A 72,089-nucleotide genomic window follows, 5' to 3' on the forward strand; every position below is an offset into this window, starting at 1 on the left:
GCCACTCGACAAATCTTGGCCCATTTCGACAATGTTTTCTCCCGCTCACAAAACAAGATCTGAGGGGTGCAACGGGTGCATGTGTGAGTCTCGAATCCTGAAACGGACAACGGGCAAAATGACCGGATGCATGAGACAAATACGAATGCAAATGAGATGCACATGATGACATGAGATGACATGCATGATATGAGCAAAATGAAAAACGAAGACAAAACCCAACCACGGAGGATATAACATATAACATTGCCAGAAATGGCAAGAGTTGGAGTTACAATTATGGAATGTTACATCTGAGGCTTTACACTATGACCAGCTGCCACGTCACCGGGCTCGCTATGAGGACGGTGCTGGGTCGTCCCGCCTCCGCGCTCTGGTGAAGCGCGAGGAGGACTCTGGCTAAGTCGGGGGGGGGGGGGGGGGGGAGCCGACACCCGGGAGCCACTGCGGGCACGCGCGCCGCTTTTGCTCGTCCTTTCCCTTCTTCCCGCATACCAAGAAACAAGTATGGGGCCCTGCGAGGGCATGTAATGAACCATAATTTCAATGCCTCTTGTGTTATGTTTATTGTTCCTGTGTTGAGTTATGGCATTCGTGCTTCATGTAGAAATAGAGGGATAACTTAGCTCGATGCGCCCGGGGTAGTTTCCTGTCTCGTGAGGGCGCATCCTCTGGCACCCGGTGAGCCCTCCTTGTTGCTGGCTCGGGAACCATTGACCTCGGGAGGCGTCACAAAGCTGTAGAAATTGTTACGACGTCGTCGGGTGCCTTATCCTTCCTTGCGCGAGGCCTCATAATCATGGCCTAGCGCACCATGTCCCAGTACACGTGGGGCACAGACTTAGAGGGGTGCGCCAACCGCGAGCTCAATCGAGGGTACCTCGCAAAGGTCAGGGGAGCCGAAGCTTTGGAGCAACATGGCTTTGGCGAGGTGTGTCCGTGCCTTAGGGTAGCCCAGCGCACGCAAACACCTGCCTAGCCCCCACGCGAGGCACCCGAGGGAGAGCATCGGGCAACTGCCGTCCTCCCTGGCATGAAACAAAGAACCGAGTGAAGAAGTAGAGAAAAGAAAGGATTCAACCGAGCAATCGAGAAATGCCAGAACTTCAAATTTCATTAAAAGCTGCAAACCAACCATAGAAAGCAAATGAACAGCCGCGTCCAGCACCTAGTCTAGTCTTCTCACCAGCGCAGAGCTAAGTGATGCCTCTAGGATGTGGGAGGGAGCCCCCGAGGCCCGAGGGCGGCACTAAGGAGACTCCGGGGCATGTACATCCCACTCATTATTACGTCATAGTGTCACGGGCGAAGACCTTCACGGGCATTGGGCCTTGCTTCATGGGTAGAACTTTCGGAGGTGTTGGTTGTTCCAGGCGTTCTGGATGGGGATCCTAAACGGCCCCTCCCACATGGGTGACAGCTTACGCAGCCCTTCCCTAGAGAGCACCCGCCTCAGGACGAGATCGCCCACCTCGAGTGTCCTGGAGAGGACGCTGCGGCAGTGGTACCGCCGCAGCGCCTGCTGGTACCTTGCCGCACGGAGCAAGGCTTGGCGGCGGCGTTCCTCCCCCAGCACGAGGTCCATCCCCCGCATGGCGTCCTGGCATGCCTCGTCGAACGCTAGGACCCACGCAGAGCGATGCCTGACCTCGTGAGGGAGAGCCGCTTCGGCTCCGTAGACGAGGAAGAATGGAATCTTGCCTATCCAGCATGGTGGCGGTAGTGCGGATGGACCAAAGCACAGACTAGAGCTTGTCGTACCAGCCCTTGCCGCATGCCTCGAGGTTCTTTTTGAAGGTCCTTGTCTTGAGGCCCCTCAGGACCTTCGTGTTAGCGTGCTCAGCATGGCCGTTGCTTCTGGGGTGTGCTATTGAGGTGTATCATATCAGGCCCTTGATGAACCTGACCGCGGAGCCGGCTGGGATGGTGCGGACGGCTTCCACCTCCGCCCATTTGGTGAACTTGTCGATGGTGACGTAGAGGTAGAGGTAGCCCCCGGGTGCTCGCGGGAACGGGCCCAGGATGTCCAGCCCCCATACCACAAACGGCCATGAGAGCGGAATAGTTTGGAGGCCCTGAGCGGGCTGGTGGATTTGCTTGGCATGGAACTGGCAGGACTTGCAGGACCTCACCAGCTCGGCTGCGTCGTTGAGTGCCGTGGGCTAGTAGAACCCGCTGCGGAACACCTTGCCCACTAGGGTGCGCGACGATGAGTGATTCCTGCAGTCTCCGTCATGTATGTCAGCTAGCAGCTCGCACCCCTGCTCCCTGGAGATGCACCACAAAGAAATATCATTCGGTCATTTTCGGTATAGCTCACTGTCCTGGATGCAGTATGTTGTAGCCTGCCGAGCTACGCGCTCCGCAACCTCCTCCTTCTCCGGAAGGGTCCCTTGCAGTAGTTATGCCTTGAATTCTTTAGTCCAGCACCCCTCTTGGGGTTCAAGCGCAAGGAGTGGGACGTGGTCCTGAAGTCGGGCCGCAGGCGGGAACTCTAGAGGTTGGTGGTGGGGGGAGCTCCTCTTGAGGCGGCATAAGCTCCGCAGCCGGAGGGACCGTTGAAGGCTTAAGGAGCCGCTCCTCGAAGACGCCAGGCTCCTGGAGTTGACGCCTTGACGCCCTTTTGGTGATATCATCAGCTTCCTTGGTTGTGCCGCGAGGCACATGCTGCAGTTCTAGGCCCAAGAATTTCTTCTCCATTTTGCGTACCTCCGTGAGGTATGCCTCCATGTGCTCGTCCTTTGGCTTGTACACCTTGTTGGAGAAGTTGACGAGGAGCTGAGAGTCGCCCTTGATGGTGAGGCGCTTCACTTCCAAGGCCACCGCTGCCTTGAGGATAGCGATCAAACCTTCGTACTCCGTGATGTTGTTGGAGATCTTCTCTCCCCGCTGGAAGCAGAGCTGTACGGTGTAGTAGAGCTTGTCCTAGGTGGGCGAGATGCGTATTGCTCCAGCCCCCGCGCCCTGGCGCTCGAAGGCACCATCGAAGTACATGACCCAGCCATCTGGTTCTTCTCTCCCTGGTGAGAGAGGCTGATCCTCGCATGCTTCGGACCCTGGAGTGTCAGTCCATTCCGCCATGAAGTCAGTGAGTGTGGCTCCCTTGATGACCCTGGTGGTGCTGAACTCTAACTAGAAGGCCTACAGGTCGATGTTCCACTCAGCGACCCTCCCTGCTGCGCTGGGGCTTCGGAGCACTCTCTCTGGCGGGTAAGCTGAGACAACCTTGATGGGGTGGCCCTGAAAGTAGTGGTGTAACTTGCGCGAGGCAACGAGGAGCGCGAGCAGAAGCTTCTGTGGCATGGGGTAGCGGGCCCATGCGTCACATAATACCGTGCTGACGAAGTAGACCAGGTGTTCGACGAGGACGAGAGTGTTGGTGGAGTCCGAGACTCCTGAAGCTGGGGGGCCTCCGGAGCTTAGTTGCCCACCGGGGCCACCACAACCTTAGGAGCGTCGTTTTGTAAACCTTGGTCATCTGTCGATGCCGCTCCGGCCTCATGGGCGCCGCCTGGGTGCCACACCGTCCTGACCAGATGTGCAGCACCGTGTGGCAGGTTCTTGCCCCGGTGCTATTCCCGAATGGCCACCAGTGTTGCGCTAGCGGATTGAGGTGTGGCAGCCAGGTAAAGCACCAGGGGCTCAAGAGGACGAGGCGCCACCATCACCTGTGGGCTGGTTAGTTATCTCTTGAGGTCTTGAAATGCTATGTCAGCCTCCAGAGTTCACTCGAATGGGCCCTTCTTCTTCATCAACTTGAAGAACGGGAGGGAGCACTCCCCCATCTTGGAGATGAAGTGCCCTAGTGAGGGTACGCAGCACACAAGTTTTTGCATTTCCTTGAGAGTCCGTGGTGGGCCCATGTCTTCTATTTCTTTGACCTTTTAGGAGTTCGCCTAGATCCCCCTGTGCGACACGAGGAAACCCAGCAGTTTGCCGGAGGGGACGCCAAACACACATTTCTCTGGGTTGAGCCGGAAATCTACCTTGCGCAGGCTGGAAAAAGTCTCCTCTAGATCCTGAATGAGGATCCTAGCTTGTCGAGATTTTACCACAATGTCATCGACACAGGCTTCAGCATTCCTCCCGAGTTGTTGGCCTAGGGCGATGTGCATCAGCCGCTGGAAGGTCGCCCCATCGTTATGCAGCCCGAAGGGCATGAAGGTGTAGCAGTACACCCCGCACGGGTTTAGGAATAACGTCTTCTCTACCTCCTCCACCGCCATCTTGATCTGGTGGTATCCTGAGAAGGCGTCTAGGAAACATAACAGGTCACACTGGGCGGTGGAGTTGACAATTTGGTCAATGCGCGGAAGTGGGAACGGGTTGTGAGGGCAGGCCTTGTTGAGGTTGGTGAAGTCGATGCACATGAGTACCTTCCCTCCCTTCTTGGGCACGACGACGGGGTTTGACAGCCACTCCGGGTATCATACTCGTGGATGACACTCGCCGCCTGTAGCTTGTGGGTTTCCTGGATGATGAAGGACTACTTCTCTATGGACTGTCGCCGCGCCTTCTGCTTCACCGGGCGCACATTGGGGGACACCCTCAAGTGGTGCTCGTTTACTCCCCTTGGGACCCCCACCAGCTGCTTTGGCTCCCAGGCAAATACCTCCTTGTTCGCGCGCAGGAACTTCACCAATGCCTCTTCTTGATCCGGGTCGAGGTTGGCGCCTACGGTGAAGGTGGCTCCCGAGGCCCCATCCACCTCGACCGGTGCTTGCTTCGTCTTGGCCCGATCTTGCGAGAATAACTTCTTCTTCTTTGCATGGCGCAACCCCTTGGGTCTCGGGGGCTGCTTCGCTAGCGGGGCACGCCACCGCCGCGGCCCTGAAGACGAGCTTGAGGGTCATCAGGGCCTCCTTGGTGTCTCCATCCACGGTGAGGACGCCGTTGCTCCCCGGCATCTTCATGAGGTTGTATGCAGGGTGAGTCGCTGCCATGAACTGAGCCAGGGCTGGGTACCCGGGGATGGCATTGTATGGGAGGCCGATGCGGCCGATGTCGAAGTCGATAAGCTCGGTGCGGTAGTTGTCGCGGGTGCCGAAGGTGACGGGGAGGCGGATCTGCCCTAGGGGGCTGATGGAACCACCACCGACTCCCGAGAAAGGCCTGGTGTGGCGGAGCCGGCCGAGCGGCACATGGAGCAAGCTGAAGGCTTCCACGGAGAGCACATTGAGGCCGTATCCTTCGTCGATGAGGCTCTTGGTGATTGCTAGGTTGCAGATAGTGGGTGTGCAGAGCATCGGGAGCGCGTCCAAGCCTGCGGTGATTGCTGGGCGGTCCTATGAGTTGAAGGTGAGGTCGGCCTGGGGCGCTGCCCATCCCGGAGGAGCCCCTGCTGCACGCGGGCAGTGCCCATCTGGCGGACGACCTGCTTGATGTGGCGATCCAAGGGTGGTGCCTGCAAACCACCAAGGAGGGCTGCTACGGCGGGGGGGGGGGGGGGGGGGGTGTGCCGTGGAGCACGCGTTGAAGAGGCTGCGCAGCTCCTCCCAGGAGGCCACAGAGGAGCGCGGCAGGTTGAGCAACCAGGCAAGCGGCACGCCGACGAGGGCCATGGTGAACCAGTTGGCCATGACTTGGTCATCGCCTCCGGCTTCGAGAACGGCCTCCTTGTACGCCAGTAGGAAGGCATCTCTGGCTTGAACTTGTGCGGCCACTGCACTTGCCGCAAGGCGGGGGTGAAGGCCTGGATGCTTGCGGCGCCTCTGTGGGCGCCCACCGATCCAATTGGAGGAGTGGTGCGTGCCATGGGAGCAGGACGAAGCAGGCGGAGAGGCGAAGCTTCGATGCATCCCTACCTAGCGCGCCAAAGGTCAGATTGTGGGTTCCGGCTAACACTTGAGGTTCAAACTTTGGCGTGCGCATGAAGAACACTCTCTCCCAAGCTCGCTCGCTCAATGATCTCACGGCCTAGCTCGACGAACCCAAGGAACACGGGACACAATGATTTATACTGGTTCGGGCCACCTTACAATGTAATACCCTACTCCAGTGTGGTGTTGGTGGATTACCTCATGGGCTAAGGATGAACTAGTACAATGGGTGAACATCCTCAGGAGAAGAGGTGTTCTTGAGCTTGGCTCGCTGGTGGATGTGAGGATGGAATGGGTCCGATCCAAGATGAGTCGATCCCTCCCTATAGTGGTGGCTAGTCCTATTTATAGAGGCCCTGGTCCTCTTCCCAAATGATAGGCGGGAAGGGATCCCACAATGGCCAATTTTGAAGGGAGACAACTAGTACAATTTGTCCTGACAAAAGGTGGTCTTCGCCTACCAAAGGCTCTAGTGGTGACGCCGCTGTGGGCTCCATGGTGACCTCCGTTCTGCTGTCCTGCTGGTCTTAGTCTTGTTGCACCGATATGGAAACCTTTGCCTGATGCCTCGGGACTCCTCCCCTGTGCCTGCCTCTTTAGCATGAAAGAGGAAACTGGTACACTGCGTCCCCTGGTGCCCGCCTGGGCTTGGTCATCATGGCTCACGTCACGTGAACCTCGCGAGGTGCCCCTTGCATAGAGATATCCGCTCCTCGGGAGCCAGCCTAGTGAGGCTGCTCTCGGGGAGGTCTGGTGTCGTCCGCCTCATGAGGTTTGGCCCCTCGTGAGGGTCTTGAGTGGTCTCCGCTGAAGATGGGCCTTACCAGGCCGTTGGTGGAGCCACGCACAGGCCCGCAGGCAGGCAAGTCTAGGAACCCCCGTCACAGAACACCGACAAGAAGAGCTCAAGAAACAATATCCTGGGTACCCATAAGGCTGGCAAGATGCTTAGGAAGCTTATTAGCTTTCTCTTGTTTGGTTCTTAAATCCTCTAGCGCTTGCTGTTGTACCAGAAAGTATGCATCTGAATTCTGCAGGGACTTCCTCAGTCCTTCAGCTTCCTGTCACAGCACATCTGATCGATGTCTTTCAAATTGAATTTGAGGCTCAAGAAGACAAACTGATTCAGGCAGCGAGTTCAAAGAGCTTGTGCCAGCAGTAGTGGCCAGTAACTCGAACACTACATCAAGACAGAACTTTTGGGTTCTCTCACTGTCGTCAAGATAAATTTTATTAGCTTTCTTGAGACCAACAGGGATGTCTCACTATCTTGAACCTTATCTGCATTACTTCCTTTACCATTTCATAATGGGGTACTGTTCTCCAATATTTTGTCCGCATTCTAAAAGAGAAACAAGTAGACACATCACAAGTTTACCATGTTGTATATGAAACTCATTTGGGTAAATCAGTTCGGTAGTAAAGTGGATAGGATAACAACATGAAACAAACATATATCTATGTACCATGGTCACTTTATGGTCTATATCATTCTAGTTTTTGTTGCTAAATCAAGATAGAGACACAGTTCAAATAATATTTGTTCAAGACAAAGTAGAATAGACAGAATATAAGTGTGGGAAACTATAGAGCAATAACAACACTTGTAATGTGCATGACATGAGAACATAACTGTTTATTCAATTGACACTGAAATCAACATAGAGCAAGTTACGACAACAAACCAGTTAAAGAAACAGGTTTAAAACATACCTGTTGCACCATTGGAGTTTCAATTCCATCCTTCAAATTTGAGAATAGTTGGTATGAGTAAATACAGTGTTGCAAGAGCAAAGGAGTATGAACCATAGCCATAGAACCTGACCTGAGAACAATTCTTCTTCTCCTTTAAGCATTGAGTTGGGATTCAGAGTGGTGGTCCTCGTGCTTTGGGCACTGTAGTTCCCTTACTAACTGCTCGTGTTTGGGTGCTCTGTGGTGGAGACGGTGTTGAGTCAACTGGAACTGGGTTACTATCTGCTTGGGTTGGGGTTAGAAGGTGTGTAGCTGGTTTTCTATCCAACTGAGTAGGGGTACAATCTGCGATAGTCTGGGTTATGTGTGGTGGGGCTGGTTCTTGGGCAAGTACAACCGTGGTTCTATCTGCATCAACTGGTAGCACTATCTTTTTTGAAGACCATGTTGTTACTCTCTTACATACTGCCATCACCCTCTCCAATTCAAATGGCTGACAAACAAGAAAAGTAATCGAATGTACAGACATTGTATGACAGAGAGGTGCAATGGATAGTGGGGAATAAAAGAGGGCATGAAATAATTCAGATTTATGTTGTCTAACCAAACAGGATAGCATGACACAATTTCACATATATGATGGCTAACTAAATAGGATAGCATGACACAATTTCACATTATGATGGCTAACTAAAAAAGATGGAAAGACACAGTTTCACATATGATGACTATGTAAACAGGATGACATGATATAACTATATAATGTGTTTATTAAATAGGTTGGCATGCCATAGTTCACATACATGCCGCCTATGGAAACATGATAGCATGATATAATTCACGGATTGAATGACATAATTCAAAATATGATGACTTTAAACACTAAACAAGATGAGATGATATAACTATATGATGTCTTCATTAAATGGGTTGCCATGACGTAATTCAGATAGATGTTGTGTATGTAAACATGATGGCATGATATAATTTAAGTATATTATTTATATAGTAAGAAAGTAAGCAGATGGCAATCCATATATGATGTAAAATCTGAGCAATGCAAGACAACGTGCATGACATAGGTAATATAACCCTGCCAAGTTTGAGCATAGACCCCAGGGGGAAATAGAACTGGTCATCAGTCTCTGAATCCTCCTCTAAGGAGCTCTCTGTAACCAGCAAGATGTCTGCTTCAGCAGGTAGCATTGTCTGCTCTGAATACCTTGTTTTCACTCCAGATAGTTCCATCACCACTTCAAATGGCGAATCCACATGAAGAGTAGTTGAATATACAAATGTCGTGGACAAATGGAACACGTAATACAAAAAATGACAGCATGATATAATTCACATACATGATGATTGGCGAAACAACATGGCATTGCATAATTCACATATATAATGCCGTTGCACCAAGATAGCATTGCATAATTCACATATATAATGTCTTGCAACAAGATGGCAATGCATAATTCACATATATGGTAATTTGACACTAAACAGGTGGCATTCACACAAAGCATGTCTTAACTAATCAAATGACATAGCAATGCAATACACCATACGCACGATATGAGCAAAATAACCCTGCCAAGTTAGAGCATACACCTCGGGGGGGGGGGGATAGGATTGGTCATCTGATGAGGACATCAATACCATTGTTACACCCACAGCCCCTGCTGCTATACATACTGGACCAATAACTAGAGCTCGCGCACGCTAATTAAATTATCAGGTACTTTCGTTTCTTCGTAATGATTCTAATGTTCATGAGAATATGATGCTGCCTAAATTGGATACATTTGTTTTGCTTACAAATGAAGGGCCTGGCATGAATAAGAGGGATGAACACTAGAGCAAGACCAATCATGGAGATGATGGCATGCGCAAGGGGATCAAGAACGGAGTTACAAGTGATTATTTCAGGACTTTGAAGCCACCATAAGGAGTGCATGAAACCTTGGATGAAATATACAAGATGCCACTTTATTATTGGGTCAGGCCCATGTATTTTCGAAATACTTAAGTACAGGATGTTTTTAGAGTTCGTATGTGTGGGGAAACAAGAGTTAGGGTTGGTTTCGCACCCCTCCTCCAAGGGCCATGCAATTCCCCCCTCTTCCTCCATATATACAACCCTTAGGGCGGCGTTTAGACTTTGGGTTTTGTTTAGATTAAAGTTTGTCATAGCTGCAACTTTGCGTACTTCGTTTGTGTTCAACGACCAGACAAAGGCGTCACAGAACCCCACCTTGATCAATAAAGCTTTCCTCTTATATACGCAATATCCAGATTGCAATCTCAGTTTCTTGCTTGTGCTCCGGCGTGGTCAATAACCTCTCGGAGTTGGTTTAGCGATTGCTAAGGTGCGATATCCTCGCATGTTCGTAGTCGGATCGTCAAAGTTGACTTCCTACAAAATGATAGCCACCATCTCATCGAAAGACAGGACACCTTTGCCTCTATCAAGTGGTATCAGACTTCCAGGTTGCTCGGTGAGATTTTACAATTTTTCGTAGTTTAGATCGAGTCTTTTCCTCATACCTACAGTCCATGAAAAAGCCAAAAAAAATTAGGGTTAGTTCATCATATCCGAACTAGTCTGAGCCTTTGCATGGTCTTTTCAGTATTTTGCTTTGTTGAATTTGTGGTTGCATCGTCGTGTCTAGTTGCTAGTCTTCGAGTCTAGTCTTTTAGAGTTTCGAGTTCTGGTCGTAAGTTGTCACGCCACCGCCGCACCATCATCATCACCCCTGTCATCTACCACCACTACTTATACGCCACCGATCCCTCTCCATATACCATCACCAATCCGTATCCATATACCACCACCAATCTGTATCCATATACCACCACCAATCTGTATCCATATACCACCACCGCTGCCATATCCTACCACCATATATCCACCACCAATCTGAGTCCTTTCAAATTAGGTTTGTTTTCGAGATCCGTCTAATTTCCGATCCTTGTTTCCTTGCCTGAGTAGGTTTCAGGAAAAAAATTCTGGACACCCCCGGGTAGTTTTTACGCCAAAATTTTCGCAGGCAAACATATTTTTTCCCTATCCTATTTCTAGGCTTTTCTGAGTCTTTTGAGCCATGTGACATTATATTGATTTTGTGTCGCACTTTTTCATCGTCGCTGCCCTGATTTTCGGGAAAAAAAGTCAAAAAAAATTCCGTGCCCATCCTGTTAGTTTGACCTGGGAAGAGTTTTGAGACACTCGCTATTATAGTGATTTTTCGCAAATAAAAAGAGGAGCGCAAAAAAACAGAGCAAAAAAAATAAAATTCCAGAGTGTGCTTTCCCCTTGTTTACGTGTAGCACCGTGATTTTGTTAGTGTTCTAGGTTCGCGTCTCTTGCACGGTCTAGCCTAGGACCAGCATAGTACCGTCGTTGAGCATTTATTCAACTTTGCATCTCTGAATTGATTATTGCTAATATTTTTGCTACCATATTCTAAGCCTTCCTAGCTCCACATAAATCTACGTCGTGCGTTTGACTCTCCCTGGTAATCACACTATCCAAGCTTTGAGAGTTTTGACTACATCGGTTGCCAATGACCGCCTGCTGCTGGGTAAGAACTAGCAAGAATTTGAGATTTGCTGGACGGATCTGTGACACCCACCACCACCATTTTCTAGTAGTCTGTAGGATCATCTTCTTGTGTGTTTCTATTGCTGCTAACCATGGCAGGATCACAAGTCGATGAGACTGACTGGGAGAACATGACGAATAAGGAGTTGCATGACAAATTTCAGCAAATGATGAGTGGACAGGTGCAAGATGTGCTAAACAGATTTGAAGAGGCCATGGAGAAGATAGATGGCATGGAGAAGACGTTCGAAACAAACCTCGATAACAAGTTTAATGAATTGCTCACGCACCTCTACAACAACAACAACAACAACAACAACAACAACAACAACAACAACAACAACAACAACAACAACAACAACGACGACGACGACTACCTCCACGTCGCGAAACAGCCCTCCGCCGAGCGAGTCATGTCCCTCTTGCGCATGGCCAAACTATTGGTGCTGCTATGGATACTTCTGTGGCTCCTGCTGCTGATGATGAGGAGGATGATTATGCAGGAGATTACGAGGATGAGGTTGATCAAAATTAGAACTACGTGCAACCACGAACACCACAACCACCCGGTCGTCCACATGCAAATAATGGCAATGGTAGGCTCCCCCTCAGGTACGAGATCATGACCATCTCCCTAAACTGAAATTGAATATTCCACCATTTGAGGGTAGATATGTTCCTGATATATATCTTACTTGGGAGTTAGAAACTGAACAACGATTTACATGTTTACAATATCCTGAGGAGAGATGTGTTCCTCCTGCTGTTTGTGCTTTCACTAGCTTTGCATGTGTTTGGTGGTCTGAACATTGTAGATTATATCCTATTCTAGCTTCTTGGGCTGCTTTGGAAACTGCTATGTGTACTCGTTGGGTTCCACCATATTATCAACGTGAATTACTTCAAAAATTGCAGCGTTTAAGAGAAGGAAAAAAATTATGTAGAAGAATATTATCAGGAATTACAAACTGGCATGATTAGATGTGGTATTGTTGAGGAGAATGAAGCTATGCTTGCACATTTTATGGGTGGATTAACTAGAGAGATTCAGACCATTCTAGAGTATAAGGAGTATAATAATATCACTCGTTTGTTCCATCTTGCTTGTAAAGATGAACGTGAAGTGCAGGATCGACAGTCATTGGCGCAAACTAACTTTTCTGTAGGTCTATCTACATCATGGACACCACGTGCATCCTCTACTTCCACTACACCAGCACCTCCATCAGGTGCCACTGTCTGTGCACAAATGTAGGGGCTCTCATTTGTACCCCTTTACTTGTGCGCGGACAGTTAGAGCCGCGCCTACGGCCATACCTAGCAGGGCAGAGGGAACAGAAGCACAAGGCAGCCAGAACAATGCCAAAGCCCGAAGACACAAAGAGAAAGTGAGCGAGGTGGACTCCCCCGGCAACACCGTTGATGGGGCAGCCTCCGCAGCCCTGGCAAGAGCCTTGCCAGGGAAACTTGCCCAATGCCAACAGAGGGCGCCACCCGTGAGCCCAAGGGTTCCAACACCATCAACCACATTGGAACCAAGGCTCGGGAGGCACCTCCGTGGTGGCATGCAGATCTTCGAGAAGATCATAGGCACACATGATCGGATGAGGACCATAAGACGATGATCCTCGGCAAGATCCTTGCCGAGGAAATCCACAAGACGCCCGGCAAAATCCTTGCCGGGGAAGACCGCGGTGCCACCGCAAGACCCTTGCCGGGGCCCCGGCAAGACCCTTGCCGAGGATGCCTGCTGGGCCACAGCCAGGCCCACGTCTGCCAAGGCCCCACTGCCGTTCCCATGCAGTTGCCAGCCCAACCAGCTGGGCAGGCACCTGCGTGGCGACGCGCGGCCTCCAGGCCAACCCAGCAAGCACCTACGTGGTGGCATGCAGATCTTCGTGAATACCCTACCACCACGCCATCTCAGCAGCCTGCCAGCTTACGTGGCGCTGCATGCCTCGTTGGCCTGGACGCGCGTCGGAGCAAGGCGGAAAGGTGGCGGATGGGATGGGCCTCGTTACCATCCCCAATAAAGCAATGGGACACCTAAGAAGCACATTTAATGCACCTTGTCCCGTAATGATAGGCGATAAGATTGTACACTGTTTACCTTTCCACCTCCTGTGTGCCACTTTGGCGGCCCCTTTTTGACTATAAAAGGAGGCCCGAGGCATACCGGAGAAGGATTCAGACCTTTTGGACTACGCACGCACCGCAGATAGTTCGGAACCTCAAGAACACTCAAATATACACCAAAGCAGGACTAGGGTATTACGCATCCTTGCGGCCCGAACCTGGGTAAACGGTCCGTGTGCTAGCTACTAGACCCGCTCTTTGCACAACTCCGTGCCCGCCAACTGTAGAAGGGGTCCCAGTGATCCCATAGGTGTCGTTCCCACCGACATCTCTGGCGCGCCAGGTAGGGGTGCGCAGTCGTGGAAATACGGTCTAGTTGGCGCGGTAGCTTCGTCCTGGTCGTCGCCCCAAGGAAGAAGACGACCAAACGAGCGGCATCATTTGCGGATGCAGTAAATGCTCGCGCGGCGACAGAAAAGCTAAGTCATTCTAAACTTTGAGTAATTCTTTTATATATAAGGTTGTTTTCCTCGGAGATCCTGCTCTTGGTATGAAAAACCTGCATGCGATGGGGGCCTTCCGCAATTGGCAACACCCTTGTTCTGTTTCGAGTCCGCTCAACAGTTCAAGCGGCCGCCTCGAGAACGGAAAGGTGGCCTTCCCGCTATTGGCAGCGCCCTTGTTCTGTTTCGAATCCTCTCAACAGTTCAAGTGGCCGTGCTGAGAACGTGAAGGTGGTTTACTTGGCCGCAAGCACACCTGGCCGGTTGCGAGGATCCGTCCTCGAAACGCCACAGCCTAGGTTCGCGCTCCAGCAAGCCTATCCAGTTAAGCGTAGGGTGTACATACAAAGAACGATCGAACAGGGAAATAACATGCATCGTTTCAGGGTACTGCGGAGTAATATTACATCAATTGTTGTTGCGGTTCTAACTAAAGATAAAAATTGTCTTGGTCATGAACCTGTAGCAGCGGTGAGAAACGGGGTGCCTAGTCCCGGCGCTGGCCCTCTATCCTCTGAACTCCGTCGACGCGGCTGATGATGGGCTCGATACGCTCTTCGGGCGCCGCAAGGTCCACACCCTCCGGCAAGCTCTCCAGCATGGCGTCAAAGTCGAGGTTGGGGTTCCAGTATGCCACCTTGGTGAGGACCTTGGTCAAGTCACCCCGGCAAAGCCTCCGGGCCTCATTGGCCAGGGTGGTTGCTCTGTTGGAGCAGAACTGCTCTAGAGCTCCAAGAACGCCCTGAAAGAATAGGGTCAGTCTGGCGTTTGGACTCACGTTCGGCTCTGGGATTTACCTCATGTTCGGCATCCCCATGGTAGCCAGCTGTGTGGTGATCCTGCCAGCGATCTCGGCGAGGCGGCTGATCCAGAGGTTTTCACCCTTCACAAAATCCACGTGGTTGGCAGCATCATTCCTCCGCAGCTGCCTCTCGGCCTCCATATATTTGGTCAGGGTCTCCTCCCGGGCCCTGACCTCCAAAAGCATCCCCTCGAGGCCCTCCAGCTTCAGCTTCAGATCCCTGATGGAGTCATTGGCCTCGGAGAGCAGCTAGACCTTGCCGAGGACTGTGGCCCACGCGTCAGCCAAGGCACCTTTGGTCGCGTCCATCTCCTCTGTCACCTCCAGGACCTGCTTCTTCAGCCCGTCCTGCTCCACCTCCAGCTCGTTCACCTTGCCGGCCTGGACCTGGGCCTGAGCATTGAGTGCCTCCTCGTGCCTCAGCTCCAGCTCCCGGGTCCGCTGCACGACAAGCTACTCGACTTCCTCATCCTTTCCGCGGAGTGTCGCGGCCGAGATTCTCCTCGCGAGCGGCAAGGTCCTCCTCCTGGGAGTTTAGCACGGCCAGATGCTGGAGCCGAGCGGCCTCGTCCTTGGCGGCCTGTGCTTTCGCCGTCTCCTAGGCCTTCTCAACATCAGCCTGCTTCAGGACAAGCTCCTGCTTGCACTCGGCCAATAGATCTTGGGCGGAGTTTAGTTCCTCACAGGCCTGGCAGAACCAAGCCTCCGCCTTGTCCACCGCCGCCATCCTGGACTTGGCCTTGTCCAGGCGGGCGCGGTGAAGCGCCTGGAGCTTATGGAAGTTGGCGCTCATGGACTGAAGGAGCCGCTCTTCCTGTGAACCGCCACCACCTGCGCTCGACTCGTTGACAACCTCAAGCCCGGTGGCAGCGAGCACCTCATCATGAAACACCTCCCCGTCGGTGGGCGCCCTGGTGCTCGCCGTCCCTGGTAGGTGGACGAACAGGTCGTCGCTCACCCTTAGGTACTTGCCCGAGCAAGAGGCAGCAGAGGAGGAAGGTTGATCGTCAACCACCCCCTCCTCGGCAGCGGCCTTGCCGGCCTCCTCGGTGGGCCCCTTGCCGGCCTCCCCGGCAAGCCCCTTGCCGGCATCCTCGGCAGCACCCTTGGCGGCCTCCTCGGCGGCGATCTTGGCGGCCCCGGCCTCGGCGTCCCTGGCGATCTCCTCAATGACGGTATCGATGTCCTCCCGGTCCACCGGGGAAGGGTCTGGATACCGAGGAGGGGAATGAGGAAAAGCCAAGACCAAGGTTTGAAAAGAGAAAGCAAGAACAGGGACAGAGGGAAATTAACTTACCCGCGCCGGGCTGGGAAGAAGTGGCCCCCTCCTCGCCGATATTTGGTGCCGGGACGGAGCCATCGGTGCCCGAGTTCGCCTCCTCCTCCTCCTCCTTTGTGTGCATGGGCTCGGTGCTTGGCACCCTTGCCAGGGACGCCCCTCGGGGCGGCGTAGTCGATGGGGGCGGCGTGTTGGGGATGGCCCTCAGTGGCTCCTCCTGCTGTCGTCCTCCTCCTGCAACCACGGCAAGGTCAGCGCCAAGGGATCGTACCCCAACACACGTTGATAGGGAACGAGTGGAGAGCTCATGCTGGGGGCTGTGCCGAGGGTTGCTATCCGGGCTACTCTCCACCACCAGCGGCATACTAGAGGTACCCGCCGGGGGCTGGCCGCCCGTCGAGGCCCTGGCCCACTTCGCCACCCTCTGGGCCAGCGTCTCCATGTCCCCGCAAGAGTAAAAAAGTCAAGGAAACTGGCGCAGTCTGAAGGAACGAAGATGATGAAAGGAAGGATGCTTACTCATTCTCCACCTCCTCTTCCGATGCCTTCCTCTTCCTCCTTGGGCTGAGAGACCCAAGATCAAAGACGACTTTTGTGTCGACGTCTGCAGGAGGAGGGGAATGGGATGGAGTCTGGTGACGCTTGGATGAAGAAGAGGCGGTCGCTTTCTTCTTCGCTACTGCGATCCTCACCACCTTCCTTGCTCCCGCAGCCCTCGTTAGGCGCACGGACTCCTCCTGGGCCTCTTGCCGCTGCACTGTCCTGTCGGGCCGGACCGGCTCACTAGAGCTGGCCCGCCATAGGACACGCCTTCTCCCCGTTGCCGGAGGGTCGTCAGCCCCGGCCTCTCCCTCGGTTGACTCCTCGACCATGTCTTCGATGAGAGCGGCCTCGTTGCCGGTGCTGCTGGCCTCCCTGGCAGGCTCTGCCCATCCGGCAAGCTCCTCCTCCTCCGTGGCCACCTCGGCCCCATTCTCCACGTGGCCGATGCTGCCAGCCTCCCTGGCAAGCGCTGTCTCCGCTACCCTGGCAGCGATATAATCTAGCTCCTCCTTGGCGGTGTCCTTGATAAGCATTGCCTCCTCGCGGACATACCTTTCCGACAGGTTGTCAAAGAACTCCTGCACCCGCACCTCCTTCGGCTCGGCCCACCTTGGGTCAAGGTCGTGCGCGTTGAAGTCCGGCATCATGACGATGATGTCGGCTTGGCGAAAGTTGTTGCTCAGTGGGACCACTCCCGTCGGCAACCCGAACAGAGGCCCCATGACGACCTTGCCGGCCTTCGCGGCCTTGCCGGCTCTCTCAGCCCTACCGTCGCCACCCACGTCGACCTGGAAAAGCCGCTGACAAAGATGAGCGTGCCCCATCACCGTGAAGTTGTGCTTCATGCCGGGGCGAAGCCTCAGGACATCGGCCGTGTTCCTGAAGAGCCAGGCCGGGCTCCCCTTGTTATGCAGTGGGGCGATGCGGCGGCGGATGAAGTCGGCCCCAATCATCTCAAGGGTGAGCCCGGCCATGGTGAGGCAATGGATCCTAGTGGTAGTGATCCCGAGCTTCTTGTTATCGGCGTCGGCGTCGCTCCAGTCCTTGCGGCGGACTGGCGGGCTTTGGCGAACTTGGCAGAACTCTTGCGGATCCTCCTCCTCGATCCATAGCCACCGGCCCCGCCACTCCTCCCACCTCTCCTTCTAGGCACCCTCTGGATATGTGCCTTTCTCCTGGGTCCGTGGGATCTAGGGGACGCACCCGGAGATGGCACCCCCCCCACCTGGATACGAGGAAAGAAATAGTGGAGAAAAAGGGCCGTGCTGGGAAGCATTCTGGCAAAGCCCTCGCAGAGGTGGGCGAAGAGGGCCATACACGCCACGACATTCAGCGTGAAATCAAGAAGATGGAAGCCAAAGCTATGCATGATATCGTTGAAAAAGTCAGAGAAAGGGGGGCAAAGCCCACAGGAGAAGTAGTTAACGAAGAAAGGATACCGATTTGGGTCGGCCTTGGCAAAATCGGCCAGGATGATGCACGTAGCCGGATACCCCGTCGTCTTCAGCCCCCACAGAGGCTTGAAGTTGTCCCTGAGGTGGATCACATCTACCGTCGAGGGGAAGACATCAAGCTGCGTCCGAAGCGCCACTGACTCGCTCTTCGGCGTCTCATTCTCCTCGGCATCCTTGGCCACTCCCTTGCCCTTACTGGTTTTGGGTGCCATGGCGGCCAGGAAAGAAGTGAAGGGTCTGGAGCAGTGAGATATTGGGGGCAATGGGGGCGCGGTGGTGGCGAATGGAGGCGAGGGTTTCAGATTTTTTCCGCTTGAGGAAGAAGAAAGGGGACACGGTTCCGAAACTGGAGTGATGCAAAGGGTAAATGAGTAGCGCGCCCGCAGTTTCCCTTTTCTTATGGGGAAGGCGCGGGCCGCCTCTTTACCATTCATTGCGATGTGACGCATGAGGGCAGCAACTGCCCCCATGCATGACCCCCACGTCACGCACGACCCCCACGCCGCGCGTTCAACGCGGGTCGTGGGGAAGTGCAACAGGCGAGGAAGTTACACCAGTAAAACTCGACCTCGCATGTCCGCGCACCGTTTTGGGCCAAGCCCAACAATGCATCGCTCTTATGCATGGCCCAGGCCCGGGGGCTCCTGTCGGTGCACAAAAGTAGGGGCTCTCTTTTGTACCCCTTTACTTGTGCGCGGACAGTTAGAGCCGCGCCTACGGCCATACCTAGCGGGGCAGAGGGAACAGAAGCACAAGGCAACCAGAACAATGCCAAGGCCCGAAGACACAAAGAGAAAGTGAGCGAGGTGGACTCCCCCGGCAAGATCCTTGCCGGGGTGGCCTCTGCAGCCCCGGCAAGAGCCTTGCCTCGGCAACTTGCCCAATGCCAACAGAGCACGCCACCCTTGAGCCCAAGGGTTCCAACACACTCAACCACATTGGAACCAAGGCTCAGGAGGCACCTCCGTGGGGGCATGCAGATCTTCGAGAAGATCATAGACACACAAGATCGGATGAGGACCAGAAGACGACGATCCTCGGCAAGATCCTTGTCGAGGAAATCCACGAGACCCCCGGAAAGATCCTTGCAGGGGAAGACCGCGGTGCCACGGCAAGACCCTTGCCAGAGCCCCGACAAGACCCTTGCCGAGGACGCCTGCGGGGCCACAGCCAGGGCCACGTCTGCCAAGGCCCCACCGCTGTTCCCATGCAGCTGCCCGCCCAACCAGCTGGGCAGGTGATGTCTACTACACAACCTTCTTCTTGTAGACGTTGTTGGGCCTCCAAGTGCAGAGGTTTGTAGGACAGTAGCAAATTTCCCTCAAGTGGATGACCTAAGGTTTATCAATCCATAGGAGGCGTAGGATGAAGATGGTCTCTCTCAAGCAACCCTGCAACCAAATAACAAAGAGTCTCTTGTGTCCCCAACACACCCAATACAATGGTACATTGTATAGGTGCACTAGTTCGGCGAAGAGATGGTGATATAAGTGGTATATGGATAGTAGATAATGGTTTTTGTAATCTAAAAATATAAAAATAGTAAGGTAACTAATGATAAAAGTGAGCACAAACGGTATTGCAATGATAGGAAACAAGGCCTAGGGTTCATACTTTCACTAGTGCAAGTTCTCTCAACAATAATAACATAATTGGATCACATAACTATCCCTCAAAATGCAACAAAGGGTCACTCCAAAGTCACTTATAGCGGAGAACAAACGAAGAGATTATGGTAGGGTATGAAACCACCTCAAAGTTATTCTTTCCAATCAATCCGTTGGGCTATTCCTATAAGTGTCACAAACAGCCCTAGAGTTCGTACTAGAATAACACCTTAAGGCACAAATCAACCAAAACCCTAATGTCACCTAGATACTCCAATGTCACCTCAAGTATCCGTGGGTATGATTATACGATATGCATCACACAATCTAAGATTCATCTAGTCAACCAACACATAGAACCTCAAAGAGTGCCCCAAAGTTTCTACCGGAGAATCACGACGAAAACGTGTGCCAACCCCTATGCATAGGTTCATGGGCAGAACCCGCAAGTTGATCACCAAAACATACATCAAGTGAATCACGTGATATCCCATTGTCATCACAGATACGCAAGGCAAGACATACATCAAGTGTTCTCAAATCTTTAAAGACTCATTCCGATAAGATAACATCAAAGGGGAAACTCAATCCATTACAAGAGAGTAGAGGGGGAAGAAAAAATCATAAGATCCAACTATAATAGCAAAGCTCGCGATACATCAAGATCGTATCACCTCAAGAACATGAGAGAGAGAGAGATCAAACACATAGCTACTGCTACATACCCTCAGCCCCGAGGGAGAACTACTCCCTCGTCATGGAGAGCACCGGGATCATGAAGATGGCCACCGGAGAGGGATTGCCCCCTCCGGCAGGGTGCCAGAACGGGTGTAGATTGGCTTTCGGTGGCTACGGAGGCTTCTGACAGCGGAACTCCCGATCTATTGTGCTCCCCGATCGTTTTAGGGTATATGGAGATATATAGGAGGAAGAAGTGCATCAGGTGGGCCACGAGGGGCCCACACGGGTGGAGGGCGTGCCCAGGGGGGTGGGCGCGCCCCCCTGCCTCGTGGCCTCCTCGTTGATCCCTTGACGTGCACTCCAAGTCTTCCGAGCTTATTCAGATCCAAAAATAAGTTCCGTGAAGTTTCAGGTCAATTGGACTCCGTTTGATTTTCCTTTTCTGCGATATTCTAAAACAAGGAAAAAACAGAAACTGGCACTGGGCTCTGGGTTAATAGGTTAGTCCCAAAATCCATATACAATAGCATATAAAACATCCAAGGTTGATAATATAATAGCATGGAACAAAAAAAATTATAGATAGGTTGGAGACGTATCAGCATCCCCAAGCTTAATTCCTACTCGTCCTTGAGTAGGTAAATGATGAAAACAGAATTTTTTATGTGGTATGCTACCTAACATATTTATCCATGTAATTCTCTTCATTGTAGCAAGAATATTCAGATCCATAAGATTCAAGACAAAAGTTTAATATTGACATAGAAATAATAATACTTCAAGCATACTAACTAAGAAATCATGTCTTCTCAAAATAACATGGCCAAAGAAGGCTATCCCTACAAAATCATATAGTCTGGCTATGCTCCATCTTCACCACACAAAATATTTAAATCATGCACAACCCCGATGACAAGCCAAGCAATTGTTTCATACTTTTGATGTTCTCAAACTTTTTCAATCTTCGCGCAATACATGAGCGTGAGCCATGGACATAGCACTATAGGTGGAATAGAATGGTGGTTGTGGGGAAGACAAAAAGGGAGAAGATAGTCTCACATCAACTAGGCGTATCAATGAGCTATGGAGATGCCCATCAATAGATATCAATGTGAGTGAGTAGGGATTGCCATGCAACGGATGCACTAGAGCTATAAGTATATGAAAGCTCAAAAAGAAACTAAGTGGGTGTGCATCCAACTCGCTTGCTCACGAAGACCTAGGGCATTTTGAGGAAGCCCATCATTGGAATATACAAGCCGAGTTCTATAATGAAAGATTCCCACTAGTATATAAAAGTGACAACATAGGAGACTCTCTATCATGAAGATCATGGTGCTACTTTGAAGCACAAGTGTGGTAAAAGGATAGTAGCATTGCCCCTTCTCTCTTTTTCTCTCATTTTTTTTTATTTTTTTTATTTTTTTATTTGGGCCTTTTCTCTTTTTTATGGCCTCTTTTTTTCTCTTTTTTTATTTTCATCCAGAGTCTCATCCCGACTTATGGGGGAATCATAGTCTCCATCATCCTTTCCTCACTGGGACAATGCTCTAATAATGATGATCATCACACTTTTATTTACTTACAACTCGATACTTAGAACAAGATATGGCTCTATATGAATGCCTCCGGCGGTGAACCGGGATGTGCAATGATTCATGAGTGACATGTATGGAAGAATTATGAATGGTGGCTTTGCCACAAATACGATGTCAACTACATGATCATGCAAAGCAATATGACAATGATGGAGCATGTCATAATAAACGGAACAGTGGAAAGTTGCATGTCAATATATCTCAGAATGGCTATGGAAATGCCATAATAGGTAGGTATGGTGGCTGTTTTGAGGAAGGTATATGGTGGGTTTATGGTACCGGCGAAAGTTGCACGGTACTAGAGAGGCTAGCAATGGTGGAAGGGTGAGAGTGCGTATAATCCATGGACTCAACATTAGTCATAAAGAACTCACATACTTATTGCAAAAATCTATTAGTTATCGAAACAAAGTACTACGCGCATGCTCCTAGGGGGATAGATTGGTAGGAAAAGACCATCGCTCGTCCCCGACCGCCACTCATAAGGAGGACAATCAATAAACAAATCATGCTCCGACTTCGTCACATAACGGTTCACCATACGTGCATGCTACGGGAATCACAAACTTTAACACAAGTATCTCTCAAATTCACAACTACTCACTAGCATGACTCTAATATCACCATCTCCATATCTCAAAATAATTATCAAGTATCAAACTTCTCATAGTATTCAATACACTTTATATGAAAGTTTTTATTACATCCCTCTTGGATGCCCATCATATTAGGACTAAATTCATAACCAAAGCAAATTACCATGCTGTTATAAAGACTCTCAAAATAATATAAGTGAAGCATGAGAGAACATCTATTTCTACAAAATAAAACCACCACCGTGCTCTAAAAAGATATAAGTGAAGCACTAGAGCAAATGACAAACTACTCCGAAAGATATAAGTGAAGATCAATGAGTAGTCGAATGATTATGCAACTATATGAAGAATCTCTAACATTCAATAATTTCAGATCTTGGTATTTTATTCAAACAGCAAGCAAAACTAAATAAAATAAAGTGACGCCCCAAGCAAAACACATATCATGTGGTAAATAAAAATATAGCTCCAAGTTAAGTTACCGATGAACGAAGACGAAAGAGGGGATGCCTTCCGGGGCATCCCCAAGCTTAGGCTCTAGGTTGTCCTTGAATATTACCTTGGGGTGCCTTGGGAATCCCCAAGCTTAGGCTATTGCCACTCCTTATTCCATAGTCCATCGAATCTTTACCCAAAACTTGACAACTTCACAACACAAAACATAACAGAAAACTCATAAACTCTGTTAGCGAAAGAAAACAAATCACCACTTAGGGTACTTTAATGAACTCATTCTTTATTTATATTGGTGTAATATCTACTTTATTACAACTTCTCTATGGTTTTATAAACTATTTTACTAGCCATAGATTCATTAAAATAAGAAAACAACACACGAAAAACAGAATCTGTCAAAAACAGAACAGTCTGTAGTAATCGGGATCAAACGTATACTTCTGGAACTCATAAAATTCTCAAATAAATTGCTGGACATGAGGAATTTATCTATTAATCGTCTGCAACAAGAATTAACTAAATATCACTTTCCAAATAAAAATGGCAGCAATTCTCGTGAGCGCTAAAGTTTCTGTTTTTTACAGCAAGATCAACAAGAATTTCCCCAAGTCTTCCCAACGGTTCTACTTGGCACAAACACTAATTAAAACATAAAAACTCAATCATAACAGAGGCTAGATAAATTATTTATTACTAAACAGGAGCAAAAAGCAGGGAACAAAAATGAAATTGGGTTGCCTCCCAACAAGCGCTATCGTTTAACGCCCCTAGCTCGGCATGATGATTTCAATGATGCTCATATAAAAGATAAGAATTGTAACATAAAGAGAGCATGATGAAGAATATGACTAACACATTTAAGTCTAACCCACTTCCTACGCATAGGTATTTTTTGAAAAAACAACTTATGGGAGAAATAATCAACTAGCATAGGAAGGCAAAACAAGCATAACTTCAAGATTTTCAACACATAAAGAGGAAACTTGATATTATTGCAGTTCATACAAGCATATGTTCCTCCCTCATAATAATTTTCAGTAGCATCATGAATGAATTCAACAATATAACTATCACATAAAGAATTATTTTCATGATCTACAATCATAGGAATCTTATTACTCTCCACACAAGAAAAATTCTTCTCATGAATAATAGTGGGAGTATCATAAGAAACTCGAATACTATAAATTGTTTCCACATTAAAAGAGTAATGTTCAGAAAAAGGGTAACCATAATCATGACAAGTTTTATAGATATAATCACTACTTTTTATAGCATAAGTATCATCACAATAATCATCATAGGTAGGAGGCATGCTATCATCATCATAAATTTGCATATCAAAACTTGGGAGACTAAAAATATCATCTTCATTAAACGTAGCATCCCCAAGCTTGGGACAAACATTAATTGCAGCAAATATATTCTCAAAAACATCATCTTCATCAAACATAGCATCCCCAAGATTGGGCCTTTTCATATCATAAGCATAATCACTCTCATCATTAATAGTATGGATAGCACCAATAGTATAGCAATTATCATATTCTTCCAAGCAAGTGCTAAAAAGATTTTCAAGATCATAAGAAGTATCATTATCTTTCACAATTATATTTTCATGAGGCACAATAGTAATCCGAGCAGCATTATTTGGGGGAGTTATCTTTTTACCTCTCTTCCTTTTTCTTTTCTTCTTCCTCACCACATCATGTGTGGGTTCAATCCTCTTTTTGGAGCTCCTTATTAATGAGATTGGTCGAATAGGAGGCTCCTCCTCGTTACCTGATTCATCATAAGAAATAATAGGAGGGTATTGGGAAGTCTCTTCCCTTTCATTAGTATTCTCTTCATCTTCTATTTGTTTTCTTTTCTTTATGTGATTGGCAATATAAGGATTTTCGATACAATTCACCGCACAATACATATAAATTTCCTCTAGATCAAAACCAAGAAGTTTATAACGGGCAAATTCTGGAAGATGTCTAGTTATACGTTTCATTTCTTCGTAGCCCATAAGCAAACTAAGTACATTATAATGTGCAAGGGAAATCAAGTCATCGAAATTTTTGGACATGATTAGATCATGAAACCATTTGCATCGGATAGCTAAATGACCCTGTTCATTTCAAAGTATACAAGTACGGCCAAGAAAATTTAAATCTTCAGCACAATCATCTAGCCTTTCTTGCAACAATTTAGTTTCTAAGTACTTATGCCTCTTGCAATATCTATCTTCCCTATTTGGTGTGTACTTACAAACCCAATGCACTCCACAAAAATTGACATGTTTATAGGAGACATTTTCATCATAACTAGTGCAATCATCATTAGTACCATGGATATTCAAGGAGTTCATACTAACAACGTTGCAATCATGCTCATCATTCAAATATTTAGTGCCAAACATTTTAATGCATTCTTCTTCTAACACTTCGGCACAATTTTCCTTTCCATCATACTCACGAAAGATATTAAAAAGATGAAGCGTAGGAGTCAAACTCAATTCCAATTTTTTTTGTAGTTTTATTTTATAAACTAAACTAGTGATAAAACAAGAAACTAAAACACTAGATTGCAAGATCTAAATATATACCTTCAAGCACTCACCTCCCCGGCAACGGCGCTAGAAAAGAGCTTGATGTCTACTACACAACCTTCTTCTTGTAGACGTTGTTGGGCCTCCAAGTGCAGAGGTTTGTAGGACAGTAGCAAATTTCCCTCAAGTGGATGACCTAAGGTTTATCAATCCATAGGAGGCGTAGGATGAAGATGGTCTCTCTCAAGCAACCCTGCAACCAAATAACAAAGAGTCTCTTGTGTCCCCAACACACCCAATACAATGGTAAATTGTATAGGTGCACTAGTTCGGCGAAGAGATGGTGATACAAGTGGTATATGGATAGTAGATAATGGTTTTTTAATCTGAAAATATAAAAACAGCAAGGTAACTAATGATAAAAGTGAGCACAAACGGCATTGCAATGATAGGAAACAAGGCCTAGGGTTCATACTTTCACTAGTGCAAGTTCTCTCAACAATAATAACATAATTGGATCACATAACTATCCCTCAACATGCAACAAAGAGTCACTCCAAAGTCACTAATAGAGGAGAACAAATGAAGAGATTATGGTAGGGTATGAAACCACCTCAAAGTTATTCTTTCCAATCAATCCGTTGGGCTATTCCTATAAGTGTCACAAACAGCCCTAGAGTTCGTACTAGAATAACACCTTAAGACACAAATCAACCAAAACCCTAATGTCACCTAGATACTCCAATGTCACCTCAAGTATCCCTGGGTATGATTATATGATATGCATCACACAATCTAAGATTCATCTATTCAACCAACACATAGAACCTCAAAGAGTGCCCCAAAGTTTCTACCGGAGAATCACGACGAAAACGTGTGCCAACCCCTATGCTTAGGTTCATGGGTGGAACCCGCAAGTTGATCACCAAAACATACATCATGTGAATCACGTGATATCCCATTGTCATCACAGATATGCAAGGCAAGACATACATCAAGTGTTCTCAAATCTTTAAAGACTCATTCCGATAAGATAACATCAAAGGGGAAACTCAATCCATTACAAGAGAGTAGAGGGGGAAGAAAAAATCATAAGATCAAACTATAATAGCAAAGCTCGCGATACAACAAGATCGTATCACCTCAAGAACACGAGAGAGAGAGAGAGAGAGATCAAACACATAGCTACTGGTACATACCCTCAGCCCCCGAGGGAGAACTACTCCCTCCTCATCATGGAGAGCACCGGGATGATGAAGATGGCCACCGGAGAGGGATTGCCCCCTCCGGTAGGGTGCCGGAACGGGTCTAGATTGGTTTTCGGTGGCTACGGAGGGTTCTGGCGGCGGAACTCCCGATCTATTGTGCTCCCCAATCGTTTTAGGGTATATGGAGATATATAGGAGGAAGAAGTGCGACAGGGGGGCCACGAGGGTGGAGGGTGCACCCCCTTCCTCGTGGCCTCCTTGTTGATCCCCTGACATGCACTCCAAGTCTTCTGGGCTTCTTCTGATCCAAAAATAAGTTCCGTGAAGTTTCAGGTCAATTGGACTCCGTTTGATTTTCCTTTTCTGCGATATTCTAAAACAAGGAAAAAACATAAACTGGCACTGGGCTCTGGGTTAATAGCTTAGTCCCAAAAATCATATAAAATAGCATATAAATGCATATAAAACATCCAATGTTGATAATATAATAGCATGGAACAAACAAAAATTATAGATACGTTGGAGACGTATCAGCAGGAACCTATGTGGAGACGCGCAGCCTCCAGGCCAACTAAGCAAGCACCTACATGGTGGCATGCAGATCTTCGTGAAGACCCTACCACCACGCCATCTCAGTAACCTGCCAGCTTACGTGGCGCTGCATGCCTCGTTGGCCCAGACGCGCGTCGGAGCGAGGCGGAATGGCGGTGGATGGGACGGGCCTTGTTACTGTCCCTAATAAAGCAATGGGATACCTAAGAAGCGCATTTAATGCGCCTTGTCCCGTAATAACATGCGATAAGCTTGTACACTGTTTACCTTTCCACCTCCTGTGTGCCACTGTGGCGACCCCTTTTCGACTATAAAAGGAGGCCCGAGGCGTACCAAAGAAGGATTCGGACCTTTTGGACTACGCACGCACCGCAGCTAGTTCAGAAGCTCAAGAACACTCAAATATACACCAAAGCAGGACTAGGGTATTACACATCCTTGCGGCCCGAATATGGGTAAACGATTCGTGCGCTGGCTACTAGACCCGCTCTTTTCACAACTCCGCACCTGCCAACCGTAGAAGAGGTCCCAATGATCCCATAGGTGTCGTTCCCACTGACAGCCACCTCCAGCCGTGATACAAGAAAGCAGGTACAACCACCACTATCTGCCAAGCGCACACCTGTCGGGCCTGCGCAAAGCTCTTCTTCTTCCATGGCATTAACAGGGCACACAAGTAATATTATTTTTCGTTGTTGTAAGGGAAGAGTACATTTTGCAAGAGAATGCAAGTCTCAGCGTGTGATGATTGCTACTGAGGATGGTGGGTATGAGTCCGCTAGTGACTATGATGAGGAGACTTTGGCTCTTATTACACATGAAGAACACGGTGGAGATGATTCTTATCATGAGACACAATACATGGCCGCTGAAGATGCTGACAGGTATGAATGTTCAGTTGCTCAACGTGTTTTGAGTGTGTAGGTTACACAAGCTGAGCAAAATCAGAGGCATAATTTGTTCCATACAAAGGGAGTTGTGAAGGAACGTTCTGTTTGTGTCATCATAGATGGAGGGAGCTGCAACAACTTGGCTAGCATGGAGATGGTGGAGAAGCTATCTCTCACCATAAGACCACATCCACATCCTTACTACATCCAATGGTTCAACAACAGCGGCAAGGTTAAGGTAACACGTACTGTTCGTGTGCATTTTAGTATCTCTACATATGGTGATTATGTTGATTGTGATGTGGTACCTATGCAAGCATGTTCCTTATTACTTGGTAGACCATGGCAATTTGATAGAAATTCTGTACACCATGGTAGAAAGAATCAGTATACTCTTGTTCATAAGGCCAAAAATATTACTTTTCCTCCTATGACTCCTGATTCCATTTTGAAAGATGATGTTAATAGAGCTAATAAAGCAAAATAGGAGAAAAATAAGAGTAAAAGTCAGATTGTGGCAAACGAATTTGAGCAACAAATGAAACCTAATAATAAACCATCTAGTGTTGCTTCTGAAATTAAATTGAAAAGTGCATGTTTACTTACCACAAAATCTGATATTGATGAGCTAGATTTCAGCAAATCTGTTTGCTATGCTTTTGTGTGCAAAGAGGCATTAGTTTCATTCGAGGACGTGCCTTCCTCTTTTCCCCCTGTTGTCACTAACATTTTGTAGGAGTTCGCTGACGTCTTTCCACAAGACGTGCCACCAGGATTACCACCTATTCGAGGGATTGAGCATCAAATTGACTTAATTCCCGGTGCATCGCTACCCAACAGCGCACCATACCGTACCAATCCAGAGGAGACGAAGGAGATTATGCGTCAAGTGCAGGAGCTACTCGACAAAGGTTACATACGCGAATCTCTTAGTCCTTGTGTTGCTCCTATTATACTAGTTCCTAAAAAGGATGGTACATCACGTATGTGTGTTGATTGTAGAGGCATTAATAATAGTACTATTCATTATCGTCATCCTATTCCTAGGCTAGATGATATGCTTGATGAATTGAGTGGCTCTACAATATTCTCCAAAGTTGATTTGCGTAGTGGATACCATCAAATTCGTATGAAATTGGGAGATGAATGGAAAACAACATTTAAAACTAATGCACCTAGTACTTTCATGAGACTAATGAATGAAGTTTTACGTGCTTTCATTGGACGATTTGTGGTAGTCTATTTTGATGATATACTGATTTATAGCAAAACTTTGGAAGAACATTTGGAACATTTACGTGCTGTTTTTTTGGCTCTACGGGATGCACGTTCGTTTGGTAACCTTGGGAACTGCACCTTTTGCACCGACCGAGTATCTTTTCTTGGCTATGTTGTTACTCCACAGGGAATTGAAGTTGATAAAGCCAAGTTTGAAGCTATTGAGAGTTGGCCGCAGCCCAAAACGGTCACACAAGTGAGGAGTTTTCTTGGCCTCGCTGGATTCTATAGGCGTTTTTTGAGAGATTTCAACACCATTTTTGCACCTCTCAATGAGCTTACAAAGAAGGATGTGCCTTTTGTTTGGGGTACCGCACAAGAAGAAGCCTTCACGGTATTGAAAGATAAGTTGACACATGCTCCTTTACTCCAACTTCCTGATTTTAATAAGACTTTTGAGCTTGAATGTGATGCTAGTGGAATTGGATTAGGAGGTGTGTTATTACAAGATGGCAAACCTGCTGCATACTTTCTGAAAAATAGAGTGGGCCTAGTCTGAACTATTCTACTTATGATAAAGAATTATATTCTCTTGTTCGGACCTTAGAAACATGGCAACATTATTTATGGCCCAAAGAATTTGTTATACATTCTGATCATGAATCATTTTGAAACACATTAAAAGTCAAGAAAAACTGAACCGTAGACATGCTAAATGGGTTGAATTCATTGAGACTTTCCCTTATGTCATTAAACACAAGAAGGGTAAAGAAAATGTTATTGCTGATGCTTTGTCTCGTCATTATACTATGCTTTCACAACTTGACTTTGAAATATTTGGTTTGGAGACCATCAAAGATCAATATGTGCATGATGCTGAATTTAAAGATGTATTGCAGAATTGTAAGGAAGGGAGAACTTGGAACAAGTTCGTTATTAATGATGGATTTGTGTTTCGTGCTAACAAGCTATGCATTCCAGCTAGCTCATTCGTCTTTTGTTGTTGCAGGAGGCGCATGGAGGAGGATTAAAGGGACACTTTGGCGTCAAGAAGACGGAGGATATACTTGGTACACATTTCTTTTGGCCAAAGATGAGACAGGATGTTGAGAGTTTTGTTGCTCGCTGCACTACATGTCAAAAAGCTAAGTCACGACTCAATCCTCATGGTTTATATATGCCTTTGCATGTACCTAGTGTTCCTTTGGAGGATATATCTATGGACTTTGTTTTAGGTTTACCTCGAACAAAAAGGGGAGGGATAGCATATTTGTTGTCGTGGATAGATTTTCGAAAATGGCACACTTTATACCATGCCATAAAAGCAATGATGTTGTTAATGTTGCTGATTTGTTCTTTCATGAAATTATTCTCTTGCATGGTGTGCCAAATACTATTGTTTCAGATCGTGATACTAAATTTCTTAGCCACTTTTGGAGATGTATATGGGCTAAGTTGGGGACTAAACTGCTTTTTAGTACTACTTGTCACCCCTAAACTGATGGACAAACTGAAGTAATCAATAGAACATTGTCTACTATGCTTAGGGATGTTTTGAAGAATAATAAGAAAATGTGGGAAGAATGCTTGCCTCATATTGAATTTGCTTATAATCGTTCATTGCATTCTACTACTAAGATGTGCCCTTCTGAAATTGTGTATGGTTTCCTACCTCGTGCACCTATTGATTTGTTGCCTCTTCCTTCTTCGGAGAAGGTTAATTTTGATGCTAAAGAACATGCTAAATTGATTTTAAAAATGCATGAGTTAACTAAGGAAAACATTGAGCGTATGAGTGCTAAATATAAGGGGACATTTACATCTATGCCCCTAATTTGCGCCCACTCTCAGATTTACCCCTAATTTCAAAGCCTTCTCAAATTTGCCCCTCCACCGTTAGGTGCACTTACAGAAATACCCTTCTGTGCCGTTACCGTCCGGTCAAAGCATGTCAAAGCCGGTCAAAGGGCTTTGACTGTCCTGAAAAAATAGCAAAAAATTCTAAAAAAACTGAAAATTTGTGGGATCAAAGGTACTCAGGTACGCAAGGTGCATGCAAAGTTTCATGCTGTTTGTACATTCCAGGAGCTCGTGTCAGAGGGAAAACAATAAATATGTACGCTTGTGAATAATAAATTCAAAAAATAGCAAGAAAATTCAAAAAAAATATGAAATTTTTTGGCATCAAAGAGGCTCGGGTCTGCAAGCTGCGTGCAATTTTTTGTTGTGTTTGGACATTGGAGGGGCTTGTGGAGAAAAAAACAAAATTTGGCTCGAGAAAAAACTTGGGAAAAAAATAACTATTTTGTTTTTTCTTGCTAGAGCTCCTCGCATGTCATTTGATCACAAAAACTTGCAAGCACCTTGTGCAGCCAAGCCACTTTGATGCCAAAAAATTTCATATTTTTTAAAATTTTCTTGCTATTTTATTTCAAATTTATTGTTCATAAGCGTGCAGATTAATTGTTTTTCCTCGCCACGAGCTCCTGGAATGTCCAAATAGCACGAAAATTTGCACACACCTTGGGCACATGAGTATCTTCGATCTCACAAAATTTTAGATTTTTTAGATTTTTTTTTGCTATTTTTTTCAGGACGGTCAAACCTGTTTGACCTGACGGTAACGGCGCAGAAGGGCATTTCTATAAGGGTACCTAACGACGGAGGGGCAAATTTGAGCAGGCTTTCGAATTAGGGGTATATCTGATTAGGTGGTTCGAGTTAGGGACAGAAATGCAAATGGCCCAAATATAAACTTGCTGGAGATAAGGGTAGAAAACATATTGTGTTTGCACCTGGAGATCTTGTTTGGTTACATTTGTGTAAGGATAAATTTCCTAATTTGCGCAAATCAAAGCTAATGCCACGTGCTGATGGTCCTTTAAAGGGGTTAGAGAAAATAAATGATAATGCATATAAACTTGAGCTGCCTACAGATTTTGGCTTTAGTCCCACTTTTAACATTGCAGATTTGAAGCCTTATTTGGGTGAGGAAGATGAGCTTCCGTCGAGGATGACTTCATTTCAAGAAGGGGAGGATGATGAGGACATCAATACCATTGTTACACCCACAGCCCCTGCTGCTATACATACTGGACCAATTACTAGAGCTCGCGCACGCCAATTAAATTATGAGGTACTTTCGTTTCTTGGTAATGATTCTAATGTTCATGAGAATATGATGCTGCCTAAATTGGATACATTTGTTTTGCTTACAAATGAAGGGCCTAGCATGGATAAGAGGGATGAACACTGGAGCAAGACCAAGCATGGAGATGATGGCATGCGCAAGGGGATCAAGAACGGAGTTACAAGTGATGATTTCAGGACTTCGAAGCCACCATAAGGAGTGCATGAAGCCTTGGACCAAATATACAAGATGCCACTTCATAAATTTCGTCCAGAGGCTATTCTAGGTGCTGTGTCACCTTATTATTGGGCCAGGCCCATGTATTTTCGAAATGCTTAAGTATAGGCTGTTTTTAGAGTCCGTATGTGTGGGGAAACAAGATTTAGGGTTGGTTTCGGACCCCTCCTCCAAGGGCCACGAAATTGCCCCCTCTTCCTCCATATATACAACCCTTAGGGCGTCATTTAGACATTGGGTTTTGTTTAGATTAATGTTTTCCATAGCTGCAACTTCGCGTACTTTGTTTGTGTTCAACAACCAGACAAAGGCGTCACAGAACCCCACCTTGATCAATAAAGCTTTCCTTTTATATTCGCAATATGCAGATTGCAATCTCAGTTTCTTGCTTGTTCTTCGTTTTCCTGCAGGAAACATACCTTCATGGTCAGGTTGATTGTGCTCCGGCGTGGTCAATAACCTCTCAGAGTTGGTTTAGCGATTGCTAAGGCGCGACGTCCTCGCACGTTCGTAGTTAGATCGTGAAAGTCGACTTCCTCCAAAACGATAGCCACCATCTCATTGAAAGATGGGACACCTTTTCCTCTATCATCATCTGTCTCTGAATCCTCCTATGAGGAGCTATCCATAACCAGCGGGATATGCGCTTCATCAGATAGCATAGTCTGCTCTGAAGACCTTGTTTTCACTCTAGAATTTTCCATCACCGTGTCAAATTGCTGATGCACACAAAGAGTAGTTTAATGTACTAACATTGTTGACAAATGTAATACATAACGAAAAAATGGATGGCCTCATATAATTATAAGATGACTGGCTAAGCAGGATGGCATTGCAAAATTCACATATATGATGCCTGGCTAAAAAGATGGCGTTGCATAATTCACATAAACAATGAATAAACTAAACAGATGGTATTCACACAAAGCATGTCTAAACTAAGCAGATGCCATATTTGATGTATAAAGTAAGCAATGCAAGGCACCATATGCATGATATAACCAACATCAGCATTCCAAGTTAGAGCGAAGACTTCAGGGGGTAAATAGGAGTGGTCTTCTACTTCCGAATCCCCCTCAGAAAAGATATCTTCCTCTCAATTACAATCCAAAATGGATGGAGGGGTCTGCCGTTGTGCCTACCATGAAGCGACGTATGCATGAAATTTTATTGCCATGCAAGGCTCGTCTCTTTTGCTCTACATGTTCAGTTCCATTGTGTACAATAACTAACATGCATAGAAATAAAACATAGTGAGATTATGTAAGGAGTGCATGCAGAAATCCAGAGTGATGGTAGAAACCCGTGGATAGAATCAAAACGATTGATAGCAGGCAGATAATGGCTTCAGTTAAAAAATACATATAATGGCTTCTTTACTTTTGTTTCCCACCCAACATGAAACCCATAGTAGACACCAGAGATTAACCAGATAGTAGATAGATACTATTGATTGCGGCCCCGATATGTACCCCACAACCATTTAAAAACTCAAGTTTGACCATTAGTTTGGAGCTAACACAGAGTCTAATCAGTGAATAGGACGATAAAGTAGCATGTAATATTAAGAGATGCATAATATGAGCAGACACGAAAGAGTGCGACCTCTCTTGCGGACTCGTGTAGTCCTCGAGGTCATCTGCTCGGTTGATGATGGTAATGCAGTTGTCATGGCAGCCGGCGGTGGGGAAGATGATCAGAGGCGGCGAAATACAGTCTGGAGGCCGGATCCCTGCTGTGCTGGACACTTCTGTCATTGGAGCAGTTGAGCTAGGGTCGACGACCACGCAACAGGAGCGGGACAAACCACACAAGGTTTTCTTTGACAACTATTTGTATGAGAAGTAATTTTGTAAGGGTTCGTTTGAATTGGAGCATTCTAGCAACACAGGGATAGGAAATATAGAGTAATAGGATAGGAATGCACATGCAAAACAGAGAATTTGAAACTCAGGATTTCTGCCAATCCGGGTGTTTGGTTCACAAGAATTGGAAGATCACAAGATGCAAAGAAGCATGATGAGATTAAGTCAAACCACAAGAAAAGTACGGTTATAATGCTATTATGCTACTATCTCTTAGTCTTGTGCTTCATGAATAGGAATATGAAAAGGAGGACAAGTGGATATTAAAATTCCTACGGTTTTTCTTTCAAGGAGACACTAAAGGAACAAATCCTACAGTTTTCCTTTGCTCCATTCCTTTGAACCAAATGCATGAATAGTAGTACCATAGGAAACTTTCCAATTCCTATGTTTTTTCTTCACTTTTCCTTTCAAGCACTGGCAATTCTAGTAGGCAGGCTTGAGCAAGGAAAAGCCTACACTCAAAAAATGTTTTTGTGCTACTTCTACTACTTTGGACCCAGGCCAATACCCTACTAGCTCAACTCCCAGGCCCATCGACAAATGCACAGGGATAAACAATGATGGCGTTCAACAGAGTCCATCACATATAGCTAAGTTGCCTGGTACCTCATTGCTTGTCTTATAGGAGAAACTAATCGTATTTCACGTTACTATGTGTGCTTAGTGGACAATATATATAACATGTAGAGTAAAAAAAGAGATGCAACAAGTGTACAACCTCTTTGGCGAAGCCATGTCGATCTCAGTGTGATTGGGTTGGTCGATGAGGATGATCCTGCTGACTTGGCTGTCGGAGGAGGGGAAGAAGATCTTAGGCATCTTGAGATGGAGCCTGGGGTACTACTCCGCTGTGATGGAGGGTTTTGTCGTTGGAGCAGCTCCGGTGAGTTGTACGACGCCAAGGATGAAGCAGGACAAGAGAGACAACGTTAACTTGAGTGGAGTTCTAATAGCATCTCCAATAGATGACGTAAAATACATAACCACAAAGTGCTAGATGTAAAATACATCAGCCGCTCATCTCTGAACTTAATTGCCAAAACTGAATTTAACTATCGAAAGTGAACTTAACTGTCGAAACTGAATTTTGCTGTCAAAACTGAATTTTACTGTCGAAACTGAACGCACTAGTAGCAGAAAAGCAGTAGCAGCAGCGCGTGCGAGAGCTGGGGCAGCTGGTCGTGTAGAAGTTCATCTTTAACCTCCACCCCCTGTGCCGCCAGCCACCACCGGCGCCCAAACCGCCAACCCCTCCCCCCCGCGCCGCCACGGCCGGAAGGCGTCGCGCGACCGCCATCCCGGAAACAGACTCCATGCGGTCTGGCCGAGCCCGGCCATCCCTCTAGGCCCCTCCCACCGGTGCCGAGCATTTTTCTCCGGCGATCCCCCACGCCACCGCCCCACCACCGCCGGCGACCACCGCCCCCACCCTGAACCCTAAGATAGATAGTTCGGTACCTCTCCAGCGAGCCCCCCTCCCCGCTGCGGCTGGTTCTTCCTTAATTCCGGTGAGCCGCCAAGCCCCTGAAAATCGACTGACACAAAAGTCGATTCAGTCGACTGAAGTGTAGCTAAATCGGAGCAGCATCGCAAGCAAGAGCAAGAGCTAGAGCAGCAGCACGAGCAAGAGAAAGAGCAAGAGCAGACCAGGCAGGGGACTGAGAGCAAGATCAGAGCAGCAGCGCGAGCGAGAGCTAAAGCAGCAGCAGCTCCTACTGATGTGGACGTCGCCGCCGAGGGAGCAACGCCATGGAGGAAGTGGGCTGGCAATGCCACCGTGGATGGAGCCACGCCATGTCAACTCGAGACCGAGCGCCGGCAGCACCGTGAGATCGAATCAAGAAGAAAATGAAGCGATTAGTGTACAACCTCTTCCGTGGCACCGATTAGGCCTCAGCTTCATCTAAGGAAACGGTGATCATGCTGTACTTCCGGTGGTGCAGGTGAAGACGGCGGTGTGGGAATGGAGGTGGCGCGAAAGACGAGGGGAATGTCGGGGCAGCTCCTTGGAGGTGGAGGACGGGGTGGCTGAACCGGCGGGACGACGAGATCAATGACGGATCCTCATCCGGTACGGTGGATGAGGGATGTCGAGGTGTTGCTGTGGACGACGTCATCGGGAAAGAAGCTCTGGTTGGGTGGCGGATGGAGGGGGTGTGGGGCTTCACGGGTTTTCACGGCCTCGGTGTACGAATGGGTGGGCTGATGGGATGGGAGTGGGGAACTGCTACCTCTTGAGCACTGCGTTGGTTTTCCCTTGAAGAGGAAAGGGTGATGCAGCAAAGTAGTGTAAGTATTTCCCTCAGTTTTTGAGAACCAAGGTATCAATCTAGTAGGAGAACTACACGCAAGTCACCTTGCACCTACACAAACAAATAAGAACCTCGCAACCAACGCGATAAAGGGGTTGTCAATCCCTTCACGGTCACTTACGAGAGTGAGATCTGATAGAGATAATAAGATAAATATTTTTGGTATTTTCATGATATACATTGAAAAATAAAGATTGCAAAATAAAATAGATTGGAAACTTATATGATGGAAAATAGACCCGGGCCATAGGTTTCACTAGTGGCTTCTCTCAAGATAGCATAACTATTACGGTGGGTAAAAAAATTACTGTCGAGCAATTGATAGAAAAGTGCATAGTTATGAGAATATCTAGGCATGATCATGTATATAGGCATCACGTCCCCGACAAGTAGACCGAAACGATTCTGCATCTACTACTATTACTCCACACATCGACCGCTATCTAGCATGCATCTAGAGTATTAAGTTCATAAGAACAGAATAACGCATTAGGCAAGATGACATGATGTATAGGGATAAACTCAAGCAATATGGCATAAATCCCATCTTTTTATCCTCGATGGAAACAATACAATACGTGCCGTGCTGCCCCTGCTGTCACTGGGAAAGGACACCGCAAGATTGAACCCAAAGCTAAGCACTTCTCCCATTGCAAGAAAGATCAATCTAGTAGGCCAAACCAAACTGATAATTCGAAGAGACTTACAAAGATAACAAATCATACATAAAAGATTTTAGAGAAGAATCAAATATTGTTTATAGATAATCTTGATCACAAACCCACAATTCATCTGATCTCAACAAACACACCACAAAAAGAATTACATCGAATAGATCTCCAAGAAGATCAAGGAGAACTTTGTATTGAGATCCAAAGAGAGATAAGAAGCCATCTAGCTAATAACTATGGACCTGAAGGTCTATGGTAAACTACTCACACATCATCAGAGAGGCTATGGTGTTGATGTAGAAGCCCTCCGTGATTGATTCCCCCTCTGTCAAAGCTCCGGAAAAGGCCCCAAGATGGGATCTCTTGGGTACAGAAGGTTGCGGCGGTGGAAATAGGGTTTCGTGATGCTCCTGGATGTTTTCAGGGTATATGGATATATATATAGGAGGAAGAAGTAGGTCGGTGGAGCTGCGAGGGGCCCACGAGGGTGGGGGCGCACCCAGGGGGCAAGCGCGCCTCCCTGCCTTGTGGCCTCCTCGCTCCTTTCTTGCCGTCTACTCCAAGTCCCCTGGATCACGTTTGTTCCAAAAATAACTCTCCCGAAGGTTTCATTCCGTTTGATATTCCTTTTCTGCGAAATACTGAAATAGGCAAAAAACAGCAATTTGGATAGTAGGTTAGTCCCAAAAATAATATAAAAGTGTATAATAAAGCCCATTAAACATCCAAAACAGATAATATAATAGCATGGAACAATCAAAAATTATAGATACATTGGAGACGTATCAAGCATCCCCAAGCTTAATTCCTGCTCGTCCTCGAGTAGGTAAATGGTAAAAACATAATTTTTGATGTGGAATGCTACCTAACATAATTCTCTATGTAATTTTCTTTATTGTGGCATGAATATTCAGATCCGAGAGATTCAAGACAAAAGTTTAATATTGACATAAAAATAATAATACTTCAAGCATACTAACTAAGAAATCATGTCTTCTCAAAATAACATGGCCAAAGAAAGTTCATCCCTACAAAATCATATAGTTTGGTCATGCTCCATTTTCGTCACACGAGAATGCTCTCATCTTGCACAAACCTGATGACAAGCCAAGCAATTGTTTCATACATTAGTAATCTCAAACTTTTTTCAACTTTCATGCAATACATGAGCGTGAGCCATTGATATAGCACTATGGGTGGAATAGAGTATAATGATGGGGGTTATGTGGAGAAGACAAAAAAGGAGAAAGTCTCACATCGACGCGGCTAATCAACGGGCTAGGGAGATGCCCATCAATTGATGTCAATGCAAAGAGTAGGGATTGCCATGCAACGGATGCACTAGAGCTATAAATGTATGAAAGCTCAGCAAAAGAAACTAAGTGGGTGTGCATCCAACTTGCTTGCTCACAAAGACCTAGGGCATTTGAGGAAGCCCATTGTTGGAATATACAAGCCAAGTTCTATAATGAAAAATTCCCACTAGTATATGGAAGTGACAAAACAAGAGACTCTCTATCATAAAGATTATGGTGCTACTTTGAAGCACAAGTTTGGAAAAAAGGATAGTAGCATTGTCCCTTTTTATTTCTCTTTTTTTGGGCCTTCCTTTTTTTTATTTGGCCTTTCCCCCCTTTTTTATTTGGGACAATGCTCTATTAATGATGATCTTCACACTTCTATTTATTTACAACTCAATGATTACAACTCGATACTACAACAAAATATGACTCTATATGAATGCCTATGGCGGTGTACCGGGAAGGGCAATGAATCAAGAGTGACATGTATGATATTATGCATGATGGCTTTGCCACAAATACGATGTCAACTACATGATCATCCAAGGCAATATGACAATGATGAAGCATGTCATAAATGAAATGGTGGAAAGTTGCATGGCAATATATCTCGGAATGGCTATGGAAATGCCATAATAGGTAGGTATGGTGGCTGTTTTGAGGAAGATATAAGGAGGTTTATGTGTGATAGAGCATATCATATCATGGGGTTTGGATGCATCGGTGAAGTTTGCACCAACTCTCAAGGTGAGAAAGGGTAGTGCACGGTACCGAAGAGGCTAGCAATGATGGAAAGGTGAGAGTGCGTATAATCCATGGACTCAACATTAGTCATAAAGAACTCACATACGTATTGCAAAAATCTACAAGTCATCAAAAACCAAGCATTACACACATGCTCCTAGGGGGATAGATTGGTAGGAAAAGACCATCGCTCGTCCCCGACCGCCACTCATAAGGAAGACAAACAAAGAACACCTCATGTTTCAAATTTGTTACACAACGGTTACCATACGTGCATGCTACGGGACTGGTAGTCTTCAACACAAGTATTTCTCACATTCACAACTAATCAACTAGCACAACTCTAATATCACCATCTTTATATCTCAAAACAATTATCAAGTATCAAACTTCTCATAGTACTCAATGCACCTTTTTATGAAAGTTTTTATTATACCAATCTTGGATGCCTATCATATTAGGACCAATTTTATAACCAAAGCAAATTACCATGCTGTTCCAATGGACTCTCAAAATAATATAGCTGAAGCATGAGAGATCAATAATTTCTATAAAATAAAACCACCACCGTGCTCTAAAAGATATAAGTGAAGCACTAGAGCAAAATTATCTAGCTCAAAAGATATAAGTGAAGCACATAGAGCATTTTAATAAATTCCGATTCATGTGTGTCTCTCCCAAAAGGTGTGAACAGCAAGGATGATTGTGGTAAATTAAAAAGCAAATACTCAAATCATACAAGATGCTCCAAGCAAAACACATATCAGGTGTGAATAAAAATATAGCCTCAAGTAAACTTACCGATGGACGAAGACGAAAGAGGGGATGCCTTCCGGGGCATCCCCAAGCTTAGGCTTTTGGTTGTATTTGAATTTTACCTTGGGGTTCCTTGGGCATCCCCAAGCTTAGGCTCTTGCCACTCCTTATTCCATAATCCATCAAATCTTTACCCAAAACTTGAAAACTTCACAACACAAAACTCAACAGAAAATCTCATGAGCTCCGTTAGTATAAGAAAACATACCACCACTTAAGGTACTGTAATGCACTCATTCTTTATTTATATTGGTGTTAAACCTAATTTATTCCAACTTCTTTATGGTTCATACCCTCTGATACTAGCCATAGATTCATCAAAATAAGCAAACAACACACGAAAAACAGAATCTTTCAAAAACAGAACATTCTGTAGTAATATGTAGGTTTCGAATACTTCTGTAACCCCAAAAATTCTGAAATAAATTGGTGGACGTGAGGTATTTGTATTTTAATCATCTTCAAAAATAATCAACCTAATCGCACTCTCCATTAAAAAATGGAAGCAAATCTCGTGAGCACTAAAGTTTCTTGTTTTTACAGCAAGATCGCAAAAACTTCCCCAAAGCCTTCCCAAAGGTTCTACTTGGCACAAAAACTAATTAAAAGCATAAAACCACATCTAAACATAGGCTAGATGAATTATTTATTACTAAACATAACCAAAAAGCAAGAAACAAAAATAAAATTGGGTTGCCTCCCTACAAGCGGTATCGTTTAACGCCCCTAGCTAGGCATAAAAGCAAGAATAGATCTAGATATTATCATCTTTGGTATGCAATCCATAGGTGGCTCTCATAATAGATTCATAAGGTAATTTAATTTTCTTTCTAGGAAAGTGTTCCATGCCTTTCCTTGACAGAAATTGGAATCTAATATTCCCTTCTTTCATATCAATAATTGCACCAATCGTTCTATGGAAAGGTCTACCAAGAATAATGGGACATGTAGGATTGTAATCAATATCAAGAACAATGAAATCTACGGGCACATAATTCCTATTTGCAACAATAATAACATCATTAATCCTTCCCATAGGTTTCTTAATAGTGGAATCCACAAGATGCAAATTTAAAGAACAATCATCAAATTCACGGAAACCTAACACATCACACAAAGTTTTTGGAATCGTGGAAACGCTAGCACCCAAATCACATAAAGCATAGCATTCATGATCTTTAATCTTAATCTTAATAGTAGGTTCCCACTCATCATGAAGTTTTATAGGGATAGAAGCTTCTAATTCAAGCTTTTCTTCATAAGATTGCATTAAAGCATCAACGATATGTTTGGTAAAAGCTTTATTTTGACTATAAGCATGCAGAGAATTTAGCACGGATTGTAAAAAGGAAATACAATCTATCAAAGAGCAATTATCATATTTAAATCCCTTAAAATCCAAAATAGTGGGTTCATTGCTATGTAAAGTTTTGACCTCTTCAATCCCACATTTATTAATTTTTGCATCAAGATCTAAAAACTCTCAATCATTGGGATGCCTTTTAACTACAGTTGACTCATCTCCAGTCCCATCATTATGAAGATTCATATTGCAAAACAAATATTTAATTGGGGACACATCAATTACTTTTAGATCTTCATCCTTATTATCATCAAAACTAGAAGAACACGCTTTTATAAAGCAATCTTTTTTTGCATGCATCCTAGCGGTTCTTTCTTTGCACTCATCAATGGAAATTCTCATGGCTTTGAGAGACTCATTGATACCATGCTTAGGTGGAATAGATCTAAGTTTCAAAGAATCAACATGAAGAGAAATTCTATCCATGTTCCTAGCCAACTCATCAATCTTAGACAATTTTTCTTCAATCAAAGCATTGAAACTCTTTTGTGAACTAATAAATTCTTTAATACTAGATTCAAAATCAGAGGGCGTCTTATTATGGTTTCCATAAGAATTGTTGTAGGAATTACCATAATTATTAGAGGAATTACTAGGATACGGCCTAGGATTAAAGTTTCCTTTATATGCGTTGTTACCAAAAAAATTCCTACCAACAAAATTCACATCCATAGATTCATTATTATTCTCAATCAAAGTAGACAAAGGCATATCATTAGGATCATAAGAAACACTCTTATTAGCAAACAATTTCATAAGTTCATCCTTCCTTCCACTCAAAACATTAATTTCTTCTATAACATCAACCTTTTTACTTGTAGATCTTTCGGTGTGCCATTGAGAATAATTAACCATAATATTATCTAGGAGTTTGGTAGCTTCTCCTAAAGTGATTTCCATAAAAGTGCCTCCCGCGGCAGAATCTAAAAGATTTCTAGAAGCAAGATTCAATCCAGCAAAAAAATTTGTTATGATCATCCATAAATTCAAACCATGAGTAGGGCAATTGCGAATCATTAATTTCATCCTCTCCCAAGATTGTGCAATATGCTCATGATCTAGTTGCTTAAAGTTCATAATATCATTTCTAAGAGAGATTATCTTAGCGGGAGGAAAATACTTAGAGATAAAAGCATCTTTGCACTTATTTTAAGAATCAATACTATTATTAGGCAAAGAAGAAACCAGGTTTTAGCACGATCTCTAAGCGAAAACGGGAATAGCTTCAATTTAACAATATCATTATCCACATCTTTCTTCTTTTGCATATCACACAAATCAACAAAGCTGTTTAGATGGGTAGTGGCATCTTCACTAGGAAGGCCAAAAAACGGATCTTTCATGACAAGAGTCAGCAAAGGAGTATTAATTTCACAAGATTCAGCATCGGTAAGGGGAGCAATCGGAGTGCTAATAAAATCATTATTGTTGGTGTTGGAAAAATCACACAATTTAGTATTATCTTGAGCCATCGTGACAAACAATCCAACATACAAGAACACAAGAAGCGAGCGAAGAAGAGGTGAACGGAAAAAGGAGGGAGAATAAAATTGCAAGGGTGAAGTGGGGGAGAGGAAAACAAGAGGCAAATGGAAAATAATGTAATGCTAGGGATAAGAGTTTGTGATGGGTACTTGGTATGTCTTGACTTGTGCGTAGATCTCCTCGGCAACGGCGCCAGAAATCCTTCTTGCTACTTGTTGATCACTGCGTTGGTTTTCCCTTGAAGATGAAAGGGTGATGCAGCAAAGTAGCATAAGTATTTCCCTTGGTTTTTGAGAACCAATGTATCAATCCAGTAGGAGACTACATGCAAGTCAGCTCGCACCTACACAAACAAATAAGAACCTCGCAACCAACGCGATAAAGAGATTGTCAATCCCTTCGCTGTCACTTACGAGAGTGAGATCTAATAGATATAATAAGATAAATATTTTTGGGATTTTTATGATATAGATTGAAAAATAAAGATTGCAAAATAAAATAGATTGGAAACTTATATGATGAAAAATAGACCCCGCGACCATAGGTTTCACTAGTGGCTTCTCTCAAGATAGCATAAGTATTACGGTGGGTAAACAAATTACTATCGAGCAATTGATAGAAAAATGCATAATTATGAGAATATCTAGGCATGATCATGTATATAGGCATCATGTCCGCGACAAGTAGACTGAAACGATTCTGTATCTACTACTATTACTCCACACATCGACCGCTATCCAGCATGCATCTAGAGTATTAAGTTCATAAGAACAGAGTAACGCATTAGGCAAGATGACATGATGTATAGGGATAAACTCAAGCAATATGGCATAAACCCCATCTTTTTATCCTCAATGGCAACAATACAATATGCGACTTGATGTCCCTGCTGTCACTGGGAAAGGACACCGCAAGATTGAACCCAAAGCTAAGCACTTCTCCCATTGCAAGAAAGATCAATCTAGTAGGCCGAACCAAACTGATAATTAGAAGATACTTGCAAAGATAACAAATCATACATAAAAGATTTCAGGGAAGAATCAAATATTGTTCATAGATAATATTGAACCCACAATTCATCGGATCTCGACAAACACACCGCAAAAAGAATTACATCAAATAGATCTCCAAGAAGATCGAGGAGAACTATGTATTGAGATCCAAAGACAGAGAGGAAGCCATCTAGCTAATAACTATGGATCCGAAGGTCTGTGGTAAACTACTCACACATGATCGGAGAGGCTATGGTGTTGATGTAGAAGCCCTCCGTGATTGATCCCCCTCCGGCAGAGCTCCGGAAAAGGCCCCAAGATGGGATCTCTTGGGTACAGAAGGTTGCGGCGGTGGAAATAGGGTTTCGTGGTGCTCCTAGATGTTTTCGGGGTATATGGATATATATATATAGGAGGAAGAAGTAGGTCGGTGGAGCTGTGAGGGGCCCACGAGGGTGGGGGCGCGCCCAGGGGGGCAGGCACGCCTCCCTGCCTCGTGGCCTCCTCGCTCCTTTCTTGACGTCTACTCCAAGTACCCTGGATCACGTTTGTTCCAAAAATAACTCTCCCGAAGGTTTCATTCCGTTTGGATTCCGTTTGATATTCCTTTTCTGTGAAACACTGAAATAGGCAAAAACACAGCAATTTGTACGGGGCCTTGGGTTAGTAGGTTAGTCCCAAAAATAATATAGAAGTGTATAATAAAGCCCATTAAGCATCCAAAACAGATAATATAATAGCATGGAACAATAACAAATGTAGATATGTTGGAGACGTATCAGGAAACATGGCTTAGGGACGCGCTTGTCCGAAATGTGGGCAAAGTTAAGAAAGTACCCCCACTGATTTGAGCTAGGCGGTTCTTTCGGTTCAGGGGTGTCGCGGGCATTTCGCGTGTCGGGATTTCGCGGGAGGTGGGAGTTTTCGGGCGCGTTGTAATTTTGGGATAGCAAGGCGCGAGTTGAGATGGAGGGAGTTTTAGGAGCACAATGAGTCAAAGATATATATTAAATATTTCAGAGTAACAAGGCACGGGTTGAAATTTCCAGACAAGTCTAACGTGTACTGTACCAAATCAATTCGCACTTCCGTCGACGAAAAAACAAAAAGAAATCAATTCGCACCACACAAGAGAGTCTAGTCCTGTGTACTGTACCAAATCAATTCGCACTACAAATGACATTCAAAACTTTGAATCCATGTTATGTTCAATTAAAATATTTCGCTATGTGTATAATGCATGTAACCTGCTACTCAAATGAACGTTTTAGTGTATTCCAAACGTATATACTACCACTTCAATATGAACTAAATTTGAATTTGTTTCTCTATTTGAATAAGATCTACAATAATGATTGTTGTGAAGTCAAACCATTTGAATTTGTTTCTCTATTTTAATAAGATCTACAATCATCATTATTGTCAAGTTAAACCATCGTTTGTGTATTAACTTCACAGCACACCACATGATCACCGTCGAGTTAGATATGAACTATGTGTACTATATGAACTTGAACTTGATTTTTTGAATCCACTTTATGTTGATTTCAAATCACAGTACATTTCAAGCTCTAGCTATATCTTCATAATCTAAACCATGTCTCATATGTATAATGTTTTTATCACATAATGTATGGTGCCCACCCCCTACGCCTACAAGTATTTAGATGTGAGTTGCAAACGCCACACATTACCAAAAATTCAAATAAAATGTAAGATTGTACGATATATAGTATTGTTTAGATTGTTTGATATTCAGTTGTAAGTTGCAAACGCCACACATTGTCACAAATTCAAATAAAATGTGAGATTGTTCGATGTATTGTATGGTTTAGATTGTTTGACATATAGCCATGAGTTGCAAACGCCATGCATTATCACATTATGGTATAACATGTGCAAAACCACAACACGCGTATCACCGCTATATTCATGCATGCATATGTTTATAACACTATGATCTCCTATTCAGATATATGAATCCACTTTCATATCAAATCATGATCTTTATTAGTCTCTTACACCCACACAATCCTCCAACCTTTGTAGCTAGCACTAACTTTCTCTCGTGCATGCACGCGCCCTCCTCGCCCTCCCCCTCCCTCAGCATTCTATCCATCCCGCACATTCATTTTTTTCTTTAGGTCGTTCTCCCACAGTCTCCACAACTCCTTTCCGACACACACCGATCGATAAACCTCTCTAGCGATGTCTGCCTACAACATACACATGCACCTTCCATCTCCTCCTTTCTGTGGCCATGCCTTGTGTCTCTCATACTGTCCCACACATGTGTAAACGCTCGCCCCTCTTTTCATCGATCTCATAATCGCACACTCCTCCCCCTATCTAGCTAGTAGCTCGGCCTCTCGCACCACCTCCTAGCTCCATTCTCTCTGTCTATCCGTCTTGTGGGCCATATTTGCTTATAACAAATGGATGTACACTGACCGATCTCCCGCTATACATATAGCTAGCTAGGTCCTAATAACTCGTTTTTCCCCACGCGTCGATCGATCTACCTCATGAGTTATGTCTCCCCCTTCCTCCTACAAACAACAATTGATCTATCGATCTAGTTAGGTTTTCTTACCAAACACATGGTTCCCCTTCATCATCCATGCATGCGTCCCGACACATCTATCACACACAGGCACACATAGAAACACATCCCCACTCTTATTGATAATATTGCAGTTCTACCATCAGTTTGTCTAGTAGGCCTCTCCCACCATCTTCGAGAAGCAACTCCATCACCCATCCAGCACTCTACCCCTCTCCCTCCCTCCCTCTCCTCTCTCTCTCTCTCCTTTCTCTCTCTCTCTCTCTCTCGCTGTCCCAACTATTTCCCGCCCTTCAGTTATGTATGGATGTCGACCAATCTCCCTCAAGACATAGCTGGGTCTCTCATTCTCAACACATATCCAAGTCATTCTACCTCTCTAGTTAGGACTCTGCCACCCCCTTCCCCCTGCCCCCCACACACCGATACATCGAGCGCTCTAGTCATGTCTCCCTGCCACACACAACTTGCCTTGTGCCCTCTGACATTCCGGTAGGTCAGTCGCCCTATATCTTTGACTTGCACACACACAATTTCGATGGCTCTCTTCATTGATCTCGCACCCACCCACTTGATCCTCTCTTCGACTCTATCGATATCTATGACCCCTCCTTCTCTTCTCGTGGATCGCCCCCTCTATGTATTATATAGATAGGCCTCTATTTCACACACATTGCATGTGTCAAATTTTTGTTTGAGATGTCATCGACACATATTCCCACATATACATTCACGAAATGACCCCCCAACAAAAAACAGTCAGGGACGCACACGCCATCTGTCTAGGTTTGTATCTCTCTCACACACACCCACGTAGGTGGGGGATGTGCATGAAGAGAAGAGGTGCACGCATGGAGCATGTACTCCCGTCTCTTTCCCAACCACACCCGCGCGGGTACACGGTGGAGCTCATTTCTATATGAAAAGGCAGCCCACGTGGTAATTTGACAGTGTACTGGTTGTCCCCTTGATGGAGGATCGTCTACCTTGGGTGAATGAACAAATTGCGACTTGACGTGTTATGTCAAAAAAGAGGCAAACCATGTGGGGCCTACCTTACAGGCAAGGCTCTATACACTCGAGATGCTCTGTACGTATTACTTTTGATGTGTCCCGTCAACTCACATAACGAGGAGAAGCTTGCTTAGTACGTCGTCTCCCCGCCCACGGGCGCGGTGGCTCGCAGGACGAGGTGAAGCTTGCTTACTACTAAGCCCGCTCCCTCGCCCACGCGCGCGGTGGCTCGCAGGACGAGGAGAAAATTTTACTACTCACTCTGTTTACTCCTCGTCCCTACCTTGGTTAGATAGATTATCATATTGTTTGGAATATATGTCCTTTAGTAGATTTCAATATGAACTACTCCACTGGTACATACTCCAAACACTGATGTATATAGACGTATTTTAGAGTGTAGATTCACTCATTTTTCTCCGTATGAAGTCCATATTGAAACGGACGTAATAGTACACACTCTCCCTCGCCCCTCGACCCTCGCCCACATGGTGGATGTGCAACAATTCATTCGGTCTCAGATATCTAGAACAATATATACTGCAGTACCATTATTGCTCGACTTCCCTAAGAGGCGAAGAACCAATCGCAAGGTTCATATTTTAGAGATGCCAAGCGCAAGGTTTATAGGAGAACGAGTAGTAGTAGTACTAGTAGTACGTACCAGTGGTACATACTGTACGAGGAAGAAGGCAACAAGATGTATGTTTTGCATGACAGTCTCTTCTTACAGGACGTGCTAGACCTAGTGGACCTCCTTGTTGCAATGGGACTACTCCCTATCATAGATGGCATGATTCATAGTGGTGGGCCGCGGGCATAATTCGGAGCTGCTTAGTCTTAAACCCCATGAAGAAGTCCCATCAAAAGGAATAGCCATCCTTTACACGTGCTCCTATGTAAAATGAGTAAATGAGACAAAAAGAGAAAGAGACAAAGTAAAAAAAATCACCAGTCTTAGTTCCAGCCCTATTGTATCAGTGAATGATATTTCTATGTCGTGATTGACATGGATATATTATTAACCATGCTACGGAGGTAGAAGCGGATTTTTATTTATTCGCGGAGGTAGCAACGGATGAATATTCAACGAGGAGTGAAATGATGGCTTCTTCCTCGGTCAAACATAGAGAAAGGTGGGCCTCGTGATTTCACGGCTTATTAGTCATTATTACTGCCTATACTCTTTGCCCATATATAATAACCGCGTGGTAGTACAATAGTGGTCTATACTTTTAATAACCATGCTCGAAGAGAAGAGGTGCACGCACCCACACACGTAGTGTACTAGTAGCACTCTTTGCGTCTTCCCCAGCCACACACATGACACACTGGAGCTCATTTCTGTAAGATGATGCAGCCCACGTAATAATTTGACGCGTCTAGTAGTAGTTACTCACTTATAAATAATGGAGGGTAGGGAACCATGCATGAACGGTGCCGCTTCAATTGTAAATAAAGTTTTTTTTCTTCAGTGGCTCGTACGCAATATAAATAGGTTCATATGGAGAGAAAAGGAAAGCACTCATCGGGGTTGCTCTCTTCACACTCTCTCGCACAAAATGACTGTGGCACATATCCAACATCCGGGCGGATCACGTCCGCCCGGGGAAGGGTTGGATGCTTAGTGTAGATGCGGTTGCCGTCGCGATGATGAAAACCCACTGTCGGCACGTCCCGATCATGGGTCCCCGCCATGCTCTCTCACAAAGCCGGTGAGGTTGCCTTCGTCCCTTGCTCACTGCCCGACGTGGGCAGTTGCCGCCTCCCGCCGAGGTTGAGCTATGTCCCGACATCCCTCAGGTAAAACTTCCTTTACAGCCGGCTTGCACCACTACTCCAGCTGCCCACATCACTCCATGTGGATATTTCTCTACTTCTTTGCCCCGGACATACCTCTATTGGATTCTACGTACTGTATTTGTGATGAGTTTATGTCTCATCAACTAGTCCCATTAATCTTATTCTAATCACGCTTCTTCAATATCTTTGCCACAGGGATGTCCATCTCGATTTTGGTGAAACTACACAAAATGATCCGATGGTCAAAGGGCTGCAAACTTCATTTCTTGGGAAGCTCCAACGTTGCTAGAAAATTAAAGCCTGGTTAGTGTTTACGGTTCAAGGGCTAGGGACTGCATGTATCTTTTCTTTCTTTAGCTGTCTATGTTCCAAAATAAGTGTCAACTTTAGTAGTAGTACAACTTTGTACTAAAGTTTGCATAAAGTTGAGACACTTATTTTGGAAATGAGGGAGTACATATTGGCTATGATCTGTCAATCATTGAGATGCAATAGCATGCATGTTAGTCTCCTTTGGATTTGATGAAATATTGCAACGGGCAACCTTGGATGCAAGATACATGAAACAGAAGCTGGAAGCTTCATAGCATTGTAAAAATTTATCTCGCTGAGAAATTACAGTACATACTATACTAGTACTATGTAAAGAGTTAGGTGCCGTACGGTGTCCAGAAAATATGGTGATAGTGTGAGGTGGGCCATGTAATCACTGAGCCTGCGTGTTTTCGCTGCTTTCGCACTCCTCCGCTGTAAGAATGGAGAAAATTGTAATCTAGTAGTACCTCCTTTCGCCGAAAGCGTGGGACATCCAACAGTCATACCACCTCAGTAATAATGACCAATGAGCCGTCAAATCACATAGACCCAACAGTAAGTTGGACGGACGAAGCAACCATCACTCTTGAATCCGCTTCTCCCTTCAACGCAGGCGCCAGTGAGAGATTGCGTCCGCACTGCCCAGGCATGAATGCGACACGGATTCTTTGGAGTGGCGCTGATCGTTTCGGGCAGATCCACTATAGCTCACCTTTGCATTTCTCCAGTTTTCTTTTCTTGCTCGTTCTTCGGTGTTGGGTGTCATTTCTGTCCCTGCAGAGTGATGCCAACTGATCCCAACACTGTTTGCAAAAATGGTGCTGAGGCATCTCGTCGATATCCTCCTTTCAGCCCTGCCTATCGTTTCGGTGATGGATATGCTTCTATCCTGAATCGCTCTTTCATTTTCGCATGTGGGCAACTTTTAAGCATCTTAGTTATCAAGAAAGGGCAATGTCAGCAGCCTCAGTTTTTCCCCCCTATCCTATTTGTTGGATGGGTACGGATCTTTTTCCATCCACTTGATAATAATGTGGTTGCGACCGTCGTGTCCCACTACATGATTACCGAGTGCGTCCTCGCCTTCGAGCTAGTCAAGGTTGCTACCTGGCTAAGCTAGCACTTCGTGTAGCGATGATTGCACCAATCCTTCCACAGATTTATTCATCCTCGTGCACACCGTCACAGCATGCTAGATCGTAGAATCGGAGATCCCGCGAGATTTGTGTGCTTAAGTAGGCATGCATATAGTGTGACTAGCAGTAATATGTGCCATTGATTGTGTGTTAATTGTTTGTTGTTGTGTGCTTTTCTTTAGTTGAGTTTTCTTTTGCTTCTTTCTTTTTGGGCCCTAATGTTACATTATTTTTCCGCTATAAAGAGTTGCTCATCAACTGACACTGGACTAGAAGAAGTAATAAGAAGTTCAAATATTTGGAAACTCAGCTAAACAGAATGGAATTCTTAGCCGACTGCAGTGAAATGGGTAATATCAGATTTTGAGGCTGATACTCAATTTTGCATTAGCGTGCACTCCTCACAACAGTACTGATAACTCAAGACTACATCAGTACAAAATCCTCACAGTAGTAATGATCAAGTCAGGTACAAGATCAACGGCATATTTCCAATCAAATGTATGGATCAGCAATCCATGATGCTTGAAATATGTTATCATCCGAAATAAAGTCAGAAGGTGATATGTTCAAGGAAGATAGTCAAACTAATTTTCTCATGCAAATAATCAGCCATAGAATATTATGGGCATGTCTGCATATTAGTATGAAGCTTTGGATGTAAGAAACTCAGTATTCTTCCACACGTTATAGGAAGCAATTTATGATGCAAGGCTCCTCAAATTTCCTCAGCATGATATGTGAACAATTTCCGGTCCAAGTACCAGGTCTTTCTCAGCAAGATACCTCGGTAAAAGCTTTTGACAAACGAGAATGAATTTTTCTCAACAAGCAAACTCGAGGAGAAGCTTCTCAAATACGAAACTTGGGCTTCTCCAGCACAATAATCAGACCATGTTTTGTGTGTAAGCTATAGAGCCTTCTTCTGCATGATACCCAGATAAAAAGATTTGAGCAGAAGTTAACAAGTCTTCCTCAGCAAGCTACTCGGACGGCTTCTCTCATAAGCCATTCAGTTTGCGTCAGTATCATACTATTACACCATCCTCCGAGGTTATATGATAAGTTGCCAATGAATGACAGTACCGCTCAAGAATCATACTCACAACATTTTTGTCGGAAGCACAAATCAGTCAGGGCATGTGTCTTCTTCAAGAATCAAGTGTTTGGTCGCATATGGTTCTTATATATGGTGAGCATGCATCCCTGGTCATATCAGTCACTCATACGGGATGCGGCAAGGATCCAGCAGATATACCTAAGGAAAGTAAGGATCCCACAACCTCATGATTCAGGCAAAGGAAAATAAGTAGGGATACATCTCATGAATCACAAGGATCGACAAGATTTGGGGATGACATCACAGAATCAGCAGTCTTGACAATGGTCATTAAGGTCATTATTCCCGCAACTGACAAGGAGATGTCCTAAAACCTTCTCACCTTCTTGTACGATTGGCCTCAGCAGTGAGCTCCGTATAGCTAGAAACCCCGAGTATATGTCATATGTGTGCGGACCCAGGTCCAAAAATAGGCACAAGGGAATAATGTCAAAAATATTGCACTAATGTAACACCCTTGATGCGGCTATATCTCCTACGTGTCGAAGCACGACTTAGAGGCATAACCGCATTGAAAGCAATGTCGCAAGTAAGGTAATCTTCACAATAACCCATGTAAATAGATAAAAGCGGAAAGGATACATAGTTGGCTTACACTCGCCACGTCACACAAATACATGAATAACATTACAATCATCCAATACACTCATGGTCCGACTATGGTACCAAAATAAAGATCAACCCCCACATGCGACACGGTCCCCGATCGCCCCAACTGGGCACCACTACTGATCATCAGGGAAAGACACATAGTAACGACGAGAGTCTTCATCGAACTCCCACTTGAGCTCAAGCGCATCGTCTGGAGCGGTATCATCGGTCCCTGCATCTGGTTTTGGAAGTAATCTGTGAGTCATGGGGACTCAACAATCTCACACCCTCGCGATCAAGACTATTTAAGCTTAAAGGTAAGGCAAGGTAATATGTGGAGCTGCAGTAAGCGACTAGCATATATGGTGGCTAACCTGTTCGCAAAAGAGAGCGAGAAGAGAAGGCAATGCACGAACAAAAAACTATGATCAAGAAGTGATCCTAGAACAACCTACACCAAGCATTACTCCAACACCGTGTTTACTTCCCGGACTCCGCCGAGAAGAGACCATCACGGTTACACACGCGGTTGATTCATTTTATCTACAACCGGACATTAACAAATTCCCATCTGCCCATAACCACGGGCATGGCTTTTGAAAGTTCAAATCCCTGCAGGGGTGTCCCAACTTAGCCCATCACAAGCTCTCACGGTCAACGAAGGATATTCCTTCTAGCGGGAAGATCCGATCAGACTCGGAATCTCGGTTACAAGAAATCCTCGACAATGGTAAAACAAGTCCAGCAAGACCACCTGCTGTGCCGACAAATCCCAATAGGAGCTGCGCATATCTCGTTCTCAGGGCACACCAGATAAGCTTAGCGTACGGGAGCCAACGTAACCCAAGTTGCCAAGGGACGGCCCCGCACGGTGCTCTGGTTTGGACCAACACTTAGAGAAGCACTGGCCCGGGGGTTTAAAATAAAGATGACCCTTGAGTCCGCGAAACCCAAGGGAAAAAGGCTAGGTGGCGAATGGTAAAACCAAGGTCGGGCCTTGCTGGAGGAGTTTTATTCAAGGCGAACTGTCAAGGGGTTCCCATTATAAACCAACCGCGTAAGGAACGCAAAATCTAGGAACATAACACCGATATGACGGAAACTAGGGCGGCAAGAGTGGAACAAAACACTAGGCAAAACGCCAAGCCTTCCACCCTTTACCAAGTATATAGATGCATTAGGATAAACAAGATAATATGGTGATATCCCAACAATAAACAATGTTCCAACAAGGAACAATCTCCAATCTTCACCTGCAACTAGCAACGCTATAAGAGGGGCTGAGCAAAGCGGTAACATAGCCAATCAATGGTTTTCTAGGACATGGTGGGTTAGAGTTTTGACATGGCAATTTGGGAGGCATGATAAGCAAGTGGTAGGCATCGTAGCATAGGCAAAGCAAAAGTGCGAGCATCTAGCAAGCAAAGATAGAAGTGATTTCGAGGGTATGATCATCTTGCCTGCAAAGTTGTCAGAGTTGACTTGATCCTCACAAGAGAACTCAACGGGCTCCTCATTCACGAAATCGTCTCCCGGCTCTACCCAAACAAGAACAACAAGCAAACGGAACACAATCAACCACGTGCAATGCTCAAACAACATGATGCAAACATGATATTGTATGCGGGATGCGGTATGTGATGCATATGCAAGATTTGACAAGGAATGATTGAAACTGGCCTCAACTTGGAAATCCAAGAGTGCCACTGGAAAGGTGGGGTGATTTCGGTTGAAATCGATATAAAGATCACCAGAATCGGATGCACGGATTGGAAATGGCAAGCAAAACAAATATGGCACCGGTCTGCGATAATCAGCAAGTAGCCATCTAAATGCAACAAGATAAATATGCTACAGCACTCAAACATGACAACACAATACATGGCAGGGATCCACTCATGATGCTTGACAAAAGGTGAACACTGAGCTACGGCTAATTCATCCATTAACAGGTTCAAACAAACATGACAAAAGTGCAAACGATAACATGTTTCAGACTTAGTGAAATTAACACAAGTCTGGAATTTAGCATCAGGAAGCACATTTTAGAGCATGAAAAGTACATGCTACAGTAACTTAACATGGCAAATCAAGGCATGACATGAAGCTACTCAAAGCACTTAAGAAAATTCCCTTAGTGACCTTGAGCCAAAATGGAACAGAAAATACAATTGCAAGCACGTGAACATGGCAAAAACATAGACAGATCTCAGACTTAGTGATAAACTGGAGCATGCAAATCAGTTAACGAGTAGGCATGTTCACGAGCTCGATGCACTCACTATAGAGCATGGCATGACAAACTAAGCATATACCCAACAAGAATACATGACATAGAAGCTATACATGGCAAGAACAACAACATATCATGCACGGATCAATAGCAACATCCTCGGCAAAATCGCTAATCATGTCAACAATCTGCCAGGATTCACGAAATAGCAAAAGTAGAGCTCGATTGACTCAAGCTAGGTTGCTCCATAAATGCAAACAAAGAAATGCATGGATAGAGCACCACAATGTTAACAAATCATCCTTACTGATCATCCTCAAAAGAGGCACAGATCACTAGGAAACAACATGAACATATGGCATAATGACAAAATCAGGACAAGGACTGAAATTCTAAGTCCCTGAAATCAGCATTACCGATTACGCTACTTTGCAAGCTTGTGCTAGTCACCACAAATGTCACAAAAATACATGGTAAGCACCTCTGTAAAGATGGCATGGCATATAACAAAACACATGTAGAGCTCAGAAGCATATCATGCACACATTAATCATGGCAAAAATGACAAATATCTATTTGATGAAACAGATCTGCCAAGTTTATCACATAGCCCTCTTCCAACAGCATTTCGGGCATCAAGATGAGCTCAAATGAAAATTATTCAGTGAGATGAAATGATGTACTTGTCGAGACGAACATTTTGATATGCTACTCGCGCAAATCGGAGCTACGGATACGGAGCTACGGCATGATGAAAAAGCCTAAAAAATTAGGGTTACGGGATAAAAGTCAACCATCTCCGCTTTTAGATCCAGATCCAACACTGTTCACGCACGCCGGAGCACTGTAGCAGCAACTCGCCGGAGACGACGGGACTTGCCGCCGGAGGAAGAGGAGATGACGGATCCAGCGACGCGGCTCGCCGGGTGGCCGGACGGCGATGGTGGCGGCGCCGGGCGGTGAGGGAGGGGAGGTCTGTCGGCGTCCGCCGGCGAGGGATGCGGCGGCCAGCGCAGTGGCCCATGGCGGCGCAATGGAGAGGATGGCGGCGGGCAGTGAGGTAGGCGGGCGGCGCGGCGATCCCTGGCGGCTCGGGCATGCGGCGATGGAGATGGGCCGGGGAGGGCCAGCTGTGGGCTCCCCGGGCCTCGGCGGCGGCGGGCGGCGGTACAGGCCACGTGGCAGGCGGCGATTGGTGGCGGCGGCGTGTCCGGCCGGACCGGACGTGTCCGGCGCGGCGAGAGGGAAAGATCTAGGGTTAGGGTGGTAGAAGACCTGGGATTTTCGAGGGGAGACCTATAAATAGGGGTAGGAGGAGCTAGGAAGCTCAGAATAAGGTGCGGTTTGCAGCCACGGGATCGTGATCGAACGCTCTAGATGATGGAGAGGGTTTTGGTGGGTTTTGGGCCAAATTGGAAGGGTGTTGGGCTGCAACACAAACGAGGCCTTCTCGGTCCCTCGGTTAACCGTTGGAGTATCGAACGAAGTCCAAATGGCACGAAACTTGACCGGCGGTCTACCGGTAGTAAACCAAGGCCGCATGGCAAGTCTCGGTCCAATCCGGAAATGTTTAACCCCCACAGACGAAAAGGGGTAGAAAGGACCGCCGGGGGAGATAGGAGCGCCGGAATGCAAAACGGACAACGGGGAAAATGCTCGGATGCATGAGACGAACACGTATGCAAATGCAATGCACCTGATGACATGATATGAGATGCATGACAAAGGCAACAACACACGGAGGAAAAAAAACCCGAACCCGAGGAAAGTAAAATAACTTAGGCCGAAAACGGCAAGAGTTGGAGTACAGATAAGGTAAATTACATCCGGGGTGTTACAACTAATCACGTCCATGGTCATACGAAGAATCAAGGACAAGTGTGGCCAAGTTATTTCAGTAAGGTCTTCTAACATAGAAAATAATGACAATTAAAGGGTGAGACAGACAGCAAAGGTATGATGATTTTTGCACGACCATCAGGGTTCGGATACCCAAATCAGTTGGAGGTCGTAATTCCATATGTATCCACAAAGGCATACTCTCAGCGGCCTACTCTGTTTTACAAGGAATTCATATCACACTGACCCACTTGGAATGGTTAATGTGGAAAATCCAAATAGGTATACCGACAAAATGAGAAAATTAAGAGCCGAACAATCAGCTCAGGCCCGGTAGACTCACCGACGGAATCAAGTACACGGTGAGTCTATCAGGAAAAATCATTGTCCGTCAGCCCCCTGTTAGGCCAGTCTCAAGATGTAAATATTTGAGGTATGACACAACTATAACCGACAAAAGCCAGTCAAATCTTTGGTACATATATCATGCTCGAGCCAAAGGAATAAATCAAAATAAATCAGTACCACTTATGAGCAGCCAGATCCCTTCAGAAGATAGCCAGGATTAATTCTCAGCATTTATTGAAACCAGAAGGCCTGTATTTATTTGAAGCAACCCCATGAAAGAAGTAAAAAGGTTTTCATGACCAAAAGAAAATTTATGCTCAGATCCATTGGATATCGCCACAGGTATGGAGAATCAACATCAGTAAAAAGGAATTGGTATATGAGCAAAAACCCGTCAGAATTTGGGGAAAGGTGAGGCAAGCCACTTGAGAGCAAGGTAAGTTGATCATCTGAAATTCTTGGGGGAACAATAACTAATGGAAAAATGCTACCCGAGCTGGAAATGGTGTCCTCAAGTCATACTTGTTCCCCGAGCAACAAAATCTCGAGGACGAGATTTCTTTAAGGGGGTAAGAGTTGTAACAGCCTGGCTTTTGGCCCTTTTCTTTTTCTTTTTAATTTATTGGTTTTTGCTCTGTTTTTCTTTTTGGAGTGGTTCTGTGGCCTTGCTACCTGGGAAATCATCCTCATTCCCCCTCCCAAGTGGATCATCATTCTTAAAACCTTTCCAAGATCATTTCACTTCACTGCTTGACCAAACCCTAATTTCGTTTTTCATGAATATTTCTTTTTCTATTAAAGCAATAACCCTGTCTGCCCTAGGTTGTGAAGCAACCTATATTTTTGTCCATCCGAAAATCCCCAAATAATTCCAATAATTTATTTGGGTCATATATTGCTCAAATATGCCCAAGCTTTCGTGTCCTAGCCCAAGAATAATTCTCCAACAATTATTCTTCATTTCTGTCCAGAGTGGCACTCTGTGAAGGAAGTGCCACCAATACAATCTGGTTTGTCCCCAAACTTTTTGGGCATGATATATCATCCAAATAATTGCCCCATGCAAAAATTCAGCTTCATTTTCCTAGTCAACTTCCCTCGGTGAATTTTCAAAGTTTCTGTCAAACAGAAGCCATTGTGAAGGAAGTACTAGCTACGATTACCCAAATGGGTTGAACTTTTGCACACTACTTCATGTGCTCATATTAGCATACCCCTACAAGTTTCAGCTTCATCCTATTATATATGTGAGAACAGGATCAAATATTTGCTTCTATCAATATTTTCAGATTGTGAAGCAAGTACATTTTATATTGCTTCATTTTGTCTGAAAAGTTACCAGAGCATCCTCATACCCAAATAACCTCTCTACACCAAATTTGGGATCAATTAATTAAGCAAATATTCCTCTAGATTTTTTGCAAGTTTTTGGACAGAAAGAATAGCTGTGAAGGAAGTACCATTTTAGTGAATCCAATTGGTATGAATTTTTTACAGCATCTTAAAATGTCCAAATCCTTAAGCCTTGACAAATTTCAGCCCAAATGGAATCAACATTTGAGTTCATCATCTTAATCTAGTTTCTGACTAGATTTGGTCAGTTGCAAAGCAACTACATTAAATCTTGATCCAAATCTCCTCAAACTCTCAAGGACTAAAGTCCTCCCTAATATAATCACCCAGACAAACTCTTTGGCCCCAATCAAGTTCCTGTTGATCAGCAGTGCATGTTCAAGTTTACTGTAGTAAACTTCAGAGGTTGCTTACCATTTAACCACAGAGGTTTTCACCAAGCTACCACCTCAGTTGCAACTCCCCTGGATGGACTACACCCTAGACAACCTTTGCTAGTCTTTGGCACCTTCTCCTCTCCATCTCACGATGAGGACATCAATACCATTGTTACACCCATAGCCCCTGCTGTGATACATACTGGACCAATTACTAGAACTCGCACACGCCAATTAAATTACCTGGTACTTTCGTTTCTTGGTAACGATTCTAATGTTCATGAGAATATAATGCTGGCTAAATTGGATACATTTTTTTGCTTACAAATGAAGGGCCTAGCTTGGACAACAAAGATGAACCTTGGAGCAAGTTCAAGCATGGAGATGATAGCGTGCGCAAGGGGAACAAGAACAGAGTTACAAGTGATGATTCCAGGACATTGAAGCCACCATAATGAGTGCATGAAGCCTTGGATGAAATATACAAGATGCCACTTCATAAATTTCATCCAAAGGCTATCCTAGGTGCTGCGTCACCTTATTTTTGGGCTAGGCCCATGTAATTTTGAAATACTCGATTATAGGATGTTTTTAGAGTCTGTATGTGTGGGGAAACAAGAGTTAGGGTTGGTTTTGGACCCCTCCTCCAAGGGCCACGAAATCCCCCCTCTCTCCTCCATATATACAGCCCTTAGGGCATCATTTAGACTTTGGGTTTTGTTTAGATTAAAAGTTCGCCATAGCTGTGACTTCACGTACTTTGTTTGTGTTCAACGACCAAACCAAGACGTCACAGAACCCCACCTTTGATCAATAAAGCTTTCCTCTTATATTCGCAATATCCAGATTGCAATCTTAGTTTCTTGCTTGTTCTTTGTTTGCCTGCAGGAAATAGACCTTTGTGGTCAGATTGATCATGCTCCGGCGTGGTCAATAACCTCTCAGAGTTGGTTTAGCGATTGCTAAGGAGCGACGTCCTCGCATGTTCATAGTCAGATCGTCAAAGTCGACTTCCACCAAAACGATAGCCACCATCTCATCGAAAGACGGGACACCTTTGCCTCTATCAAGTGTTATCAGATTTTCAGGTTGCTCGGTGAGATCTTACAGTTTTTCGTAGTTTAGATCGAGTCTGTTCTTCGTACCTACAGTCCATGAAAAAGCCAAAAATTTAAGTTAGTTCATCATATCTGAACCAGTCTGAGCCTTTGCATAGTCTTTTCAGTATTTTTCTTTGTTGAATTTGTGGTTGCATCGTCGTGTCTAGTTGCTGGTCTTAGAGTCTAGTCTTTTAGAGTTTCGAGTTCTGGTCATAAGTTGTCACGCCGCCGCCGCACCATCATCGTCGCCCCTGCCATATCCATATACCACCACCAATCCGTATCCATATACCAGCACTAATCCGTATCCATATACTACCACCACTGCCATATCCTACCACCATATATCCACCACCAATCCGAGTTCCTTCATATTAGGTTTGTTTTTGAGATCCATCGAATTTCGGATTCATGTTTCCTTGCCTGAGTAGGTTTCGGAAAAAAATAGTCTGGAGACCCCCGGGCAGTTTTTAGGCCAAAATTTTCGCAGGCAATTTTTTCCCTATCCTATCCTTAGGCGTTTCAGAGTCTTTTGAGCCACGTGCCATCATAGTGATTTTTTGTCACACTTTTTCATCGCCGCTGCCCTGATTTCCAAAAAAAGTCAAAAAAAAATTGTGCTCATCCTGTCAGTTTGACCTGGGAAGAGTTTTGAGACACTCTCCATTATAGTGATTTTTCTGTAAAAAAAAGAGCACAAAAAAGAAGAAAAAATAGAGCAAAAAAATATTCCAAAGTGTGCTTTTTCCCTTGTTTACGTGCAGCGCCGTGATTTTGTTAGTGTTCTAGGCTCGCGTCTCTAGCACGGTCTAGCCTAGGACCAGCACAGTACCATCGTTGAGCGTTTATTCAACTTTGCATCTCTGAATTGATTATTGCTAGCCCTTTTTGCTACCATATTATAAGCCTTCCCAGCTCCACATACATCTACATCATGCGTTTGACTCTCCCTAGTAATCACTCTATCCAAGCTTTGAGAGTTTTGACTACAACGGTTGCCGATCACCGCCTACTGTTGGGTAAGAACTAGTAAGAATTTGAGATTTGCTTGACGGATTTGTGACACCCACCACCACCTCTTGTTAGTAGTCTGTAGGATCATATTCTTGTGTGTTTCTATTGCTGCTAACCATGGCAAGATCACAAGCCAACGAGACTGACTGGGAGAACATGACGAATAAGGAGTTGCATGATAAATTTCAGCCAATGATGAGTGGACAGGTGCAAGATGTGCTAAACAGATTTGAAGAGGCCATGGAGAAGATAGATGGCATGGAGAAGACGTTCGAAACAAAGCTCGATAACAAGTTTAATGAATTGCTCATGCATCTTCCACCACCACCACCAGCTGCACCTAACGCACCTCTACTACAACAACAACAACAACAACGACTACCTCCACGTCACAAAATAGCCCTCCGCCGAGCGAGTCGTGTCCCTCTTGCGCCTGGCAAACTGTTGGTATTGTTGTTGATACTTCTGTGGCTCCTACTGCTGATGTGGAGGAGGATGATTATGCGGGAGATTACAAGGATGAGGTTGATAAAAATCAGAACTACGTGCAACCACCAGCACCACAACCACCAGGTCGTCCACATGCAAATAATGGCAATGGTAGGGCCCCACTCATGTACGAGATCATGACCATCTCCCTAAACTGAAATTGAATATTCCACCATTTGAGGGTAGATATGTTCCTGATATATATCTTACTTGGGATTTAGAAACTGAACAACGATTTACATGTTTACAATATCCTAAGGAGAGACGTGTTCTTGCTGCTGTTTGTGCTTTCATTAGCTTTGCATGTGTTTGGTGGTCTGAACATTGTAGATTATATCCTATTCCAGCTACTTGGGCTGCTTTGAAAACTGCTATGCGTACTCGTTGGGTTGCACCATATTATCAACATGAATTAATTCAAAAATTGTAGCGTTTAACACAAGGAAAAAATTCTGTAGAAGAATATTATCAGGAATTACAAACTGGCATGATTAGATGTGGTATTGTTGAGGAAAATGAAGCTATGCTTGCACGTTTTATGGGTGTATTAAATAGAGAGATTTAGACCATTCTAGAGTATAAGGAGTATAATAATATCACTCGTTTATTCCATCTTGCTTGTAAAGCTGAACGTGAAGTACAGGATGATAAGCATTGGCGCGAACTAACTTTTCTGCAGGTCGATCTTCATCATGGACACCACCTGCGTCCTCTACTTCCACTACACCAGCACCTCCATCAGGTGCCACCTCCAGCCGTGATAGAAGAAATCAGGCACAACCACCACTATCTGCCAAGAGCACACCTGCCGGGCCTGCGAAGAGCTCTTCTTCTTCCATGGCATCAACATGGCACACAAGTGATATTATTTGTCGTCATTGTAAGGGAAGAGGACATTTTGCGAGAGAATGCAAATCTCAGCATGTGATGATTGCTACTTAGGATGGTGGATATGAGTCTGCTAGTGACTATGACGAGGAGACTTTGGCTCTTATTACACATGACGAACACGGTGGAGATGATTCTGATCATGAGACGTAATACATGTGATGTAGGGTAGAACCCTAATCGGCCAATCTTTCACGAAAGGAGCAGATCCCGCGAAGAACACGAAGAACACGAGGGAAAACACGAGAAAATCACTAAACCAACAAGAAATAATCACACATATGCTAGAACCTCGAGTACATAAGAGATCACACGATCCACGGACAACTAAGGACGATACAAAGGTAGCCGGTCATCTCCGTGAGGAGGTCTTGAGGATCTTCCTATAAAGGGGTCTTGAATCCAAAGGGATCTTCTCCGAAGAGGGGCCGCGGTCTCTCTCGTGGATTAGATCTGATGTGGATGAGCAATGCTCTATCTCTAATATGAGCTAAACCAATGCTAACCCTAAAACATAGGTAGGAGAAGAGTATATATAGTCTAGGTGGGCGAAGGGGTACATGGGCTGCGGCCCAACACGAAACAGCACATAGGCGTCGGACGTCCAGGAGTCACCGGTCGTCCGGAGGCTCGTGAGGGTCCGGACGTCCGGTGCTCGTCGGACGTCCATAGATTCGGCTCGGGTGTGCTTTTGTCGGACGTCCGGTCATGGTCGGTCGTCCGGGCGTCGGTCGTCCGGAGGGCCTCAGAAATCTGTAGTTTCGGCTCGGGTGTGCATGTGTCGGACGTCCGGTCGGGGTCGGACGTCCGGAGCCTGGAGATCGTCGGACGTCCGGCCCTGGTCGGTCGTCCGGAGCATGTAGCTTCTTCCGCATCTCTTCTTCTTCACGTCCATCTTACTCTTCTGATTCTCCTTGCTCCTTAGCTTCCTGATGGCTAACTCCTTGATACCTGAGTATGCATAATGTCTCTATTTGAGGTAGTAGCCATGTCTCATGTTCATCGAAGTGAACTTGTGAGAGGAGAGATGTCACCTCGGTTTCAAGAGCTCTTGCACGTGCTCCTGTCATGGATCCGCTAGGCACTTGGTGAGACGATGGTAGGTCCATGGGGACGACCTTGGGATGCTCCGCATCATCTCCCCTCCCTTGGGGAAGATCTGACCTCGGATCAAATTCTTCATCACCATGGTAGGGCGAAAGGTCCTTGACATTGATGATGTCGCTCACGTTGTACTTGTCGCGTGGGAGGTCGGTCTTGTAAGTGTTGTTGTTGTAGAGTGCGAGAACCTTGAATGCTCCATCCGCTCGAGATAGAAGCTTGGATTTGCATTTGTTTGGGAAGCGGTCTTTGCGAAGGTGTAGCCACACAAGGTCACCAATGTCGAATACCATGGGTTGCTTGTTGATGTTGAGCTTGGTCGCAAATTGTTGAACTTGGCGCTCGATGGTGTGCCTTGTATCTTCACGCGCCTTCTTGAGATGGTTCGCATGTGCACTTGCGTCCATATTGATGCCCTCTTGTAGTGGTAGAGGAAAATGTCCAATGGGGACAATGGGTTAAATCCGTAGACGACCTCAAAGGGGGACTTGTCGGTTGTTGACTGTCTTGCTCGGTTGTAGGCAAACTCGGCGATAGGTAGACACTCCTCCCACTCCTTGATGTTTTTCTTGATGAGCACGCGAAGTAGAGCAGAGAGTGTGCGGTTGGTCACCTCCATTTGGCCGTCGGTTTGTGGATGATACACCGTGGAGAAGAGTAGCTTGATTTCGAGCTTGGCGCATAGGGTCTTCCAAAAGTAGCTTAGGAACTTGACGTCGCGGTCTGAGACAATCGTCTTTGGCACTCCATGTAGGCACAATATTTCCCTACAAAAGAGATTGGCAACATGTGAAGCATTGTCTATCTTGTTGCAAGGAATGAAATGTGCCATCTTAGAGAATCGGTCCACAAAGACAAATACCGAATCCTTTCCATTTCTAGTCCTAGGCAATCCAAGTACAAAATCCATGCTAATATCTTCCCATGGTTGATGTTGAATTGGGAGAGGCATTTAAAGGCCATGGTATTGAGCTTTAGACTTAGCTTTGCAACATGTAGAGCATCGGTTGGTGAAGCGGTTGACGTCGCGAAACATCTTGGGCCAATAGTAGTTCTTGGAGAGCGTAGCGAAAGTCTTGTCGCGTCCAAAATGTCCCATTAGTCCTTCTCCATGAGATTCCTGCAAAAGCAACAAACGAAGAGAAGACTCGGGGATGCAAAGCTTGTTAGCTCTCATAAGATATCCATCTTTGATGTAATAGCATTCCCAAGATGTATGTGTCAAACATATGGCATAAGGAGTAGCAAAAGTAGGATCATGCGCATACAACCATTTTATGTGCTCAAAGCCAATGACATCCAATTAAAGTTGAGTAACAAGCATGCATATGCGGGAAAGAGCGTCCGCCACAACATTTTCCTTACCTTTGATGTACTTGATGACATAAGGAAAAGACTCAATGAATCCACTCCATTTAGCATGATGCTTGTTCAACTTGGTTTGACCCAAGGTAATTGAGTGTTTCATGATCGGTATGAATGATGAATTCATGAGGGCGAAGATAGTTCCCATTCATGCAAAACTCACACTAAAGAATATAGCTCTTTGTCATAGATGGGGTAATTGAGTTGCGCTCCGGAAAGTTTCTCACTAGAGTAAGCTATGGGGCGCTTCTCTTGTGTTAACACACCTCCTATGCCATTACCACTAGCATCACAATGAATCTCAAAGGCTTTTTCATAGTTGGGTAATGCAAGCACGAGAGCATGAGTAAGCAAATTCTTAAGCTCATTGAAAGCGGTATCTTGGGATGGTCCCCAAACAAAAGGCGCATTCTTCTTGCTCAAAGCATGCAAAGGAGAAGCAATGGTGCTAAAATCTTTCACAAAGCGACGATAGAAACCCGCAAGGCCAAGAAAGCTACGCACTTGTTGCAAGTTGGTTGGTTGGGGCCAAGTCTTAATAGCATTGATCTTGGACTCATCTACATGAACACCCTTAGAAGATACAACAAAATCCAAGAAAACAAGCTTATCAATGCCGAAAAGGCACTTTTCCATGTTAGCAAAGAGATGCTCGTCTCGAAGAGTTTGCAAAACGGTTCGAACATGGGTGACATGATCTTGAAGAGATTTGCTATAAACAAGGATATCATCGAATTAGACCACAAAAAACACACCAATGTAAGGGCGAAAGACATGATTCATAAGACGCATAAAAGTACCCGGTGCTTCCGATAGACCCATAGGCATGACTAACCACTCATATAACCCAAACTTGGTTTTGAAAGCGGTTTTACATTCATCAACCTCTTGTATGCGGATTTGATAGTAACCACTTTTAAGATCAATCTTGGAGAATATAGTGGCACCACTAAGTTCATCAAGCATATCATCAAGGCATGGAATGGGATACCTATAGCGAACGGTGATAGCATTGATAGGTCTACAATCGGAGCACATGCGAAAGCTACCGTCTCTTTTTGGCACAAGAATGACCGGGACGGCACAAGAGCTCAAACTTTCACGCACATGTCCATGGTCTATGAGATGTTTTACCTGCCTTTGGATTTCTTTGGTTTCTTCGGGGTTGACACGGTATGGAGCTTTGTTCGGAAGAGGTGCTCCGGGGATGAGGTCGATACAGTGCTCGATGCCTCATAGTGGTGGTAGTCCCGGAGGTATCTCGTTGGGGAAAATATCTTGAAATTCCTGTAAAAGAGAAGACAACACTAAAGGTAGAGCATGAGAGGTGTTAGCTTGTGTTGCATTGTCCTTGCACAAAAGGACATAGTTTAGGACACTAGATGGGTTCTCACACACTCCTCCTATCTCACTTTTGTTGGCAAATAGGACTAAGTTCTTCTTGTCTCTCATCGTGGAGGCGCTCGATTTGGGCTTGTGGCGCTCACTCTCTTTTTGGTGGCTCGCTCTCTTACTATTCTCTCCACGATGGGTGGCTTGCTTGTCGGCGATCACTTGGCTTGGAGACATGGGGCGAAGTACGTACTCCTTTCCTTTCATCTTGAAGATGTAGTGGTTCGTTCGGCCGTTTTGGATGACACCTCTATCAAATTGCCATGGGCGTCCAAGAAGAAGGTGGCAAACAGTCATTGGAACGACGTCGCACTCCAAAGTGTCTTCGTAGGCACCAATTTAGAAGGAGACTTGTACTCGGTGCTCGACTTGGATTGTGTCGGAGTTGCTAAGCCATTGAACTTTGTAGGGATGTGGATGCTTCGTCTTGGGCAATTGGAGCTTGGAGCAAAGTTCTTCACTTGCGAGGTTATGGCAACTCCCTCCATCGATGATGACCTTGACGGACCTTCCATTGATACCGGCGTTGGTATGAAAGATATGGCATCTTTGGTCTTCTTCTTGGTGATGTTGGAGAGTCAATACCTTGGAGGCAACAAGAGCGGAACTTGAATCTTCATCGCAAAAGACTTGTTCCGTGTCTTCTTCGTTCACTTGCCGGTGTATGGACACTTTCTCAAGGGCTTCCTTTCTCCTTCCCTCATTGAGTCATAAGTGCCGTCGTCATTGAGGATCATGGTCCGCTTGTTGGTGCACTCATAGGACTTGTGGCCTTGGCGTCTGCATGTGAAGCATTTGAAGGAACTTGTCTTAACGGTCTCATCGGTTGGAGTAGATGATGATGAAGTTCTTGGCTTGAAGTTGCTCGTTGTAGTAGGATGACTTGGGGTTGACGAAGCTTTATTGTAACTCGACTTGTCGACGTTGCTTGTAGAAGGCTTGGTAGACGGTGTTGGAGTCGTTGAAGCTTGGTTGTTGGAGAAACCGTATGACTTGGATGAGAACTTGGCATACTTGTAATCATCTTGCACTTGACGTTCCGCTTTTTTAGCTTGATGCACTAGCTCTATGAGGTTCGAGTATGGTTGGAAGTCGGCGATCTTCTTGATAGGATGGTTGAGTCCATTCAAGAAATGTGCCATTGTTTGCTCATCATCTTCCGTGACATTGGCTCTTATCATGGCAATACCCATCTCCTTGTAGTACTCTTCAACGCTCTTGGTTCCTTGCTTTAGTAGTTGAAGTTTCTTGAAGAGGTCGCGGTTGTAGTAGGTAGGCACAAAGCGTGCTCTGATAACATCCTTCATTTGCGACCAAGTAGTGATGGGTGGTTCACCTCTTGCCTCACGGCGCTTGATGACTTGTTCCCACCAAATGAGGACATAGTCTTAGAACTCAAGGGATGCCATCGCTATCTTCTTCTCTTCTTCATAGTTGTGCAAGCAGAAGATTTTGTCGACCTTCAATGCCCATGAAAGGTACTATTCAGGATCATTGCTTCCATTGAACTTGGGCATGGTGAACTTTAGCTTGCCACAGCGTTTCTCTTCATTGTGTTGCGGTCGAGGATGATGACGCCCATGTTGTTGATGATTGACAAACCTGTTTTTCTCTTGGCGAGGAGGGTTGTCGACCTCATGTTGGTCTTGTCGTGGATAATTTCCAGTGTCGTCATGCTCTTGGTGAACTTGATGTTCTTGGCGAGCTTGTGGAGGAACTTGTCGAGCTTGACGTTGAACACGAGCTTGATATCATCATTCATGAAATTCTTCGCAAAGTGCTTCTTCATGTTCACGAACTTGTCGGCCTCGGTTGGCTACGGCTCGACTTGAATCTTGGAGGGCACTTTGCACCTCTAGTGCTTGAGCTTCGTGGAGTTCTTGTTCTTGGCGTTGTGCCTCGGCATTTTGTGCATCTTGGTGTAGACGCACTCGCTCTTCCTCTTCATGTTGGCATTGTCGTTACCGTTTTCATGCTAGCGCAAAAGACGCTTGGGTTTGAGGTTGTCGGTGCTCTTGAGAGTCGGTGTCGCGTAGAGGATTGACGCTTGCTTGACGATTGTTGCACGCGACACGTCAAAGAGTGTTCGATATCGGTGTACTTGAGCCGGAGAGGGTGAAGTCGGAGTGTCGACTTGAGCGGCTCCGTCTTGATGAGGATGAAGTGGAAGAAGAGCGGTTGAGCAACAAAGCACGAATCTCGTCCATTCTTGTGTCGTTCTCTTGCTTGTGATCGTCGAGCTTGTGGTCAAAGTAGTCCCTTGTACGTTGCTCGGAGAGTCGCAAGTCGACGGCGAGGTTGTCGATGCGTTCACTCATTGCTTGTTGCTCTTGATGCAAAGCACGTCGTGCAGCAAAGAGCTGGCTCTTGGTGACATAGGAGTTCATGTCATCATCGTGCTCGATGAAGAGTGGGTTGGTAGAAGTACTTTCCCTATCCATCGTTCCAAGAGAAATATGTGAGTGGGAGAAAGATAAGAACGTATACCAAATGTACCTTGACCGAAGTTGAAGGTGGATCAATGATCACTCCAATGTGGAACAAGGAAATAGCACAATTGGTACCAACTCTTGTCGGTTTCTCACACCTACACAAGTAAAAGCTTATGGTGGAGCTTGGTTAGGATGGTGGCACAAAATTTGATGCAATTGTAAGTGAGCTTCAATAATGTTGGAAAAGATTCGCAAGTTTGTAATGCAACAAGTAGACCAAGCAATATAATGTACACGGAAACACACACAAAAAGATAAGTGGGGTCGTGCAACCAAGGGTGATCTAAAATGTGGAATCCACAAAAAATGCTTTTTTTGCACAACACTAGAGAGACGCTAGCACGATTACACAATAGGCGGATACAAAGACTTGTGCACAACCTACTTAGCAAAAATGCAATGACTTCTATCCCAAGTATGCTCTATGCAAGGTGTTTCTATGATATGATCCAAGATGATCTAGTGTGACAATCTTAATGTTGTATGATGCTATAGTTCTTTCTTAAAAGCTCTTTGCTTATCTTTCCCTTTTGCTTAAAAGCTTGTTTGGCTCTTTGTTGTTTGAGCTCTTTTCTCATGCAATGCTTCACGAACCAAGATAGCAATTGTGTATGAGATGATACCAAGATATGCACCAATGATGTATGTATGCTATGGGAAGTATGATCACTAAAGTGCACAAGTATCATTGCCGGCAATACTCAAAAGCTAGTCTAGATGGGTAAGCGACGCAAAGGAGTAAGGCTATGATGGCTATCAATGTAATGGCAAGAATGATATGTCCAAACCCAACATGAAGAGGAGTAAGGCTATGAGGTTACCGCTACATGCTTACGGTATGGTGTCGAAATTGTGGCATGAATACCAAGATGTAGTCGAGGTGGTCGTTGTTGAGGACGCGTTCATGGCGAAGATGAGCGGCGGCGATGTTGATGTCGAACCGTACCTAAATAGCCGAACTGGCAACACGTGTCAGAGTGTGAAACAGGTAAGCAATGGTGGTGGTATGTGGAAGTGGTGATGGTGTAACGGTGGTGGGAGTGCGTATGCGGAAGTGGGGCGATGGTGGTGACTAAACTGAAAAAAAATCAGTTTCGTCAGGTATCGTTGGACGTCCGGGATGGGCTAGTCGTCCGGTTGTCGGACGTCCGGAAGCAGTCGGACGCCCGGTGCCTGGGCGAAATTTTGGGCACGGGTAGAACAGCTAGGGTTCGTGATGGGGATAGCGAAATTCATCATATCCGGTCAATTTCATGGATGGAAAGGGTGGAGACATGGGGGAAAGGGTAGATCCACTCAAGGCAAAGCAAATCCACAGATCCAATCCAACAAAATTTCAACACACCAACAAATCACAAAAAAAAAATTGGGGCTATTTTTGTGGGGAATTTTCGAGTTAGGGACAAAATCAACAAAAACTAGGCTTGAAACACAACGTGGAGACTCCGAAATCATGATCAACGTGGTTCTAGATACCAAGATGATGTAGGGTAGAACTCTAATCGGCCGATGTTTCACGAAAGGAGTGGATCCCGCGAAGAACACGGAGAACACGAGGGGAAACACGAGAAAATCACTAAACCAACAAGAAATAGTCACACATATGCTAGATCCTCGAGTACATAAGAGATCACACGATCCACGGACAACTAAGGACGATACAAAGGTAGCCGGTCTTCTCCGTGAGGAGGTCTTGAGGTTCTTCCCATAAAGGGGTCTTGAATCCAAAGGGATCTTCTCCGAAGAGGGGCCGTGGTCTCTCTCGTGGAGTAGATCCGATGTGGATGAGCAATGCTCTATCTCTAATATAACCTAAACCAATGCTAACCCTAAAACGTAGGTATGAGAAGAGTATATATAGTCTAGGTGGGCGAAGGGGTACATGGGCTGCGGCCCAACATGAAACAACACACAGGCGTCGGACGTCCGGGAGTCACTGGTCGTCCGAAGGCTCGTGAGGGTCCGGACGTCCGGTGCTCGTCGGACGTCCGTAGATTCGGCTCGGGTGTGTGAAAGTGTGTGATATTGACTGGAGGGGGGTGAATAGGAGATTTTTATGAATGTCTTCAAAACGTGGAAGTTTCAAAGACAAACGATAGAAATAAACCTATTACCATGCAGCGGAAGGTAGACTACACTAGGCAAACCATAGTCAAGTATTCAATGGAGTGAAAGCACAATGACTAATAGCAGCAATGTAGTAAGGATCAGGTGGAAGATATTATGAAGCCAAACAGAACACGCAGTCACTCAGTGAAGACAAAAGATAAAGCAATCATACAATGACTTCACAAGGAGTAACAGTAAGTAAAGGGAAGGGAAGGATGAAACCAGTGACTCATTGAAGACAATGATTTGTTGGACCAGTTCCAGTTGCTGTGAAAACTGTACGTCTGGTTGGGGCGGCTAGGTATTTAAACCTTAGGACACACAGTCCCAGACACCCAGTCCGGAACACGTAGCTCAGGACACCCAGTCCTCACCGTATTCCCCTTGAGCTAAGGTCACACAGACCTCGCCCAATCACTCAGGCAAGTCTTCAAGGTAGACTCCCAAACCTTCACAGACTTTGTTCACCGGCAATCCACAATGACTCTTGGATGCTCAGAACGCAACGCCTAACCGGCTGGAGGATTCACAGTCCTCAAGTGTAATAAGTCTTCAGATCACACAGACAAGAAGACTTAAATGATGCCTAACACTCTTTGGCTCTGGGTGGTTATGGTTTTATCCTCGCAAGGAATTATCTCTCAAAGGCTTCGAGGTGGGTTGCTCTCAAACGACAAAAGTCGTACTCTAACTCTGAGCAGCCAACCATTTATGGTTGTAGGGGGTGGGCTATTTATAGCCACTAGGCAACCCGACCTGATTTGTCCGAAATGACCCTGGGTCACTAAGGAACTGACACATGTTCCAACGGTCAGATTTTGAACACACACGACAACTTTACTTGGGCTACAAGCAAAGCTGACTTGTCTGACTCTGGACAAGATTCGCTCTCATAGTCTTCACTCGAAGACATAGGTTTTGGTTAAGCATCACTTCAGTCATTCTGACTGGTTCTCTTGGACCCCACTTAACAGTACGGTGGTTCCTATGACTCAATAAAGAAGAAAAAGAACTACGAAAGATCTAAGTCTTCGAGCTCCATAGGCTTCATGCGATGTCTTCTCTTGTCATAGTCTTCAATGTGAGTATCTTCACATACCACCTTTGACATCAATGTCTTCATACATTTTTAGGGGTCATCTCTAGTAGGAAAACCGAATCTATGAGGGACTTCTACCTGTGTTATCCTGCAATTCTCACAAACACATTAGTCCCTCAACTAGGTTTGTCGTCAATACTCTGAAACCAACTAGGGGTGGCACTAGATGCACTTACAATCTCCCCCTTTTTGGTGATTGATGACAAGCTAGTTGAAGTTTTCAACGGGGAATATAATATGTGAAATTGTAAAGGATAAGGAATTGTCTTCATAAGTTGCAAGGGCTCCCCCTGAAGATGTGCATATAAGTAATTT

This window comes from Triticum urartu, chromosome 7, assembly GCF_003073215.2.
Source record: "Triticum urartu cultivar G1812 chromosome 7, Tu2.1, whole genome shotgun sequence".
NCBI lineage: Eukaryota > Viridiplantae > Streptophyta > Magnoliopsida > Poales > Poaceae > Triticum > Triticum urartu.